General features: G+C 47.6%; 3 protein-coding genes across 7 annotated transcripts; 2 read left to right on the top strand and 1 right to left on the bottom strand.

Moving 5' to 3' along the window:
- Positions 1-11422: 11422 nt before the first annotated feature.
- On the top strand, positions 11423-12738 carry Mesp1 (mesoderm posterior bHLH transcription factor 1). Its single transcript, XM_021658942.2, has 2 exons — positions 11423-12148; positions 12407-12738. Exons 1-2 carry the CDS (start codon positions 11486-11488, stop codon positions 12470-12472), a joined length of 729 nt encoding a protein of 242 aa, XP_021514617.1. The 5' UTR covers positions 11423-11485; the 3' UTR covers positions 12473-12738.
- A 4842-nt stretch (positions 12739-17580) lies between these two features.
- On the bottom strand, positions 17581-62242 carry Wdr93 (WD repeat domain 93). Its single transcript, XM_060367406.1, has 18 exons — positions 62079-62242; positions 52530-52876; positions 51778-51970; positions 49755-49819; positions 45320-45398; positions 42829-42944; positions 40749-40784; positions 40150-40185; positions 38719-38803; positions 36178-36349; positions 34716-34786; positions 34123-34209; positions 33016-33135; positions 31911-32124; positions 29805-29868; positions 28545-28701; positions 28032-28242; positions 17581-17877 (listed from the first exon to the last, which is right to left on the bottom strand). Exons 2-18 carry the CDS (start codon positions 52839-52841, stop codon positions 17778-17780), a joined length of 2118 nt encoding a protein of 705 aa, XP_060223389.1. The 5' UTR covers positions 52842-52876; positions 62079-62242; the 3' UTR covers positions 17581-17777.
- A 31-nt stretch (positions 62243-62273) lies between these two features.
- Positions 62274-69227, top strand: Pex11a (peroxisomal biogenesis factor 11 alpha). 5 transcript variants are annotated; one of them, XM_021658939.2, is made up of 3 exons: positions 62274-62459; positions 64852-64967; positions 67138-69227. In XM_021658939.2, the coding sequence occupies exons 1-3, from the start codon at positions 62404-62406 to the stop codon at positions 67704-67706; spliced, it is 741 nt and encodes a 246-aa protein (XP_021514614.1). In that variant the 5' UTR covers positions 62274-62403; the 3' UTR covers positions 67707-69227. The 5 variants fall into 5 exon arrangements, with proteins under 5 accessions (XP_021514614.1, XP_021514615.1, XP_060223387.1 ...); XM_021658940.2 differs by lacking the exon at positions 64852-64967 and having other exon boundaries at positions 62290-62459; XM_060367404.1 differs by lacking the exon at positions 64852-64967 and having other exon boundaries at positions 62291-62459; positions 67027-69227.
- The last annotated feature ends 894 nt before the right edge of the window (positions 69228-70121 follow it).

Genomic DNA, 70121 nt, shown 5'->3' with positions numbered 1-70121 from the left:
AGCAGCAAGCAGCACTTTCGGGAAGGCTGTCAAGGGCATGGAGAGCAAACCTCAAGCTCTGCTTGAATTGGCAAGAAGCTAGGGCCTTCACCCAAGGAGGTGGAGCTCCTCCTGCCCAGGAAGGGACAAAGCCAGAAGCCACAGCTGATGAACCTGGAGACAGGCCCTCGGCAGGGAGGGAGGTCAGGTGAGGGGCTCTGGGCTGGGTCATGAGAGATCTAGCTGAAGGATTTGGGGGTATTCAGTGTGACAAGCAAAGGCATGGTGGCTCAGACCCGAAATCTTAGCACTTGCTACTCTCTCAGAGGTCTGACGTTCAGTTCCCAGCACCCACATGGTGGCTCTCAACCATCTGGAACTTCAGTCTGTAACTTCAGTTTTGGCAGTTGCAAGCCAACTTGTTGGGGGGCTGGGAGCTGAACCAAGGTCCTCTGGAAGAGTAGTACGTGGTCTTAATCACTGAACTGTTTGTTCCAGCCCATCTACTTGCCCAGAGCTGCCTTATGAAAGAATGAGCGGCCTGACCCTGGCGGGGATGGAGAGGGGTGTGTGCAAGAGCTGGGGAGATGATTGGTTTTGCCCCTGACAAGTCCCTAGAGTAGACTAGTGGGTCTGGAGCCTCTGAGCTTCCTCCAGACAAGAGGCCCAGAGCCAGAGAGAGAGAGAGAGAGAGGCCCTTTCATCTTGGCACTGTGAGGCAGGGGGCCCAGGTCAGAACTCCATAGGTGCTGGCACACCAGACCCAGCCAGACTCAGAACTGCTTCCTGCTGGGGGCGGGGTTCTGATACCCCAGCTATCAGAACCATCTGCTGCTTCCCTAAAGCCCTGGAGGCCACAAGCATTCCTCTCAGTGGAGGTGTGCCTCAGCCAGGTATAACTTAGCTGGAATCTGCCCCAGTTAGCCGTGAGCACGCTAGGCCTGAGTCCTGCCCTCTAGTCTTGCCTTTATGAGGTCCCCAGTCATCTGCTCTGTTGTGTTCCCATCAGACAGTGAGGAGACCAGGCACCAGCCCACCACCCCGTTGGCCTCTCAGCACTGCCTCACACAGCAGGTGTCCTGAATCACCTCGGTATGCTTCCATCTTTGGCCCTCTGGAGGTGTGCATTGGGGGGCGTGTGTGTGTGTGTGTGTGTGTGTGTGTGTGTGTGTGTGTGTGTGAGGTGGCTGTGGGATGAGGTGTTTAGTCCAACCTGCCCTTGATAGCTGTGCATATGTTCAGAGCAGATCCAAGAAGCTGAAGCCATATTAAGGCCTGGCCCCTGACCACAGGTCTGACTTCTCAGCCTTCTCCCATGAGTCCCCTGGCCCCGGGTGTCAGGCTGTGGGAAAAGGGAGGGCAGGAGGGCACAGCATGAGCAGGTGGGCAGCGGCTGCTGGGCTGTGTGGTATTCTCATTACTGGCCGGTGGGGAGGGCCAGCCGGAGCTCCCCCTTGGTCAGGCACTGGCGGCCTTCACACCTTCTGGCTGCCTGTTGACACGAAGGCTGCCTCCCTCGGGGCAGAAGGTGTTAACTTGGGAAACTGAGTGTGCTGGGGCCTCCAAAACAGCCAGCAGAGGCTCCCCGAAGCCCCAGAGGATACACAGGGCAGGAGCCAGAGTAAAGGCAGGGCTATGTCCCTGGGCCAGAGATGGAAGGTGCCCATGGGCTCTGAGTCAGCCTCTTCCGGGCCCGAGACTGTTGGATGCTGAGCTCAGCCAAAGATGCCTGACAGCAAGGCTTTGTCTGGCAGTGCATCACCAGTGTCACAGGGAGCCCAGAAACTGACAGCCACCAGGGCGAGGCACAGAGAGGCCCCAGGATCTGGGTTTCTCCCCGCCAGGCCTCCGACACACCTGTTTTGAGCACGTCTGAGTTCAAATCCCGTGGCTCAGCCCACAGTGTTGCTCTTGCTCATGAAGGCGCCATCTCTCACATCAGGCAGCTAGAGCCTGATTCTAACCCACGGGCGTCTGGCTTTGATTTACAGGCTATTTATTACACCAGGGTCGGGGCTAAGGGGCAAGTGGCCTGCTCTTGAATCAGGGTAGGAGGGAAAGGACTGATAGGTCAGCTCTGAGTCTGGGGGTGACCTAGTGTGCAAGGCGCCCCTGGAAATCAGATAGGGCTGTTAGGGCAGGGCTCCATGGTGAGGAAGGGCCTGAGATTGTGGCTTTTCTACATGTAGAAGGAGGGACTGCTGACAGAATAAAAAGAATGACACAGACCTGGAAGTCTGGGCATGGGTGGGTAGGGCCAGCAGTGCCCAGGGCAGGATGGGGAGAGGTAAGAGATAATGTGGTCAAGCTCGGTAGGGAGCTTGGTCCCAGGAAGGCAGAGGGGTCCAGAGGAGGGTTTTTCTCTGGGGAGGGGGGTTGGCGCAGTTGGAAGGGAAAGAGGACATTGTGCTTACACCACAGGGACTGGAGCCAGGACTGGTGTGTGAATGAGGAGGGTGTGAATGAGGGTGCTGCTGGCCAGGGAAGCTGGGAAGGGCTGAGGTCACAGGCATTGCAGGAACTTTCCTCTGACCAGAAGGCTAAGCCAGGCAGGGCAATAAGGCCTAGTGGAGGCAGCTCCTGAGCCAGGGCCAGCAGAGAACAGATTTGGGTCTCACCTGCGGCCTCTGTGAAATGGGAGACAGCCTGCACCAGGCACCTGCCAGTGCTGCAGGGGGCAAAGGGGAGGGACGGAGGGAAAGGGGAGGGCTCCACCGATCAGGGCAGCAGGGGCTGCAGCATTTGACCTTTTCTTCTCCTCTTCCTCTCTCCTCCCTTTCCCACCCCTCTCTTCTTTCTTTTGCTAAAGTGATTCATGGATAGACCTTGCAGAAAAGTAAGAAAACGCCGAGGGAAGGAAGCACTGTGGCCACATCTCTGCATCCTAAGGAATCCGAGGTTCCCCTCTGCTGGACAGCTGCCTCAGCACCTGAGCAGAGGCTGGGGCCTTCCTCGGGTGCTAGCTGGCTTAAGGCGGGGTCTCACGTAGCCCATAGTGGCCTTGCACAGCCCCTCTGGATTCTAAGTCTCGGCTGCTGGGACTACAGGTGTGTCCCGCCATGCCTGTCTGGTTTTTGTTTTGTTTTTAAAAATAAGGTCTCATGTGGCACAGGTTGGCCTCAAACTCATATACCTACCCAAGGATGACTCCAACTCCTGACTCTTCTGCTCATTGTCTTCCTCAGTCATTTGCCATCTTGCTTGCAGATGGAATTTCTCAACGAACCTAGCGCTTGCTGACGCAACTAGACTGGTCGTGGGGTCCTCAGTCTTCTGTCTCCACTTGCCTTGTGTTGGGATTACGGGCGAATGACGATGTGCTTGGGGTTTTCTGTGGGCGCCAGGGGCTCAAACACAGGTCCACCCGTGTGCACAGCAAGGACTTTACCCACCGAGCCATTTCGGAAGCCCCTGGCTTGTTTTTGCGGGGGGTGGGGGGTAGGAGGGGGAGGTAAAGTTCCAGTATATTTTTCATTGAAGGATTTTCTAAATTGTATTCATTCATTCAGTGTGTGTGTGCATGTGTGTGTGTGTGGTGGGCATGCCCCAGCTTGCGTGTGAAAGTTAAAGGGCAGCCTGCAGGAGCTGGCTCTCTCATTCTACCGTGTGGGCCCTCGGGAGCACACTCAGGTCGCTGGGCTGGGCAGCAAGCGCCCTCACCCACTCAGCTGTCTTTATAAAAACAAAGTAGAATAAACGCTGAGATACAAGTCACAATTTGACATTTTGTCTATTGCATTTTTAATTTTTTTTAAAAACGTGAACCTATAACCTGAAAATGTCCAAGCCTTGTGGTTGTGCACGGCTCCAAGTTTATCACTTAGGGGGAGTGCCGTGAATCTGAGCCTATCCTGGGCTACAGTGACATTCTGTTTGCAAACACACACATACACACACACACACACACACACACACACACACACCACTCACATACTTCCTCCCCGCCTCTGTTTTGGGGATGGAGCTTGGAGTCTACCCCATCCTAGATGTTCGGTTTTTCCCAGTGTTGCAGCCAGGGCCTCGGTCATGTGAGGGCGCCCTGTGCTGCTGAGGGGCATCCCCGTGGGAACCATGTCTGCGTGGAGGCGCTGCAGGTGTCACCACTTCTATTCCCAAACTGTTCCCATCACTCAAACAGGAGCCTGGTCCCCACTAAGCAGAAAACATCCCCTGTTAGCCCCTCACCCAACCATAGCCGTCCACCTGCTCCCCCCGAGGTGCTTTGCCTCCTCCAGACACCACCTTCACTCGGCATGGTAAGTTTGGACCACATTTTCATCCACTCATCGGTCGGGGCCACTTGAGCTGTTTCTGCTGTTTAGCCTCTTGAACAGAGATGCTCTGAACACCAGTTTATGCCATTGTATTCTGCATGGTGACCGAATTTCCTGGGTCACATTTGCAGATCATATGCCTCCAGCTGAAGGACATGTGACTGCACCCAAGTGAGCCTTGAGGAGGCTGTGTGTGCGTTTACACACACACACACAAGCACACACGCACACATGCACACACACACACTGTAATTCCTTGGAACACACATGGACTGTTTTCAGTGCATAGTCGTCTTGCAGGGTTTGAGTGTCTTGGCTTTGCAGGGACCCGCAGCGTTGTACTGAATGGATTCTTCTGCAGCTGAGCTTGTCTTTCAGCATGGCCACACCCTCACATTTACTTTGTTCTAGCCAGAACAGGTTCCCATTCAAAATGGCTGGGCAAGGTGCATGGGAGACTCTTGTGAAACCTCAGGCCAGCTCCGTCAAGCTCCAGAGATGGGTGGCTGAGGAGAGCAGCCTGACTCCTGGCCACCACATGCCCTTGCAGGGACTGAGATGGTATATATTCTCAGGGGTGGAGAAATATCCTGGGTCAGGCTCAGGGCTGGCTCTGGACTTGTGTTGGAGAGGAGCCACAGGAGTAGAGGGTCAACTCCAGCAGATCTTTGTTCTAAGAACAAAGTGCTGACCCCACGAGGCCCGTCTTTCTTAATCATATGGCCAGTCTGAGCTGCAACCCCTTCCCCTGTTTTTTTCTCTAACCCATTTGGCATATGGGGACTCTAGCTCTCTCTTGGGTTCAATGCCAGGTAGCTGTACCACTGAGACAGGGCCTCGAAGCTAGCTGAGGGCCTTGACCACCCCTGGAACTTGGTGTGGGTTCCCACTCCTGCTCCCTGCCTGTAGGCTGCTTGCCTGCTGCTTCACTGCTTGGGGATGGCATGGATGGACAGACAGGTGGACCAGAGCTCCCTAAACCTTCTTGTCTGGGTAATGTCCTGGTCCAGCTTCCTTCAAGCAGCAGGTACTGGGGATCCTAGGAACCTCACAGTCTCACTCCTTGCCTTGGTAGTTGAGCCGGGGCAGCAGATCCCCCCAGATTGGCTGGGACAGCAAATCTCAGGCAGCCCATGAGTAGAACTTCAGTTTGGGGGCCGACCTTCCCCTGTGTTTGTCTGGAAACAGGTTGCTTGGGCTAGTCTCAGACCGACTACCTATCTGAGCATGACCCTGAACTCCTGTTCTTCCTGCCCACACCTCCCAAGTGCTGGTGTGTACCACTAAACCCACCTCTTTTCTTGCTTTAGCTGCACCTGCTCTCTCTTCTAATTCCTCTGGGACCCTGTCTTGATTTGCTATCCGCATATAAATGTTTTTTTTTTTTTCCTGCTGGGCTGGTGAACAGACAGGTTCACACAGGCCCTCCCACAGGCACTGGCATACCGTCGCGTCCCCAATGTCTCATCCACCCCAACGTCTCATCCACCTTAAAGCCTAATGTCAGATACATTTCTATCCCTAGAGGGAAAAGTCTAGTGACTGGAGGAAGTTTGGCCTGGCTCAGGTTTAAAGCTTTCATGCTGTTTCATGCCTGTAATCCAGGCACGCAGGAGGCTGAAACAGGAGGGACTTCCCAGAATTGGAGGCCAGTCTGGGTTGTGTAGTTTGAGGCCATTCTGGGAGAAGGAGACCTTGTCAAAAAAGCAAAAAGTAATTAGCTTTCAAGCGACTGTGCATCGCCCTCTGCCGGCAGCATATGGAAATGCACGAACCTAGGAAATCCTGGAAGCCGGGGGAAGTACCTGATCCATCTTTTCCCGCGTTCTTACATGTTTACGTCTTCGCTTTGGGCTAGCTAGCAAAGCTCCTTAATCCTTTTATATCTCAACTTTTCCTCCTGTTTTCACCCTAAGACGCAGACCCACCCCCACCACTTACCTGAATGAGTCCATGAATCATAAATATGACACCCCTTAAAAGAGAGAGGCCATATCTATTCCCTCCATATTATCAGCCACCCTCAGACCCACGGGGCTTCTGGCATTTCCTCTTTAGCCTTTCCGGGGGTGGGGAGGGGCCATCTGCCAAATCTCTCTCCTCTTTTCCCACCCCCTCCCTCCTCATCACCCCTTTGCTGCCTGTGGCTGCCACTGGCTGAGCATCCAACTGGCCCACGATAATCAGATTATCCTGGGTCCAGAATAATCTATTCCATATGGCGTGTCAGCTCAGTGGCTCCAAGAACTAAAGGTGTGAGGAGGGGCGGGGGGGGGGGGCCTGGTTGGGAGAGCTCCCCTGGGAGCCGAGGGGACCCCAGAGAGCCTCATTGGGCAGTGTTGTCGGGAGGTCGATGGGGAAGGAGGCATGGGAGGGGAGAAATTAGGGTCTCTGTTGCTGGTCCTGCCTCATCTCTCTGTGACCCAAGGGATAACGGACCCGGAAGAGGGGAGGGGCTGGCCACTCTTCAACGCCTTTTCTGTCTCTCTATTGTGGGGTGATACTTTCATAATTTTGAAGATATTTTAAAAATATTTATTATTATTGTATGCTTAGGGTGCTCGAGCACACACACACACTTGCAGGTTCATGAGAGGCAGTCAAGGACAACTTGTGGCTTGAACTCCAGCTGCCCGGCTTGGAAGCAGGCAGCATTGCCCTGAGCTATCTCGTGAGTCCCAGGTTTTATAGATCTGAATTCTTGGGCTCCATCTCACAGAACTTCTGACCCAGATGGTTCTGGCTGGAGCCTGGAAACCTCTTTCTTTCCATGTTTTCTCAGGGTTCTGGTATGTGAAGGAAGGCCTGCTGGGGCTCGAGGCTCCTAGGACGACACACACACACACACACCTCTCAGGGGTGAAAGGAGCTGCTCATGTCCTTTACAGGAGATAGAGAGGAAGAGGCAGAGCCCAGACTGTGCCCCAAGACAGACTAACAGAAGCATTCCCCGACCCTCCTAGCTCTGACCTGGGACAACCTCTCGAGGCTCCATGTTTTCACCTGCCAAGCCCAGCCCAGTGACACGCCGAAAGAACATGAGTGTGATCCATGCTCCAAGGTCTGATCCTCCTACCCCACAGCACAGGGCTGAACTCTTCTCCCCCCATGGCGGAGGGGGCCCCTCCCCGACTGACACAGGCAGTGTGGAGCAAGACAAGAACATTAATCGACACTGGCCACACTCCACCCGGGAGGCCTCGGCTCTCCCAGGAGTCACTGGTGCTAAGACAGCCCGTGAGCCTGGCTGCCTGAGACACTCTGATTAGCGGTATCCGCGGATGCTAAGCAGGCTGGCGGTGGAAACAGAGCAGCTTCCTTCTCCTGGGGCCTCTGGCTCCGGCAGGGTCGGCAGGGTCGGGGATTAGAGACTGCGAGGTACTTGTGCATAGCACCTTTGATTAGCAAGGCTATGTCAGAGGGGCTAGCCGGGAAATGAGGGCACTGAGGCTGCAGAGTGGGTGGGAGTGTGGGGCCCAGGCTCTCCAGCAGGAAGGCTGAGAGGGGGGCCTCCATGGCCTGCCTGGCCCCTACCTGGCTGAGGCTTGAACTCTCAACCTCTGTTTGGGTGGGGTGGTGGCGAGGCCTCATTTCCCAGCCTTACACATTGGCAACCGGAGGGGGGGTGGGGAGGCTCGGGCCAGGGGAGCAGAAGCCACTGGCTCTGGCACTTGTCAAAACATAGGCTCCAAAAGTGTGAAGGCCTTGGCCCGGCGGGGAGGCTGTATGGGCCATGCAGCCTGGAGAACTCATTAACTCAAAGCAGCTCCCAAATGAGCCCACTGAAGACCCTGGCCAGATAAGGAGATCAAAGGGGCAGAGGGAAGCAGAGGCTGGACTGCCCTTGCGGCAGCTGGGCCCCTGAGATGGTTTCCCAGAGACCCCAGGGGCAACAGCAGGGGAAGGGACTCCACGTGGCACTTCAGTATATTAGTCTTGGGACTCAAGACTTCAGGGAGGGGGTTGGAGGCAGGGCTTGCCATCTGCCCTGACTTTCACGCAGTCCTTATGACTCCCTCCCCACCTCACGAACCCCGTCCTCTTACACACTCCTCTTTGACTCCGCCATCTTATCCTGCTCCACTCAGCGGCCCCTCCTCTCCTGTTCCCGGTCCCTATGTGTCTCTGATACTCAATGTTAGCAAACAGGTTTCAGCGCTGAGGCTCCTTAAGTGGTGTCTTCAGTGAAGCGCGGCGTCCCCCGCCCCTCCCCTGTCCAAACATGTCTGGCTAACTTTGTAGTTAATAAAGCGCAATTTCACTTCAAAGCGCTATCGACAAGAAGCAGGCAATAAGCAATGCCACTTGGGTTTGGAGCAGGCAGGCAGGAGCAGGCTTCGCTCTGCCTTCCGGGCCCGGCCACCTTTTAATTTTAAGCCGTGCTCATCTACTGTGTCTTCAAATTAAGACGCAAGGTCTTTCGGTGAATTTTCTCCGTGTATTGGCCACAATGTGAAGTCATGGGTGGTAGGTGCTTGGGACACTCGGGTGTCCTCAGAGCTGAGACCTCACCCCTCCTGTCTGTGGGAGGCCCTACTGTGTACACGCCCACACACGGCCCCAGCACACAACAGGTCTCTGAGTGCCATCCAAGAGGCACAGTCCCCAAGTTCATACTCGGACTGTGGGCACGGATCTTCCGATAGAGAGGCAAGGATGGAGAAGCGTTTGAGGAGGCAGAGGAGACAACGGGCAAAGGGATGGATGCCCAGTGAATCAGGTACCAATGCATGGGGCCTTCACCACCACAAACCAAAATTCATGTAGAAGACACACATACGGGGTACAGAAACTCAGGCCCCTGGCCTTGGGAGAGCTGAGGTGCCATTCCTCTGGGAGAAGAAGAAAGATGAACAGATGTGATGCCAGTACCACACTGAACAGGGTGGTAAGATCAGACAGGTACTTGGTGGCCTAACTGGAGAAGAGACAGTAGGCATGAAGTGTGCGCTAGGTCAAGGGCATAAACTCACGCCAGAGGGGCTCGGCAGGCAGGCCCCTTGCCGGCTGCTTGCTAAGAGGGTACTCTACCAGCCTCATTTTGACTTTGAGACAGAGAGCAACTAAGTTACCCATGCTGGCCTTGATCTCACTGTGTAACCTGGGCAGAACTCTGGGGTTCTCCTGCCTCAGCCTCTCAAGCTGACCCCAGATCTGTCCCAGCAGGCCCAGGGTTTGTTTGAGCTGTGCCTGAAACCCACGACGCAGTCGGGGATAATTTTCAGTTTTCTGTGTTTTGCCTGCCTGTATGTTCATGTTCTATATGCACGCGTAGTGCCCAGAGGCCAGAAGAGTGCAACCCTGGAAATGCAGATACAGAGAGCTACAGGCCACCATGTGTGTGCTGGGAAAAACAGCCAGTACTTTGTTTGTTTTTGTTGTTGTTTCAATATAGGGTTTCTCTGTGTAGCCCTGGCTGCCATGGAACTCACTCTATGGACCAGGCTGGCCTCTAACTCGGAGATCCGCCTGCCTCTGCCTCCCGAGTACTGGGATTACAGGTGTGTGCCATGAAACCTGGCTGAGCAGGTTCTTGACTACTGAGCCATGTCTCTAGGCCAACGATGACTTTGAACTTGAACTTCTGGTCCTCTTGTCTTCACCCTGCCCCCCTTTTCCCCACCCCATTGCTGGGGTTACAAGCCAGTGCTACAATTGGTTATGCAGTGTTGGGAATAAAACCCAGGCATCCTGCAGGCTAGGCAAGCACTCCACTAACTAGACCATACCACTATTCCTCTAGTAGGTCTTTTGAGACAGTCATGTTAGCCCAGGATAGTCAACATTCATTTTGTAGCCAAGGCTGGCCCAAACCCCTGATCCTCTTGCCTTCATTTTCCAAGCGCTGAAATTACAGGCATGTGTCATATGCCCAACTCCTCGAGACTGTGTTAATAAGCACATCACATGTAAGTAGGTACAGGTTTGTTTTTTCTCTTCAACTTGTATTTATTTCTCTCTCTGTCCCAACCTAGACCCTCCACCCAGGACAACACTGAACAGGTGTGGCAAGAGTGGACATCCTCAGCCAGGCATGGTGGCTCATAACTGCAATCCTAGCACGAAGTAAGCTGAAGCAGGAGGGTTAGGAGGTAAAGGCCAGGTGGGCTATATTAAGTTCAAGGCTAGCCTGGGCTACATGAGACCCTGTTTCAAAGTATGTGTGTGTGGGGGACACTGCAGAGATAGCTCAGCAGCTAAGAAGAGCACAAAGGTTCAGTTCCCAGAAGCCGCCTCACGCAACTCACAACTGCCTGTAACTTGATCCTGAGGAATGGGACACCTCTGGCCTGTCGGGGCACCAGCACAGGCGGGGGCACACATGTATACATACACATAATAAATAAAATAAATCTTGGGGAAATAAAAGGCACCCACAAGGACCTAGCAGGCAGCACCCTGTGGGACAGTGAGATTGTGAGACTGCCATGGGACAGACGAAGCTTTCTGCTTTTTGTCTGTTTTTTGAGATGGGATCTCATGTGGCCCATGTTAGCCTGAGCCATACACAGGTAGGACTGGCCCTGAACTCCTGATCCTCCTGCCTCCACTTCCCAAGGGTGCCACCGCATCCAGCTCAGGGCTGTTGAGTTTTGTCACCCGATTTCCACTCGCCTGCAGCAGAACACCAGTCATAGGAGAGCTGGGAAAAGGAACCAAGGCCTCCATCTTGCCGAGATGTGTGCCCCCCAGACAACCCAGCAACCTCACCATTTGAGATAGTTTCTTTGTAGTGCCTCCCACAGCCTGGTCATCAGGGAAGGGCCACGGGCTTCTGAGGAGGAATGAACTACAGTTCTTTCCATGGCTAGAGGTTCCTACCCTGGTCAACAGTTGCCCAACGCAATCCGGGAGTCTCCTGTTATCCAATTTGTAAATTAAAGTGATGGGGATAAAATGGGGTCCCTAATAAATGAAGGTGTACCCTAAACTTAGGAGCCGGACTTCAATTCTCTGAGCATGGTTCGTTCAACTTGTAGGGCTGCTTTAATGCCCGGGGCACTGCAGGCCATAACTGCGTCTTCCTGAGGCCCCAAATACGGCCCAGCTGGGGCAGGATGGACCTAAGAGCCTGCACCTAAGAGCCGCGCTTTCGGTTCAAAGGCTTCAGGTCCTGGCCCCCTCCTGGCTCGAGCCGCCTTTGATGTGCTGATGAGTTCTGGAAGGAGCCACTTCACACCTCTGGCTGAGGATAAAGCTGCCTGGATCCCAATGGACGGGCCTCTGCAGACATGGCCCAGCCCCTGTGCTCACCGCTCGCCGGGTCCTGGATGCCGAGTCCCCCTAGCCGGCAGCCGCCGGTGCCCTCCGACGGGGACAGCGCCTGCTCCCCAACCTGGTCCTCGGACTCGTGGGACGGTGCCCAGGCCGGCAGCCCCGCGCCACCCTGCACCCGGCCGGCCCGGCGCGCTGGGAACCCCGGTAGGCGCGGGAGCCACGGCAGCCGCCTGGGTAGCGGACAGCGGCAGAGCGCCAGCGAGCGCGAGAAGCTCCGCATGCGCACGCTCGCCCGCGCGCTGCACGAGCTGCGCCGCTTCCTGCCGCCGTCCGTGGCGCCAACCGGCCAGAGCCTGACCAAGATCGAGACGCTGCGTCTGGCCATCCGCTACATCGGCCACCTGTCGGCCGTGCTGGGCCTCAGCGAGGACGGTCTGCGGCGACAGCGGCACGCTGCGTCGCCTCGAGGCTGCCCGCCACGTCCGGACGGCAGCCCGGAGCAGGCGCAGGCGCTCGGTCCGTGCTTGAACCCTGCTGCCTGCAACGGGGTGGCGTGGGGGTCCCCGCCCGCCTGCCCTCGACCCCGAGTCGTCGCGGAGCCGTGGGACCCGGCGTTCCTGTACGCCGAGACAGCATCCCTGGAAAGGCAGGAGATGGAGCCCAGCCCCCCGTCTCCGGTGAGCAGAGCCCCTTCCCCACGCCGGCCGGGTGGCGCCCCCTACTGTCCAGCCCCGCGGCGCGGACCTGCCCTGCCGGATTTCCCTTGCGAACATCCCCGCGTGCCCTGGATGCCCAAACAGGGGTTGGGAGGTTGCGGGACAGGCAGGGATTAAGGACGCGTTACTCGCTCCAGCGAGGCTGAGCGTGGAGCAGAGGAGCGCGGACCTGGCCCCGGGGGCAGGTGTTGATTGTGGCGCTGTTCACCCTTCCTGCAGCTCTTCAGCAGCGACGTGCTGGCTCTGCTAGAAACCTGGACGCCTCAGGAGTGGCCACCAGCCTGAAGAGACGAAGCGTCAGTGCAGTGGATGACTGGCGCCCTGTCTGATCACAGAGACTTTTCCTTTTGCCTTTGCACCTTCGAAGCGAGCATTTCCTGGAAGAGGCACCAGTGATACCAACGTTGGCATTCCCTGGGGTGGGAGCTGACCGTACCTTTCCAACCTTCCTTGGGAGGAGGGACCGACCCGTAGGGTAAACGCTCCAAAGCTGAAGCGGGTACAAGGCTCTGCCTGGTGTGTATTTATTTATTTGTGAATAAACAGTTTTTCACCGAATCATCTGGAGGGTTTTTCTTTCTTCCTTTTGGGGGGTGGGGGATGGGCTAGGAGCTCACACTGTATGGTCCGAGCTGGCCCAAACTCATGGTGGGAGTATAAGCAGGAGCCCCCACACCGTGATGGCAGTTCTGGTATGTGTCAGGAAAGTTGACATGGGAAACACAGCCGCAGAGCCCTTCCTTCTACCTTCATCCGGGCCAATATCTATTCTGCATGGGTCAGTCTGAAGGAGGTGGGGTGGGGTGGGGTGGGGTGGAGTTGGGGCTTCCTGCAAGAAGGTGGCAGGAAGCACTTGTTTTGTTTTTTTCTAGTTTAGGGAGGAACTGGATAAAACCAGACTACTTCGGTAGAAAATACAACTCCATCAGTGTGTATTGTACCATGGTTACCTTTGCATATATTTCACAGACGCTCTAAAGGTCAACACTCAGACCCATGTAGTAGGGCTTGGGCATTGGAGTGCTCAGCTGTGGGAGGATCATGGCATGGCTGTTCTTCCAGGCAGCTGGGCTTCACCAGGGGCATCATCCCCAGACCAGGTTCTCCCATGCTGCAGCTTCACATCCACAGTGTCTTGGCTTCCCTCCCCTATGGCCTGGAGATTTAACATCGGTGGGGGAGTTGCTGTGACCATGGCTCCTTGGAGGCCTGGCTGGGATGGGAGGGAGGACCTGTTGATTCTGACCTGGGCTGCTGAAATTCAGATCAGGAAGAGAGAAGTACACCTGGAGCCCAGAAAGGGACTGGCATCAACTGACCAGGAGGCCGCAGAGTCCAGTTGGGGCACTGCGCTCAGGAGGCTCTTGGAAGTGCCCGTTCTCAGGAGCGACACCTCCCTCAGCTGTCGGGAAGTCCAGTCTGGCTATTTGTTTCTTTTAATAAACATTGCTATACATCACAAAGCTCACTTTGTTTCTGAGGTAGAGTCTCATCCAGCCAGAGGTGGCTTTCAACTCCTGGTCCTCCTACCCTCACCTCAGGGGAGTGCTGTGAGGACAGACGTGTGCCACCACAAGAGGCTCTCATCCTTGTTTCAAAAGCACATCTCGATGACTTTGGCAGAGTCATAGAATTATGCAATTAGCCCCATTAATTTTGGCGTGTTTTTTATTGCCTTCAAAAAGAAACTACTGGCCAGATGTGGTGGCACACCCTTGATTCCAGCATTTGGAAAGCAGAGGCAGGCGGCCTCTTGAGTTTAAGGCCAGCCTGGTCTACATAGGGAGTCGGAGATCAAGTCTACATAGAGACCCTGTCTCAAAAATCAACAAAGAACCAAAAAGAAGTGCATGTTTTCAAGGTCACCAGATTAGCTTAGTTTTAGAACTTCATTCCTTCTTATTACTCAATGCTGCATTGTTCACACGCTCCTTCACAACTATCCACTCTTCCGTGGATTTGTTTGAAATCACTTGGGGGATCTTTTCTAGCAGTCTGGCTCATGCCAGGAGGGGAGGGCATGCAGTGTGGGGTCAGGGTCCTGTCCTGCAGCTCAGGAGTCCAGGTCTGAGCAGGCTGCAGAAAGGGTGACCCGCTGGGAGGGTCACTAAGGTGGGGGACCTCCCACCTTCACTGCTCATTCCCTTTCTTGGCTCTTCTGACTCCATGTGACACTCCCCTCCCAGTATCTTAACTGACTCTGGATAGGAAGTCTTCCTGGCCCAGGAGCCAACCCAGTGTAGAAAATCTATTTGCAAAGTAAAGGCCCAATGTTTTAGGATGGGGAATTAAAGTTATTAGCAAGTCTTTTCAGATAAGTGGAACTCATTGGCCAGCCCCCTTCCCTGTGGAGGGCCTCTCTTCTGAGGGGTCCCGGGAGCAGCCCTCTGTTTATTAGCACCTGGGTGTGAATTTTCATTAACAGGTCCCTGCTAATAGTGGCTGAGACACAAGATTGTTCATAGAAAAGGGTCACCTCCCACTGCTCCCAGGCCCCATCCCCCCTTCCTGGCCCAATCAGCACCTGGAGGAAACTCCAAGTGCCAGTCTCTAGTGAGTCCTGCACCCAGGAAGGCACCCCCAAGCCTGATGGTGGGGGAGCTTGTCACTCCCTTTCTCAGCCAGTCTAAGAGGTATCTCAGTCACAGGACCAGCTTGGTGATGGGCCGTTATAAGGAAGGGTGAGGTTCTAACAGATGCCAAGTGTCTGCACACAGATTGACTCCGGAGCCCGTGTGTCAGGCGGCATCCAAACTCCCAGGTCTTTGGCAGGGTTCTGGAGAGGTTGGGGCTTCCGACAGGAAGCTGGGCAATGGCACAATCACATGGGCACCTGGGCATCGAGCCAGGGCCAGCCAGCCCACTCTGCACCCTGCTGCCTTTCTTCCAGGGAGGGAGCTGCTTTCTCCAGCTGAGCTGGGTGGTGAAGGACCACCAGTGATGCAGAGCAGCGGCTGCTGGCCAGGCTAAGTGTCCATGAACCCCAACTATGTGAGGAAGGTGGTGCCTGTTGCTGCCTGGCAAGTGCAGATCAGGAAGCAGGAGCATGCACACGTACGTACACGCACACAAGAGATGTCTCCTAAAGTGGGGCTACTGGGGTCTAGGATAACCACACGGCTGGCCACCACACCCACGGGCGTGGCACCTGCATTTGCACCAAGGAAGCACAGAACACAAGCTCTAGGACATCCTGGCCAGCAGTGTGGGCAGAGTGGGGCTGGTCCAAGCCAAGATGGCTGTACTATGTGGATCCTGATGAGCCGGTGTTTTAAGGAGCAGCAGCCAACCTGATGGTTCAATAGCCAAGAAAGGGACTGGAGACTTGGCTCAGTGGTGGAGAGCACGTGCTGATCTTCCAGAGAACCTAGGTTCGATTTCCAGCGTCCACATGGTGGCTTGCAACTGTCTATAAACTTCAGTTACAGTTTGTAACCAGAGCCTGACATCCTCTTCTGGCCTCCACTGGTACTAGGCATGCTCATGGTGTCCCGACAAGCATTCTGGTAAAACACCCATATACCTAAAACTAATACCTAAGCCATTGTTATCCGAAGAAGGCAGGGCAGAGGAAGAGGAGGTCCTCATTAGCAGATGACAGTCCTTGGGCAGACTGGAGAGTTTGACTTAGCTTCAGGTAGATGAGAACTGGGGTTGATGGGGTCCTGAGAGAATGAGAAAAGTGGCCAAGCTCAGACCAGCTGCACATGGGTTTTCTGGCCACACCTGGTGAATAAAGCCCATCCGAGGAAGAGTACAGTCGGTTTCTGAAACTGGGAGAGGGGAGTGGGGGTGGGGTGGGAAAGATTGCTTCATCTAGCCACAAAGTCCTCTTTGTCCAAGGCCAGGCCAGGCCGCTGTATTCATGCCTTCCCTGGTACCAGCCACAGTGAGAGTGAATGCCATGTTGAGTTTTGTACTTGGGCACTGTGTACATCATCCTGCTCTCCTCCTGATGTTTCTCGGGGTCTCTCATTTAGGAGAAGAACCTCTCTCAGAACCAGCTCTTTCCTCGGTGGGTGGTACGCTGACCCCTAGATGGTGTCTTGAGAACCTTGTAGCCTGGGGTGGGCTTTGCCAGGTCTGGCCCCTTTGCTTGGGTCCTGAATATGGATGTCACACCTAAAATACCCTGGAATTTCAGGCTCTCTCTTCCCTTTGACCCACACACAGGAAGTAAAGAGGGCCTGTGTCTTTGGCAGACATGGCAGCTGGCAGACTCCCTCCATTTACCTTTCCTTCCATAGCTCTCCCCTCGGCAGTGCTCACACCAGCTGGGAGCTTAGCTGAAGGGGGGCGGAGCTGAGGGAGATTTGGGTGACCCCCATGCTACCTCCACACTGCTCCTGGGGCAGGAGTGTCTCTACTCGTGGGCGGCAGCTGCTCCAGCCAGCTATGCCTCTCTGACTGTGGCAATGCAGCTAGGTTTCTGGCCCGTAGGAAAAATTGATCAGAACGTTCGAGGTTGTTCCAAGCTATATACGCTGGGTCTGCATGCTCCTGTGTAAGCCAGGCACAGTCATAAGGGCTGACGTGTGGAGCACACGGCTCATGTGAGGCCTGTCTCTGAGCATATGGATGTTATCCTAGGTCAAGGCGGAAGTCCCAAGCCATCCAGCTCATCTCAAGGAAGCACTGTCAGGGAGGAGAAGGGAGAGGGAGGGAGGGAAGAGGAGTGGCAAGGGGAGAGAGAGAGTGGGAGGGAAAGGGAAGGAGAGTGGAGAGGGAGGAAGGGAGAAGCTGGGTGCTGAGTTCTTATTCCCACTGAGGAACAGGACAGAACACAATGTTATCCTGGGACATTGGGCCGCTCTGTATCAGCTCCAGCCAGGGCAAGGCATGTGGCCCAGAAGAAGAGGTGGATGGGGCACCACGAGGTGGCAGGGCCGACCTTCAAGGTCAATCGGAACCCAGAAGGGAACCCGTGGACGGCCTAGGGCCAGGTTGGGAGGTAACCTCCTACAGTTCTCAACATGGCCACATGGTGTCACCAGAGAGAAAGTCCCCTGAGAGTCTAGGAGTGGGCCTTTTCCAGGGAGAAGCAATTTCTGGAAGAAAGCCACGCTTTTCTTTTCTCCAAGTTCCCCAGGATACCAAGTCCCTTCTAGTGAACCATCTCCCTCCAGGCCCTGAGCCCTCTGGAATCTGTGTGGCCTGAAGGCTCTACCACTCGCCTCTACTCTTCCGACCCTTCTTCCTTTTCTTTCTCCTGGGACACCGAACCCAGAGCCTCTTAGTGTTGCTCCATGCACACTTTCCTACCAAGTTAAACTCCAGCCCTTCAGAGACAGTCTCTGAGGAACTGTTTAGAGTGGGAGACATGTGGAAAGAAAAGGAGCTGGGCCCTGCTGGAGTCAGGACTGGGTGGAAATGATGAGCCACATGCATGGAGCTGCCAGTTTGTTTATTTGAGTGACACATCTAACCCCCATGGGGCACTTAGGATTTGAAGGTCGGCAGAACACCTTGACCCTGCTGGCTCCACGGAGGTCTCAGGTTTTGAGCTATGGCTCTTTGTCATTGCCTTTTGCCTTCCGGTGTCCCTGGGAGTGGCTGACAACGTGGAGACTCCTCTGGAGTCCCAGGCTGGTCACTTCTTTAGGTTTTCTTTCTGGAGGAAAATGGAGTGCCTGCGCAGCCGTGTCCAGTGATCATGCCCTTTCACCTGGGTATTCAACAGCTTTTGGAAGCTGAGGGCCACACAACCGGAAATGAGAGGTGTCACCACAGCCACCGGACCCCCTGGTCCCCCTGGCTGTCCTTGAGCATTAAGGTGGGAAACTCGGCTTCACCTCTACCCACCAGCCTCAGCCTGACATACGAGAGGCATCCAGAGGGCCTTTACTAAGAATGGCAGGCCTCCTACTCTGTGGTACAGGGCACAGTGAAGACGGGATGGGAACTGAGGACCTAAAAGCCCATGTACAGACAAGCTAACCAAGGGAATCATTCAGCCTCCTAAAGGAAGGCACTCATACATACTACAACAGGGGCAAACAGTAGGGACCCTCTGCTGAGTGACAGAAGCCAGATCTAAAGCACAGAGTCTGTGATTCACATCTGCAGAGGTCAGAGGTCAGCCTTTTAAAAATGAAAATTTAGGTCCTGGAGTGATGGCTCAGTGGTTATGAGTACTTACTGCTCTTATAGAAGACCCAGGCTATAGAGGACAGCTAATAGAGACCTGATGCCCTCTCCTCGCCCCCTTAGACACTTGTAGGAATGTGCTGTGCATTCAGAAAAGATGACACAGGCGTAATTGTAACTTTAAAAAATTCTTGTAAAAAATAACTGTAAGGAAATATCAAGGACTGGTAAGATGGCTCAGCAGCAGAGCATCTGCCCAGAACTCAAAAGGCCCTTAGCTCCATACCCATCAAAAAAACAAAACAAAAGAAACAAGCAAAATTTAAAAGCCAAATATATACATTTGGCTGACCAGAACTCACTATATGAACCAGGCCGTCTTTGAACTCAAGGAGATCTGCCTGCCTCTGCCTCCATTGTGCTGGTATTAAAGGCTTGTGCCATCATGCCTAAATGGTGCCACCATGGCTCTAAAAAGTCCTTGAAAGGACTTATAAAATTAATGCATACTCAGCATTCTTCACTGGTATGAAGAGGTGCCATATCGGCACTCCTGACTGGCTTTTTCTCTGGATCTGGAAACAAGTAAAGACTATTTTTTATTTTGTTGGGTTTTGTTTGTTTGTCTGTTTTTGTTTTTCAAGACAGAGTCTCTGTATAGTCCTGGATGTTCTGGAACTCTCACTCCTTAGACAAAGCTGGTCTCAAAGTCAGAGATCTGCCTACCTCTGCCTCCCAAGTGCTGGGATAAAAGGCATGTGCCACCCATGATTTCTGTAAAGAGCTCATTCATGTTTTCAATGGCCTCCGCCGTTTCCCATAGTCACCACTAGGGGGCGCCAGAGTCAGACGCCCGGCTTGCAGGTCTACAGGCACATTGCGGAGTGAGCCCTGATGTGGAAACTCTTTTCTAAGGGCATCCACCAAGCCCAAAGGAGACGTGAGGCAAGCCTAGCTCTATGATGCTTATGTTATGGGCACTTAGGGTCTAGGTTAGGTGTTTCTAGGTTCTTGCTTTCTCCAAAGAAAATAGGAAAAATTAAATGTGATATGTAATGACTAAGATTTTTTTTTTTCCTAGACAGGGTCTTACTATATAGTCCTGGCTTGACTGACACTTGCTATGTAGACCAGGCTGGTTTCAAACTCACAGAGATCCACCTGCCTCTGTCCTCTGAGTGCTGAGACTAAAAAGGCAAATGCCATCTTTCCTGTCTGACAAAGAACTCTTAAAACTGACAGACAATTGGAAAGATACAGCCAGGCATGGTGGCACACTCTGTTAAGACTACCAAAGGCAGAGGCAGATGGAGCTCTTTGAGTTCCGGGCCAGCCTGGTCTACAAAGCAAGTTCCAGGACAGCCAGGGCTACAAAGAGAAAGCCTGTCTTGAGGAGGGGAGGGACTTTGCGTGGAGAAGAGAGCTGCCGTCAGTGTTGTGGGCCAGAGCCTATGGTCAGGCCTACCTGCGGTGAGTACTCTGAGGAGCCGAGGGGAGCTGGAGGGGACACAGCGTGCTCGGAGGTAGGCCAGCTCCCTGCTTTCCCCGGGATCAGACTTGCAGGAACACTTTCCTGGCCCTGAGCATGGTATTTGAATCACATGCTGTGGACAAACCTGTTTTGCTTGCTCTGAGGCACAACATCTGGGGCTTCAGAGAGTTGTCCCCAACACTGTGTGGAGGCATTCCTCTGACATGCTGGGGCTTTGGGCCATGTGTGCCCACACCTCCATGCTGTCCCTAGCTGACAGCTTATGTCTACACACATGCACATGTACACACACACACACACACACACACACACACACACACACACACACGTACATGAACATGTTCCGAGAGTTTTTGTTTCCCTTCTCTCTCTGTTATCTTTTCTGATTACTCCTTGTTTCTGAAGTTAATTATCGTTCAATCCAATCGAGATGAAGCAGGGGCTCAACAGTTGAGATGGCTCAACAGTTAAGAGCATTTACTGCTCTCCCCGAAAGTCCAAATAACGGTTCCCAGCACCCATGTGGTAGTTCATAACTGCCTATAACTCCAGTTCAGGGGATCTGACACCCTCTTCTAGCCTCTAGGGCACCAGGCACACACAGAGACATACACACACACACACACACACACACACACAGGCAGAACACTCATGCATATAAATAAATCTTTAACAATCACACATAGGTGAAACACTTAGGGTCCATGTAGTGATAGATTCAAAGCCGCAGACTTACAGTAGTTTGTCCAGACTGTTTCCAGTGGGACTTCTGCAAACAGCCAGTGTGGACAGAGCCTGCCTTTAGGGCCTGGCAAGGAAGCCAGATTACACTGACCATGCTCTCCTCCCAGCAGGCCACTGTTTCTGGCAGGCAGGCTCCTAGGCTGTCATTTCTACAATCCTGGACTTCCTGTTTGTTTTAGTGCCCTCATCACAAGTTTGAACAAACTTTCGGTTAGCTTTGGGGATGCCAGAAACCTGACAGGAACCAAAACTTCCTCATCTTCCCTGTCGAATACCAGCCTGGCAAGACTGAGGCTGCCGGCGCTAGGCTTCCGGGTGGCCCAGAGTCTCCACCCTAATAACCCTTCAGCTGTGAACTCACAGACAGGCTAACCCACTGATGAAGTTAGCTCCCTTAGTCCCCTCTCAATAGCACCACCAGCGGGGGCCCAAGCTTTCAACACATGAGCCTTTGGGGTGCTGCCTACCTAAGCCACTTGCCATGTCATGCCTCCAAAGCAATAAGAGACACTTGAACACTTGAAGTTCTCTATCACCACGAGGAAAGGACCCCTGCACAGGGGTGATGGAGAGGAAAGGGTATCACTCCCTGGAGAGCATTTTGGGGGGGGGGGGTTTCTCTTGCCAGGTGGCACCAGTCTTGGATAAAAGGTCTGCCTCCCCCTTGTTCTTCATTGCCAAATAGTCAAAGGAATCACGCTGTAGGTGGCCATGACCACTCTGGGGTGACCCAGCTGCCTCTACTCTGAGTGGCAACATCTCCTTTGTCTCTGCCTTGGCTTGTCCCTTGCTGCCTTTTCTGGGTCCCCAAAGTCAGCCCCGCCCCTCCACTCTATTTCTGACTCAGAGACACATGAGCTTGATATACATGAGCCTGAGGGCTGCTCCTCAGCTTTAGACCACAGGTGCCCACACATGCCCAAGGCTGAGGGCTGCTCCTCAGCTTTAAGCCCTGGTGCACCTTATTTCCTAAGCTTCCTTCTTTTGACATCTTCCTTTCCATCTGGTGGCGGCCTCCACAGGCTTGTCCTGGTTTTCAGAGAATGCCAGCATGTTCTCACATGGGCAAGCGAACAAGCGACCGTCCTCTTAGTTCCAGGCCAGAGCCCAACGGGCTGCAGGGAGCACAGTCTGCACACCATGCGGCATCTGGAAGGTGCCTGGTGGAGTAAGCGGGCCTTCCCGCAGGCCAGAATCCCCGAGGTGGGCTGCAGGGTTTGGTGACAGGCACCTGGGACCCATTCACCCTCTTGTTTATTGTTTCCCAAACAGACAACGAGAGCAGGATCAGAAACCCACAGTGTGTCGTCTGTACAGCTTTAATCTGGAATCAAGGAGTGAAGCTCTGCTCTATACCCAGGGCTGTACTTCTTCCTCTTGTGAAGCTTAGCCTGGAGCGTCAGGGAGTACATACAGGCTTGTCCTGTCCCGTGTTCCCCGCTGTAACGCACTGCCTCACCCAAAGCGGTAGGGTCCAATGACAATGGCCTGAAATCTACCAAGCTGTAAGCCAAATAACCCTTTTTCTTCTTGCAAGCTAATCGCCTCACGTATTTTGTTACAGTGCTAGGAAGCGGACTAGCACAATAACGGTATCTCTCAAAACTAAAAACCAGGGGCTAGGGAGACAATTCCATCCATCAAGTGCTTGCTATGCAACTGTGGAGACCAAAGTTTGATCCCAGAACTTACATAAAAAGCTGGCGGTGGTGGTACAACTGTGTAATCTCAGTGCTGGGAAGGAAAGAACCTACATGCACCCCTCCCCCCACCACAAACTAGTACAATAAAAACAAACGAAACTGAAAAACCAAAACCACCAAACAAAAATGCCCGGAGTGAGTGACACCTAAAGAGTAAGGACGAATACTGAGGTGCCGCCTCCTAGACACTACACACACGTGCGTGCACATCCTTATATGAACATGCACATACATGCACGTATTTACGCAAAGTTATATTCTGAAGCAACATAAAGTCAGAGTTAGCATGAAATGTGATCGTAACTCCGTGAAAATGCCAAGCTCAATGACCAGGAAGGAAATGTTAATAGTGGTACTGATGATTTGGGGTGCTAGGATTATGGGTTATTTAAATTTCTTTTTTGTATATTCATGGTTTCCAAATTTCTACAAATCTGTGTACAGTTACACACACTAATAAATACTATTTCTCTCTGTTTTTGGAAAAGGGTTTCTCTAAGTAGCCAAGGCTAGTCTCAAATCCCTCTTTCTACCTCAGTTCCCCAAGTGCTAAGGTTAAGGCATGTCACATCATGTCTGGCCTTTAAGTATTTTTTAAAATAACAGTGGGGATTTACTCTATTAAGCTCAGCAGTTATCTGTGGCAAGGTCATTTTGTTACGGGTGAAAAATGTCAGTCTGTGGCCAGAGGGAAGTCAGTTACTCAGACTGCTGCTGTGGCCCTGGGTCTGTTCCCACAGGTGAGTGTCTATGACCTTTAGGGAAAGTGGGAAATGTCACCCTTTCTGACCAATAGAGGGCGGAGGTGGCTGAGACTAGACAGAAATGGAAGGAAGCAAGCTCAATAAGCTGGAAGGTCACAGAGCCCCCGCCCACCCAGGGAACATCAGGAAGCTCCAGGCCATGGCCCTTGGAGGCAGTTCCCCACAGCCTCGGCCTATTCTCATACTTGAGACATGCCTTCCCTACTGTTGCAGTCTGTTTGCCAAAACAAAGGAGGCTTTTTGTAGAGAAGTTTCAGATAGAAGAAAACACGAAGCAGACCACCACACGTGCTCATTACACCACTGTAACCAACGTTCCCACAAATACACATTTCCCATCTTGCTCCCGACTCAAAACCAGCATGGTACTGTCAACCATATTTTATCATCTCTCCCTGTCTTTTCCTTTTGAAAACTTTCAAACTTGTTAAGAGGGCGCAAATGGCGCAATGAACCTTCAACCACCATCCTTAGCTTTATCTCCCTTGGGCTCTCTGTAAACATTTGCCTAGATTTCACCACCTCTTACCATTTTTACTCTGTTTCTATAAATACTTTCCTGACCATTTAGAAGTACGATGTAGAAATCATGATACTTTCCCCTAAATTTATCCGAAGAGCAGGTCCCCAGGGTCGGAAAGAGAGAGCTCTTGAGCACTGCTGCTAAACCTTTAACCCAGGCGCTGTCAGCGGAACTGTCCCTTTCCTCGTCCAAGATCCATGAGACCATGGTTCTTTCTCCATCAAGGGGCACACTTCCTTGCATGAGCTACTGAGAGCCACTTAAGCCACTCAGCACAACTGTAGAAAGGGCGAATCAGGTGAGAGCTGGAGTGCTGCTGGTGGTGGTGGCTGCCCAGGCACCCTAAGACTTTGTCTTTCTAGAAGAGTGTGAGGGACGCAGAGGCAGGCCCTGCGAGAGAGAGAAAGCAGAGGCAAGCTACGCTGCCACCTAGCGGTCATATTTAGGATTACCCCCCAGGGCATTCTGATTTTTTTCTTCTTTTAAATTTATTTATTTTATTTTATGTGTATGGATGTTTTGCCTGCATGTATGTGTGTTCACTGAATTCATGCAGCGCCCTCAGAGGCCGGAATATGATATCATATCTCCTGGAGCTGAGGTTATAGGCAGTTGTAAGCCACCATATAAATGCTGAGAATCAAACCCCAGTATTTGGCAAGAGCAGCAAGTGCTCTTAACCTCTGATTCATCTCCCTGGCCCTACGGCATTCAAACAGAAGGAAAGGAAACATTATACCTGCTATTTATAGAGTGAACCACTTGTGGTGGTTTGAGTAAAAATGGCTCCCTTGAGGCCAGTCTGGTCTACAGAGAATGGCTCCCACAGGCTCATGTATTTGAATGTTTAGAAACTAGGAAGTGACACAACTTGAAAAAATGAGAAAAATTATGAGGTATGGTCTTGTTGGAGGAAGTGCGCCACTGAGGGTGAGCTTTGAGGTTTCAAAAACCTGCATCAGACCCAGACTTTCTCTCTTTCTCATTTTTTTTTCTCTCTCTCCATGTCTCTGTCTCTATTTGTCTGTTTCTGTGCCTCTCTGTCGCTCTCCACATAGGGATCAGGATGTAGCCCTCAGCTACTTTTCCAACCTGCCTGCCGCCATGTTCTCTGCCATGATGATAATGGATTAAGCCTCTGAAACTATGTGAAAACCTCCAATTAAATGCTTTCCTAGGTTGTTACCTTGGTCGTGCTCTCTTACAGCAGTAGAACCGTGATTAAGACACAAACTGGGAGCTGGGTGTGGTGGCCCACACCTTTAATCCCAGGTAAGTGAGTTTAAGGTCAGCCTGGTCTACAAAGTGAGTCCAGGACAGCCAGGGCTCTGTTACACAGAGAAACCCTGTGTTGAAAAAATTCAACAAAAACAAACAAACAAAATAAAACCAATCAAAGACACAAACTGCACCTGGCATTTTGTATGTATTATCTTACCTAAAACCTATAAGCCCTAGAAGTTAGGCCTAATCAAAATGCCAGAACATGGCCTGGCAGGAGGTAGATGCTCTGCACCTGTGAGCAAGGACACAGGCTCTGAGAGGGTAACCCAGCAGGTCTCACATCTAGTGAACAGGAGAGTCAAGATTCCAACCTAGGCCTGTCTGGTCCTAATCCTCTATAACCTGGCCATTGCACTTCCTGAGAGAGAGGTCTAAATGAAGAAAGGGGAGACAGTCTGATGGACTGGATGGATATTACACTGACCGAAGAAACCACTGAAGCTCAGAGGCCATTTTTTTTATGAGGCTAACGTTGTCTTGGAAGGGAATGGACCTGCCAGTCACATAGCTCTGGAATGTCAGGCCAGGGATGAGACTATAGGGACCCACAGATGACCTTATCCTATGTAAAAGAAGTGGCCAGCCCACTTAGGAACCACCAAGGATTTGTGCCATTCTGAAATGTCCTGTGAACTGGATTAGAAGAGTACTGTCCTCCAGAGTCTGAGAGCTGTTCATTGGGCTTTTTTTTTTCCCCAGAAAGGAAGGGTTGGAGAAGTGGAAAAGAAGAAATTCAAGAAATTCACCCATAATGACCATCTATGATGGAGAAAAGAAAGTTAGAGATCACTGTTGAACAAACATTTCCTATAAATTGCCAGAGAGTAATTCAGACCTCGAGAGTCATGGGGTTTCTATTGCAACTCCTTACTTCTGGCATGGTAGCACACAAGCGGCCACAGAATAACTGTGAAGTTGTGTTCCAGGAAGACTGACTTTAAAATGAGTAGGCCCTGGAGAGAGAGTGAGCACTCCTGCCAGAAGGCCAGTGTTAGATGTGGGATACGTCCTTCTGAGTGGTTTGTCGAGGTGGAGTACCAGATCCTGACCTCCCACCCCACTACACTACAGGGTACTGCCATTGCTCTTTAGTTGCCCGAGGGGACTTGATGGTAAGACGCTGTTGCTAAAGACACCATGCACTTTGGTCATAGGATGAAAGTGCTCTATAGGCAGCTGAGGAAGAAAAATAATGAACAGTCTGGCTCAGACGGGAACTAACTTGCCAAGATATGCCCATCGGTGCAGTAGTGGCATGAACGCTACGGGGATGAGCAACTACTATTTAAAATTGGACTTTAAAGTTGGCTTGCTCCACAGAAGGGAACTCAGCTCTGGTACTGTAAACCTGACCAGAGACCCATCACGGGGGGAGGCCATAAGCCCAAAGGGAAAACCTACTACTATAATATTTTGCTAAATGGACATAGTATTAAACTACCTTCTACATACTTATCTTTATGCCCACATATCAGTTCAACTCTCGTCCTTCGTAAACAAGATTCTTTTGCGGTGGGTGGTGGTTACTATAGAGACCCACTGCTGCTCAGAGTGCAGAGTAAGTGAATATAGAGTGCTTAGCCCTAAATCAACGTACATATCATTTCCTTCCGCCAACGCAGAGGGGACATCAACGAAGTAGTACTAAGTCTGCAAGAGTCAGAGGTCAACCTAAAGCAATGCCTTCTGGACCTGACAGCACCATTTCCCCCATGAACTCACCCAGCTGTGGTTTACATCCACAAGAACTACACCGAGCAAGTCAATCAGCATTACAGTGTGGATGAGAAAGGGTTTGGGGAGCCACCCTTATCTGAAAAGCTACTGGCAGTTGCCGGCTACTGTGGGAGGGAAAGTCATTTTTCTTCAGGGGTTTAGCCCCTGTTGGGTTGTCCATGCTCTAATAATGGCTCCACACCAATGTGCATATGAGCAGCACTAACTGGACTTAATGGGTTTTAAAAAATCAACAACAAAGTACATAAAATTAGAGGGGAATGTGTTGGGGGGCGCAGTCCTGAGAGGATGTGGAGAAAGGCAGTAAAGGGTGGATATGATTAAAATATACTGTGTATATCTATGATGCTCTCAAAGAATAAGAAACCAATTATTATAAATACGAAAGGAGGTGGGGACGTGGCTCAGTGCTAGAGCACTTGGCCAGCATGCACAACCCTGGCCCCAACATAAACAGTTTAATTTTCAAAATGAGAAACTGTGTGGGTATGGTCCACGGGCCATAGCTGGCTGAACCTGTTATAACAATATCTGATAATCCACAGTGGGGGAAAATAAGGGATAGTCACAGGAGGGAAATTGAGTAGAGCATTACTTCCTTCCCTCCTCCTCCTCCTCCTCTTCTTTCTTTTGTTTCTTTTCTTTTTGATGTGGTATATAAGTATGGGTATGTTTTCATACTGGTGCATGGGCATGAATGCATGCTCTTCAAGAGCCATCCACCTTGTTTATTTTAAAGATGCAATTTTTTATTATCTTATTTCATGTGTTTAGTGTGACAGGTCAAACGTTTCTCTGTCTTGTCTCAGTGGGAGCCATCTTTGGCCTAACGTGAAACAGAACCCTCCTTTTCTGCCCCCTTGCTGTGAAAAGCCCCATGAGAAAGTACCCATGGGTACTGTTCTAGAAACTTGGAGTTGAAATGCCCCAGCTAACTGCATGTGTTTTGGCTTCTGTTAAACTGCTTGCTTGTTTTACTTCCCTGGTTGCAACTGCCAATGTAGTTTTTCTGCGTTCTTTGCCTTTAAGAGTTCCCTGTGAAGTGCATTGGAGGCTGGTTTGTGAGAAGCATTTTCCTCTTAATACTTAATACAGTCTCTCAATCTGGACTTTGGTCCTGCTGATTGGTCTTTGAGTCTCTACCCCCAGCTTATAGGTGTTTTGCCTGCACGTATGTCTGTGCACCATGTGCATGCCTGAGGCCAGGGCAGGACAGATGAAGGTATCACATCTCCTGGAGGATGGCTGTGAGCTACTATGTAAGTGATGGGAATTGAACCTGGGTCCTCTGGAAAAACAGCCACTACTCTTAACTGCTGAGCCATCTCTCCAGCTCTGCATTGTTTTTTAGGGTCTCTCATTGGCCTGTAGCTCACAGAGTAGGATAGGTTGGCTCACATGGTAAAACCCTTCAGCTAGCAACAATTAAGTATGGAAAGGCTCTTAACTGCAAACCACAGCCAGTGATGGCTCATCCAGACCCAACCCCATGTGATGGGAGGGCTCTTACCTCTTCTGGAGGAACTGCTCACATCTTTTCTCCAGTGACAACATCTGGGAGAAGGCCTGGTTACATTCCAAGTCCTTTTGAGAAATGGTGCAATTTTGGGGGAGATCTTTCAGGAGGGGGTATTCCTCAAATTTAAAATAGAAGACAGAGTGTGGGCTATCGCTGTAATCATCAGTAGAGGTGGTGGCATCAGTATCATCTGGATGGGCTCCTGTGAGGAAAGGAGACCAACATGTTCAGTTTGACTGCTTTCTCCATGGGGCTAGGGTCCTGAGGGTATGGGACTGCTCAGCTTATCTGGCTTAAGATGGGACGCAATTACTTAATTCCAGAGAACAAAAAAGACACTGCCAGCATTCTATCAAAGAACAAGCTGCGGCCTCCTCTGGCCTGGGACAGAGAATGAGAAGGCAAACGAGTAGTGTTGCCATGCTTTTGTGAGAGGTCAGGGAAAGCTGGGAAGAATGCGGTAGACCCTAGCGCTGGGTGGCGGCCCTCATATGCCCTTCATACCATAAAGGAGGAAATATGGATGGTGTGGAGACACAATAAACAGTGGCGCCCAGGGCATCTCCGGTGGGTAGGATACAGGGGCCGCAAAGGCGCAGATGATTTTAGCCGTGGCCACATCCATGAGCCTTACAGAATGGTTCTTGGAAAAGATTAGCACCTGGGAAGGAAAGAGATCTCTTAGACTCGGCTCTCACAGAAAAGCAGAGGGTAGAGGCCACCTTGTGACCCTGCTCCAGAACCCCCTCTTCTGACCTCCTGCCATCTGTCCCACTTCAGACACTTGTCGCCACAGGGAAAAGTCTGGTTCTCTGTCCAGGGTGCTGCTCTCATCCCCTCACTGTTGGCCCTGAGCTTGCAGGGCCCTTCCTACACGCCTCTCAGGTTCCTATCTCATTGTGCACTCATTCTCCTGGAGTTGTCTCTCGTGTCTACTCATTTCCTGGGGACTATAGGGACTGGTGGGCACAGAATGGACATTGGTAGACTCGTGTTCTAAAAGTCTCCCAGAGCCGCATGGGGCCTCTTCCTTTGCCAAGTCATATCAGGAATCACAGACTTTCTCTCTAGCCTGACTCCATCACAGGCCCTGAAAGGATTGGGGAATCAGCAGAATGTGGCAGGATCAGCCACGATGCCTTTCTTTCCTTCAGCTGCATCCAGAGGCAGCCCAGCACATGGGTTCTAGCCCCACTTGGAAGATGATCTTCCCTGTTCCCATCTTCTCCATGCTGTAGGTCTCATCGATAGGAGGTATGTCTGTACCCTTAAGCCAGGATATAAAGGCTGGTCCCTCTGCCCCACACCTGCCCTCTCCCCTCTTCATGCCTACAGACCCGACCTCTGGGAAGTTCCTTTTGATGCTGACTCAACTTCTCTGGCTCTGCTGTCCCCTCCAGTCACGTTATCCTCCCCCCTATAACTTCTGCATTAGGTGATCCCTTCTCTGTTCAATGCATCCATTACAAATTATGTCCCAGCCTTTCTTGTGTTCCAGGGCAGCTGTTTGGTGATTTGTCTCCTGATAAAATGTGAGCACCTTAAGGGTGAGGACTCTCCCTTTGATGTTACTATTTATTTGGTGCTTGGATTGAATCCAGGGCTAGCTTAGTCTCTACTGTTGAGCACTACCCCCAGACTTGGAGTTTCTCCATACGGAACAAAGTGAATCCAATGCCTAGTACACAGTAGGCTGAAAACAAATCTTTCTGGAGGGGATGAGGAACACACTCATAGAAGAGGAACAAGGACCTGGGAACCTACCATGCCAGGCAAGGCTGGGACTGGGGCCACTTTACAGACATCTTCTTCCGCGTGGCTCATAGACCTATGGGGAACAAAAAGAGGCATTCTCTTTTTATAAAGGTTTCAAAGTTTTATTATCTTCTCTTAGGTATTTATCTGAGAGAAACTCTTAATATGTATCAGTAGACATGTGAAGAGATCATTCATAGTAACACCCCCCCCAAACAAACAACAACAACAAACAAACAAACTGTGTAGATACTCACCAGCAGGAAGGGGGCTGCTTAAGGAGCAGAATGTAATGGACATGAAAACTGAACCGGAGGTGCATGTACCAGCATGCATAGCTCTCACAGTCAATGTTGCAAAATGAGTTGGAATAGAATAAACACAAAGCCAATTGGAAGTTCATAGAATATGGTTCCACTCATAAATTTCCTAAATACACACAACTTAATAAATGCATTGTTTAGAGGCAAAAATCAAGATTGATGGCTATTTTGTTTTGTTTTGCTTGTTTGTTTTTCAAGATAGGGTTCCTCTGTATAGGCCTGCCTGTCCTAAAACTCACTCTGTAGACCAGGCTGGCATTGAACTCACTAGATCCACTAGCCTCTGCCTCCTGAGTGCTGAGATTAAAGATGTGAGACAGCATTGCCCAGCTATAGGTGGTTAATTTTTAAATCAAAAGAATGATAAGAATAGAAAAATAAAGCCAGGTGTGGTGACATATACCCTTTAACCCCAGCATTCAGGACACAGAGGCAGGCAGATCTCTGTGATCTCTGTATCTCTGTAGCAAGCCTGGTCTACGAAGTGAGTCCAGGATATCCAGGGCTATTACACAGAGAAACCCTGTCTCAAAAAATCATAAAAAAAGGGAAAACATTGTGGAAATTGAAAACAAACAGACAAACAAACATTTAGCAGCAACTCTCATAAAAACTAAGGTTGTAGATATGGGCCAGTGATTAACATCACTTGCTGCTCTTCCAGAGGACTTGGGCTGGGTTCTCAGCACCCACATGCTAGCTAACAACACCATTATCACTCTAGTTCCAAAGCATCTGATGCCCTTTTCTGTCTTCTTCAGGCGCTGCATGCATACGGTACACAAACATACAACGGGCCCAACACCCATACACATAAGATGAAAATGAATCTTTTTAAAAACTAAAAAAAAAAAAAAAGCAAAAATTTTTCCACTGTTTGGATGTGGGCATGGCCAGGACATGTGCTTCTCCAGGAAGACCTTAGCAGACACACATAAAACCAGAAGTGTGAGAAACATTTGTGCTTTGCTGCTGGGAACCTTTAGGCCAGCATGTGAGAAAGCCTCAGGCAGCAGGCAGGAGAGCCAGGAGGAAGGAAACTGAAGCTTCCCGGAAAACAGCCTGCTGCTTCCAGGAGTGGGAAAGAAGCTACCCCAGGCCCTAGCCCTGGCTCAGCCACCACAGGCTTGCAAGCGCTTGTGCAAGCTAGGTAAGAGCAGTGGAGACCCAATGTGGCTGACTCAGGCATGGGAGTTATGTTGAAGAACTGTTTTCTGCAGCCAGTAATACTGTGGGATGCTTGATGTGTGGCATTTGATAGTTAGCAGCCTTCAAGGAGGAAGGAAGATATATGATCAGTTCCTTAGGGAATTGGGGACAATTGGTTTCTGCTGGGCAAGGGAAGTTTATCCATTGTCCTTACACATACATTCTGTATGGATTCATTTGCACACATATAATATTTAAAAAACATAGCTGGGCATGGTGGCACATGCCGTTAATCCCAGGACACAGGGAGGCAGAGGCAGGTGGATCTCTGAGTTCAAGGCCAGCCTGGTCTAGAGTGAGTTCCAGGACAGTCAGGGCTACCCAGATAAACCCTGTCTTAGCAAAATAAAACAAAAACAAAAGACAGACAGAAACATCTCTAGGGGAACTGGAGGAAGTGGTTTAGGGAGAACTGAGCCTCTCCGTGGTCGTATGAGGCAGCAACAGTGTACCCCACCCACAAGCACGATACTCTGCTCAGGCTGGAGGGGCGGCATGGCAGTGGGCTGCAGTCAGAGCTTTTCCTCTGGAACAGTGTCATCTGGACGGCAGATTAGCCTTATCCTGTCCCTGGGCCACTGACCTCTCAAGGAGCACCTTGCTGGTGGGTCCTTTGGTCCCGCTGGCTGTCACCAGGTGGAGGGAAGCATCAGTGCACAGCACCACACACATAACTTCAGATTTCACTGAGCTTTCAGGATACATGTTCCTCCCTTCATGCACCAGGAAGAACTTTAGGAAGTGAATGCTTTGGCAGAAACACCCCTCAGGCAGAGCAATGACCCCAAAGAGGAATCCTGGGGAGAAAAAGATGAGGCAGCAGCCATTGGTTCTGTGATCAGCAAGTATGGAAGGGGCATGTGTGGGGCAAAGACCAAGTCAAGCCATGTGTAGCCTCTGCGAGGGAAAGCTCCTGGTCATTGAGAGCCTTGAGCCTAGAAAGGAACTGGGGGTTGGGGGGCCAGGACTAAGGAAGAATGGGGGGAAGAGACAGCCATGGGATGGAGGTACCTACAGCCCAGCCCAGCTACCCATGGGATGCACAGTGCACAGATGTGGCCTTAGAAACAGTGTGTGTGTGTGTGTTGCCAATCAGGGATCTACTGATACCCTCCCGATGAAATGGGAATGAGCTGTTGGCTAAGGGCTGAGAGTCACTGTTGATCCCTGCATCCCTGTTGAAGTCTGGCTAGTGGGTCCTCTCAGCTGTCACTCTCTCTGCTTCTGCAAAGGGCAGGACCCTGGACCTCACCCACAGTGCTGCCCACCCAGAACAGCTGCTGCTCTTGCTTTGACTACTTCTTAGGTCTCTCAGTTCTAACACTAGCAGAGGTCCTGCTGACTGGTATGGGGGCAAGGCAGTACTAGAAGACCCGTTTTCTTTGAGAGCCGGGTAGGAGGCTGCAGGATCTCTCCTGCTGTTCAGGAAGATGTGTCTTCCCTGCAGTGCAACAAGAAAGGTGAAGGCTGTTTCCCTGGGACCCGGTACACTGCTGGGTGCCAAGCAAGCTCTCAGTGAGTACACGGGCAATAGGAGCTAAGGTGTGTACCAGGAATGGAGGTGGGGAAGCAGGTAAAGCAGCCCCAGGAGGACTGGGGACATGAAGGATTGAAGGAATTCCCAGGCCCCGGAGTCTCACTGAGGAGACCTGTCAGTGCTCAGTTGAGGGGCGCCGTGGGGAACTCACCTTGGGCCATATCCCACAGAATGAGCACACCGTCCTCGCAGGCCAGGGCCAGGAAGGAGGAGAAGCTGCTGATCTGAGACACGACGATGGGCGCAGCACAGGGCCACACGTTCTCACAGTCTAGAGGGAGGAGATCACTGGCCAGGCTCCCCTCCCCGCAGAGCCTGCCCTGGCGAGTGCCTCCACCTGGGGGATCTGACACCCGGACGGGTCTGCCTAGCCTGGGGTATAGGCACAGGGAGCCCCTTCTCTAGACTCTCTACCTCTCTCTTCAGTTCTGTGCGCCTTTCCCAAAGCAAAATAAGCCACAGCTAAAGTTTAGAAGCTCTTTGCAGCCACTTGCAGGACATTGATAGGCTTGTTAACAGGTAGCATTTCACTTAATTCTCAGAGGAGTTCTATGCAGCAGATCCTGTTAGAACCCCATTTCACAGATGAGATTGCGGCACATAAAGCAAGTGGCTTGACCAAGGCCACAGCCAGTCAGTAGACAAGTGCAGATTAGAAGCCCCGGCTGCCTGGGAGGGCTAGAGGAAAGCAATTCCTTCTTTGTGTATACTTAAGCTGACCTCTAAAGCACGTGTGAGTGAAAGTAAACCACAGGTGCCACTCCAGGCCTTATCCTGGGGGGGGGTGCATGTAGGGCTGTGTCCATGGTTGTCTCTGACAACAATCACCGCCTGCATTGCAACTTCAAAGGGCTTCTCCGTGTTGAACTTCCTGGATTTTGCTATTTCTAGCCAATACACTCGGCAGACAGTGATCTATGGTGACTTGGTTGTGTTTCAAAGAAAATGAGAATTGGGAGGTGAAGCAACTGGCTTGAATGTGCACTTTCCCACACTGGGCCAGGACCAGCTCTGACCTTCAGAAGCCATGCCCGTGCTCCTTTCACAGAAGATTCTGTGGCTCCTGTGCACCTCACTCTGGGCACTGTCACAAGAAACATGACAACTCGGGGACAGACCTTGAACCCCCACTGAGCACCTTCCTTCTGCCTGCACAGCTCTGGTTCCTTCATGCTACCCTCTCACAGCTCAACTGGAGAAGCATGTGTTCTTAGAGCCCTGAGCTTAGACACCGTCTCAGCTGTGGTGGTTAAAGTACCAGTTTTCTCCTTCAGTGTTTTGTTCAGTGGATAGAGGAAGAAGTTGTGATTTCCAGTCCAGTGTATGCCAAGGATCCAAGCTCCTCCTGGAGGTGGGGAGAGAAGAAAGAGCATTTCAAGGTATCAGGCAGCCTTTGGTGTGTGTGTGGCAAGTGTGTTGACTGTGATGTCTGGAGTGATTTGTTCTAGTAGGTGCCACTCAGTAGAAAGGTGAGCTTCCAGGGAAGAGCAGTTTGGTACCTCCATGGAGGATGCTCCTAGGGTGCAGCTGCCCCTTGGCTGTGTTTACACCTTCTGGAAAGGTCATCATCCATTTGGATGCCAGAGTTTGGTCTGACTGTTACTGTAAGGTGAGTTCATAACCAGAAGCAGCATGGCAGACATATGCTCACATGCCTCTTTAGGGCAGTCCCTCCCTGAAATTGTGTGGCTTCCATCTCAGGGAAACTAGGCTCAGGGACACAGATCAAACAGACACTGCCGAGCCACAGCTGGCAGCCTGATTTCCACCCTCACTCAGTTCCACCATGCAAGAGGTGCTATGCAGCACGTCTCCCTTTGCCCAGACAACCCCTCTCCCACTCTCATTTACCTGAAGAGCTCCTGGCATCCATTGGCATTGTGGCTAAGGTGTTAGTACAGATGAAATGGAAGGTTGGCATACTGGAAAAGACAGACAGGAAACAGAGTCACGAAGACCCCTTGGCAAGAAGAGGTCTGGCACAATATGAAATTGAGACCAGAAGTGGCTAGTGGACCTACTGGGGCCCATGACAGCCATATTCCAGCTTCTGGGGCTGGGTGGCCACACAGACCTTGGACACAGATGAAGACAGTGCTAGTGAAGATGTGAGTCACTCACAGGCCAATAGGGTACAGAGTGGAGCCCCAGCCTAAGAAAGTTTGCCTTCCAGCTTTAGGAGGCTAATTCTGTCCTCAGAGGAGATCCCCTAAAGGCCAGACATGGGTGACATTCCATAAATGCTTTCCTACCAGAAGGTCACAAAACTCAAAGTATACTTACTGATAAACTAAACTGCCCCTTATTTGGAGTGTTTGCAGATTCTCATGGTATTGCCACAGTGATAATTAATTAATGTGGTCTCTAGTTATTTTGCTAGGCAGTAGGGACAAAGTGGGTACCACCAAGCCAGGCTAAGGTCTCAGGTCACAATAAAGGGCTGTCATTAAGGCTTAGTCTTCAGACTCAGGTCCCGAAGTGAGGACATTCAAGGTTCACTTGACAGCAAAATGAGAGGTCTGACCTCTCATGTGAAGACAAGAATGCGCCAGGGAGCTACACAGCTGCAAGGCAAGCTAGTTCTTAAAACCATGGCTGCTTCAGACACTGAGCTCAACTCTTACCATCAGAACAAGGGCTAACAAGGCCTACCTGCTGACAGAGGTGTGAGTACACGTTACTTCTAACTTACTGCGATGACTGCAGACCTATATGACATCTCTCTGTGTGCTATTTCCTTTTTGAAAAATCAGAAAAAAGTAGAGAAGAGGACATACGAAGAATCTAGAGTAAACTCCATTTCTCATCTCCTCTTTCTTCTCCCTCGTCTGCAGTGCTGGACTTTGAACCCAGGGCTTTGGGCTTATTAGACTGTTCAGTTGAGTTGTACGGCTCGTCCTTCTCTAAAACTCTAGCTCCCTGCCTTTATTCTAGCTATATTTAATCACTTGCCAGAGAACATTTTACAGGAGTCTGCTGGGGCTAGAGAAGTTGCTCAGTGGTTAGGAGAACTGGCTGCTCTTCCAGAGCAGTTCAATTCCCAGCACCCACAGGATGGCTTACAACTGGTTAGAACTGTAGTACCAAAGGCTCCCAGGCCCTCTTCTGACCTCTGTGGGCACTGCGTGCACACGGTCAGAAACATCATATATATAAAATAAAAACCGAGTAAAATTAAAGACAGACTACTGAAATTCTCCCGAGATAGAAAGACTTTTCAGAGGGAATTAATCCAGGAAGCTTGCTTGGGTCCAGAGAGTGTAGAGCCAGCAGCAGCTCTGCTCCTCTGGGTGGCCTCCTCCCTCAGGCTCACCTGAGCGGCTCCTCGTCCCCCTCCCGTTCCAGGTACTTCTTGTAGGAGGCATAGAAGATCTCCACGTGTTGCTCCCACTGCGCATCCTTGATGAAGTGATTCTGCCCGGAGCCTAGCCCATAGTAGTCCTCTATCTTTGAAAAGATTTCCAGAGGGCTTTTAAATGTGGTGCCTGGGTTAAAGAGATCCCAGGATTCAATGAAACCTCCTTTCCCTTTGCTGGATCCCCCTGCTTCCATCAGAAGCCTTACCTCACGGTACAGGCTCAGCCCAGGCAGAGGCACCGTTCTCACTCTCTACACCTCCAGCCCAGCACCCCACATTTTCTACAACAGGGCCAAGTAAATGCCCATGGTATGCAAAGGCCTTAGGATAATGTTGCTGTCTCCCCAACAAAGCAAGGCTCCACCCAGCACGAGCATCATCGCTTCCAGCTGCCTGCGGAGGCTCCCTCTTCCTAAGCAGCCCGTCCCTCCACTCATTCCTCTCTTACGGGACTTGTGCAGTGTCTGTTGGTCACCTTCCCTTTCTTTCTTCCCAGTGATCTTGCATTCCCCAAATCCATAGCCAGGGATCAAAGCCAGGATCTCGTGCACGGTAGGCAGTCACTCCACCACTAAGCTCCATCTCCAGTCTGCTACCGCCATTCTCTGTGTGTGTGTGTGCACTTGTTACCACAGGTATGTGTGAAGGCCAGAGGTAGACGTCAGATGTCTTTCCTTGATCCCTCTGCACCTTTATTTTTTGAGGCAGGGTCTCTCACTGAATCTGAAGTTAATTGATGAAGCTAAGCTGAATGGACAACTAGCTTCAGAGACCCACCTGTATTCCCCTATTCCCTCCAAGTTCTGGGGTTATAGGCACACACCACCATACCTACCACACTTTTTGTTCTGTTTTGTATTGAGACAGGGTTTCTCTCTATAGCCCACCCCCTCCGCCCCCAACCTGGAACTGTCTCTGTGAAACAGGCTAGCCTTGAACTCACAGAGATCCACCTGCCTCTGCTTCCCCAATGCTGAGATTAAAGGCATGCTCCACCACCACCTGGCTCTTCCACACTTTTTATGTGGTTTCTGGGGATCTGAACTCAGGGCCTCATGCTTATGCAGAAGGTGCTTTATCTACTGAGCTATACCCCAGACCACCACCGCCATTCTTATACATGTCTCTTGGTATACATTTATTTACAACTCCATCCATCCATCCATCCATCCACCAACCTACCTACAATCTATCTTTCTATCCCAGTTTTTTCTAGTTTCTTAGGCTAAGCACTGAAAATTCCATATTCCAGGAAATCCCTCAATTCTCTAGCTAGGCACACAGGTCACTCCACTAGAGTTGGTCTCCTAGTACACGTGCTAAGCAGCTTACAGCCGTCTGTAACTCCAGTTCCAGAAGATTCAACACCTTCTGGATTTCATGGGTACATGCACTCACACATGCACATGCCCACATATAGACACATTTTATACAGTTAATTGAAAATAAATATTTCTTTTAAAAGGGTCTTTTCCTACCTAAAAATTAAATTTCCTAAAAGGTTTGTTTTGTCTTCCATATTGACTTCTGTAATTCACCTGGAATTTAGTTTTGATTATGGTGTTGAGTCAAGGGTCAGGTGTTTGTCTCAACATGGAAAACCAATTTACTGAAATGACAGTTTTTATACTGTCACCTCCAATATGCTTCATCCACTGGCTTATATTCAGATATTTTCATCCTGTTTCATTCACGTATTTTTCTGATTGATACTTATTTACATCTATCTGTATTTCTATATTTCTATACTTCTGTTATTCACTTCATCTTTTGCTTTTTGAGACTTGGTCTCATGTAGTTCAGGGTGTCCTCAAACTCATGATGTGAGAGGATGACCTTGAACTCATGATCCTCCTGCCTCTGCCTCCCCAAGTGCTAGAATTACAGATTCATTTTTTTTTCTTTGTTCCTTCCTTCCTTCCCACACAGAGACACTAGCAGGGTTTCTCTGTGTAGTCCTGGCTTTCCTAGAACTCACTTTGTAGACTAGAATAACTTTTAACTCATAGAGATCACTTGCCTCTGCCTCCCTAGTGCTGGAGTGAAAGGCGTGCGCCACCACGCCCAGCAGATTCATATTTTCTAATAACTGTAGCTTTGCAACAAACTTATTTAAGTACAATTCGTGTACTTAAATACTCTACTCCCTGGGTAGACCTTCAACGTCTAGAGTACAGATGATTTGTCTTTCTGCTCTCCATGCTTGGTTGCAGGCACTAAGCAAAAGATAATGATTTACACACAAGTATGGGAATGAATTAATTAAACAATTAGAAATAATGTCTCTCTTCGATCTAGTTCTAACTAAATTTTTGTGGTTTTGTTTTCTTTTGTTTAGTTCTAGAGCCTCTAAGTTTAAAAAAGTCCCCTTCAAAATTATGCATTTAATTAGCTATTACTGCTAATAAATAGAAAAGCAGGAATTTGGAGTAAAGCTACCAAGGGAAATGGTGGGAAAACCAAGAGTAAAGGGAACCGGTGCTACCTCTTACTTACCTGCTATGGCCTTAGGTGGTTTAATCTTCATTATAAGAACTGGTTGAGTAAACTTAATGTCACTTTTAAAACTAATGTTGAGTTCCTAAAATAAGGAAAACACACAGCCAATAAGCTAACAAAAGAGATTATATGAAATCATTAAAAAAAATTCTTAAGGATGGAAAGAAAAGGAAGAAGAAATGAATGCAACAAGTAAAGCTGGAATAAAAAGATGGTAGATTTAAACTCAAACTTGCCAACACCAACATTAAATGTAGATGGTCTAAATACTATACTTAACATCAGTTCTGATTGCGGGGTGGAATTCATTTGTTTTTATATCCCTATGCTATCACCAATATTTACTAAGCATGCAGAATGTACCAAGCACAAAAATAAAAAAGACACAATTCAACTCTCTGCTGTCAAAAACAAAACAAAACAACTCCGGTTAAGCCAGAATTTGGAAGGAAGGATTGTGAGTCTGAGACTACCCCGGGCTACAGGACAAGACTAAATAAAATGAGCTTTAGCTACAGAGAGATGCTGTGTCAGACACACACACACACACACACACACACACACACCCTACTTCAATTCTCAGTTCAAATATTAATAAAAATGAAAGTATTAAAACTGATATGTATCAACTCAAAATAATCAGAAGAAAGCTGGGATGGGTAATACTAATAATGTCTGACTTATACTAGTAATACTAGTAATACAATACTAATAATGTCTGACTGATTCTAGTCAGAACAAAGACTTAGAATGTAACCAGAGACCAAAGAGTACATGAGCAATGTTAAAATGTCAGTTTATAAGAAAACATAGCCTCCCAAAGTGTTATGCAGCTAATAACAGGGTTTCAAAATACAAAAACAAAGCCGGGCATGGTGGCACATGCATGTAATCCCAGGACTCAGGGAGGAAAAGGCAGGTAAATCTCTGTGAGTTTGAGGCCAGCCTAGGCTACAAAGTGAGTCCAGGATAGCCAAGGCTACACAGAAAAACCCTGTCTAGAAAAACAAACTAACTAACTAACTAACTAACTAACTAACTAACTAAGAGAGATCAAATACACAAACAAAAAACTCACAGAAGTAAGAGAACAAAAATTTAGTCTTAAAGATTCCTCTTCCAAAGGATGTTAGGATCAAGCACAGAGAAATGCCAGTAAAACACAATATAGGTATAGTAAGAAAAGCAAAAAGGATGCAGAAGATTTGAATAATTTGGCCAAAACAAATAGAACTTATCATGTTTTCAAACATTTAGAAATGCCGACCACATTTTGGGCATAAAACAAGACTCAGTAAGCTTTAGAGGTGTTACACTGAGAAAAAAAATCAATAAAATGTTAGCAAACTGAAGCCAGCAAGCTAAATATATAAAAGGTCAATTTTAAAAAGAGAGGGTTGTGAGCTAGCTCAGTGATAAGGTACTTACCTGGACTGTGTAAGGGCTTAGACTGGGTCTCAGGCCCTGAAATTAAATAAATAAACGTTATGATGAAGAAAGGGAAATAGGCAAAAATATCATAGAGAAAACATTCACACCTAACTTTTTTTTTTTTTTTTTGGATACAGGGTTTCTCTGTGTAGTTCTTGGCTGTCCTGGAACTTGCTCTGTAAACCGGCTGGCCTCAAACTTATAGAGATCCCCCTGCCTCTGCCTTCCAAGAGACTAAAGGTGTGTGCCACCACTGCCCAGCTCATTCACACATACCTTAATAAAGTAGAAGGCTAAATAAAGCCAGAGGGGACCCTGGGACCCTGCCATGGCCTTTGAAGGGGCTTTGTAAGTGACAGGGCTAGAATTTAAGTTCCCTTAGCTTTACAATAAACCTGCTTCAGAAAACATGATCTGAGGCTGTCTCCAGCAGTTGTAATATACAAGATTAAGATACAGAGAGGCTAGGGGGACGGGGCCATTGGCAGCAGAACACTTTACCAGCGCACTTGATAGTGAATGCACTTTTCCCTTCAAGTACCGACCTTCCAAATGTAACTTAAGTCTCTCTGGAGATTGTCTTAAAAGTTTCTTACCGTTTCCATACCTTCTAAAGGAGCAACGTCAGGAGTCTGAGGGGGTGAAAAAGGAAAATGAATTCACAAAAGGTGTGATACATATTGCTGACGCCCTGATATCTTCAGAAATGTTTTTTTTTTCCTCCCCCTGGCCCACTTCCCCTTTTAGGAAGTATATTCATGGAGGAACGGCATCTGGGCAGTCCTACAGCCTGTGGGGTTTCAAGACTTGATCCCCATTCCTCAGGACCTTAAACTGTGCTTGGAGAATGATGATGCGCTTAATAATCGTTAATAATAATCATTAATAATCGTTAATAATCGGGTGTAGAGCCGAGTGTAACAGTTAGGGCACCAAACTGGCACCAAACGTTGATTACGAAAATCAACGTTGATTTTTTAATTATATTTTCATTAATTTTTAATATATTAAATTATAGTTATAATTAAATATTAAATTTTAATTTAATTATAAATTTTATATTAATTTATATAAATTTTATATTAATTTATTGGTAAGAGGGAGCCTTGTGTGTGCCATGGTTTGCTTGCTGAGGTCAGAGGACAACTTGTGGGAGTCAGTTCTCTCTTGCCATGTGAGTCTCAGGGGTTAAACTCAGGTTGTTCAGCATGGACCTTGTCTAGCACGTACCTTTACCCACAAAGCGATCTCCAGGTCCCTCCTTTTCTTTTTAAAATTGTATAGAGCACCCTGTGATGTTCCTGCACACCGACATATCGTGTATGTTGCTTTTCTTTCTTCTGATGGGGTCTCACTGTGTGGCTCTGGCTGGAACTCACTCTGTAGACCAGGCTGTCTTTGAACTTACAGAGATGCACCTGCCTCTTTCTCCCAAGTGCTGGGATTAAAGGGGTGAGCCACCACACCAGCTAGCCTGTGTTGTGTTCCTAAAGTGAATATTTCTGATTTGGAAAATATAGTGATGATGCTAACAATTTACATTTAAGTAACTCTAAATATAATTTACAGTAAGACATCAACTACTGTTACATGCTAAGTGATCCTCAGTGTATGAAAAATAGTGAATAGCCATCAGGCATTCACACATATCAGGGTAACTAAACACTCGGGCTGTGTGTAAAGAGGGACAGAAGGGATGTGTGATTGGAGAATTCCATCAGTGTGCAAGAGGAGGCTTGGCACTGTGAAGTCACCTACTGAGGAGATCCTATGGTGAGCTCAGCAGTGAGGGGCATCTCAGCCTTTGCCCCTGTATTAATAAGACCACGGTTTTTTGATTTTTGTTTTTTGTTTGGTTCGGTTTGATTTTTTGTTATTTTTTAGACCTAACCTGGTATGTTTGGGTGTGTGATGCCTAGCTCAGGCTAGGCTAGTGTTCTGCCACTGAGTTCTTTCCCTATTCCAGCACACTTAAGACAATATGGTTTTTCTTGTTGTTTTAGTTTTTGGATTTTTGAGACAAGGTTTCTCTGTGTAGCCCTGGCTGTCCTAGAACTTACTTTGTGTGCAATATGGCCTTGAACTCACTGAGATTTGCCTGCCTCTGCCTCCTGAGTGCTGTGATGACAGGCGTACACCACCACTGCCTGGATTAACACAGTATGTTTTAAATGGAGTGCTCAATATTAGTTGATTTTAAAGTGAAAACTAATACATGTATGTTATATACATACGTAAAATAAGCTTTAATATTTTCTGAGGAATTAGATCTCAAGCCAACTAAAATAGTTAAGTTGCTCCCTACTAAGAAAAACAAAGGATACGTCACACTCCGGGAAACTTAGTAGAACATGGGACATTCAAGAATTATTTCAGACCATGATTGGGAAAAGTTATCTGTGAGGCGGGAATCAGAGTAAAAGGCACTAACCTCCCACAAGAAATGTCTAGGTGCAGTCTCAGGGATGGTAAATCTAAGTCAAGAGAAGCTCTGAACTTCTGGCTACTCAAGACATCTCTACTTACTAATAATTTACCTACTGGAGACAGTCCACCGTTTCTGTTGCCATCTGTCAAACCTCCAGTGGCCTTGCTAGTTCCATGGAGAATTTAGGCTAGATTTGGGCAAAGGGTAGAGAGGAAAAGTTTTGATTTTAAAAAAAAGATGTTTCCTACCGTTGGCACCTGTTTGGTTTTTTTCTTCTGACTTGGACCTAATTGGGGGAACTCCGCTTCCTTTAGCCAAGTCTCCTTGGGCAACTTATACACTTCCAGCCAAATCTCCCCAGCTCCTGCATTGGGAAACCATACAAGCAAGCATTGAGTAACTGCTAACAGGCGGCAAGTTTCAGCTTAACAATGTCTGTCTTCTCAGAAGTGCTGGCCCGGAGACCCAGAACCTCTGCAGTAGGTACCTGTGAAGGGAGGTTTACATAAACTGAAGCAATGGTTATTGCAAGCCCTCACTTCCCAAGCAATGTTTGCCTGGAGAGTTGACCCCTCAGACGACTGCTACCTAATGGCATCAGGGGATTCTAACACAACACTGTTACAACAATTTTTGATCAAACTGTTATCTGCTACGCCCCTTGTTTTCTATGTTGCAAATAGTTGGGTTTTACTGACATTCTGCCCTAGAGCTGACATTGCCACCACCTACGGGAAGAAGGTGGCACATGTAAGCATAGCTAGAGAGGCTTAGGGCAAAGGAAAAGTTGGGATGGGGACAGACCCCAAAGAATTCTTCTGGCCAGCATTTGAGATGATGATCTGTGCGAGGCTGTGGAATGCTCTCATCACAAGAACAGGCTGGGCTCCTGTTCTGAATACTGACCCATTTGGGAAAGGCTGTTCTCCTGTGGAATGGGATCCTGCCTCAGTGGTTCATTTAAAATATAATCATCTGGACAATGTAATTTCACACTTCTGGTTCGCAGAACCATAAGGAAATAAATGCCTATCATCGTAAGAACCATAAGGAAATAAATGCCTATCATCGTAAGCTACCTGTTTTGTGGTGCTTTGTTATATGAGCCCAAGAATGTGACTACATGAATGTTTTGCCTGCATTTATATTTGTACATCATGTATGTGCTTGGTGCCTCCAGGGGCCAGAAGAAGGTGTTAGATCCTTTGGAACTAGAGTTATATAAGGTTGTGAGCTGCCATCTTGATGCTGGGAATCAATCCTGTGTTCTCTGAAAGAGTAATCAGTGCTTTTAACTGCTGAGCCATCTCTTCAGCCCCCAACATGTCCTTTGACACAAAAAGCACTATAAAATCTCTATGCTCCTCCAACATTTGAGGGAAAAAAAAAAAGTGCAGATCCAGGCTCATATAAAACATGTCCAAATGTTTACAGGCTGGAAAACAAACTACCAAGCATTTGAATAAAGTGTGTTTTGTTGACACAGGCGTAGCTGTAGCTGTTAGGAGGGGACAACAGGCCCAAGATCGGAGGGTAAACTTTAAGGAGAGCTGAGATGTCTGCATCTTCTCAAAGTAGCCTCCCCCAAACGTCTAATAATCACAAAAACGCTTTGGCACAGTCTTTGATTCTCCTGCCTCCAGGAGACACGTAAATCACCTTTCTTATTGTCTAGACTTAGTGACTTGTACCTTACAGGGGACAGAAAGGAAAAACTAAAAACTAAGCTAGGCATGGTAGTATAGACCTGACGTGACAGCTCTGGAGGTTGAGGCAGGAGGATTACTTGAGCGCAGGATTTTAGCGCCAGCCTGAAGGAGCCTGTGATCTAGGCTAATAAAAGCAAAAGTGGGTCAACCTGAGTCCACACAGTTCTTGAGACAGTGCCTGTCCTATGCTAGCTTCCCCCTAAATCCTTAGCCTTGGATGAACCATGAGGGAAAAGGCAGACAAACTGAAGTGAAGGGCATGGCTACCTGGTTGGTTCTCCTGAGAAGAAAAAAAAAAAAAAAGTCAAGATAATGGAAACCAAGTAATGACCAAGGAGCTGTCACAGGAGTATGCTAGGGTGACATATGACTCAATGTGATATTCTATCCTTGCCTAAGGCAAGCAGGAAAAAAAAATAGCAAGGGAAAAAAAAAAAGGATGAAGTGATGGGAAATCTGGCCAGCAGGGGTTAGTTGGTGACGCAGTATTACTGTTTCTGTCTTTGTTTCCACACCCACACCATCAGGTTAAAGGTGGGGATCAGTGGAGAATGCAGAGGAACTATCTACTGGCTTTGCTACTCTTCTGTTTTTTAAAAAATGTATTTTCCACATATGGCTATTTTGCCCCCATGTATATCTGCATATTACCAGCATGCAGTGCCCAGGAGAGGTGGTCTGATGCCCTGGAGCTGCAGTTACAGAGGATTGTGAGCTGACTGTGGGTGCTGGGATCAAACCCCAGCCCTCTGAAAGAACAGCTAGGGCTCTAACCTATGAGTCACCTCTCCAGCTCTTGCTATTCTTTATACTGAAAGTTATTTTGTTTGTTTTTTATTTTTGAGACAAGGTCTCATTCTGTAGCCTTATACTCATGATCCTTCTGCCTGAGCCTCCCTGGTGCTAGGTTTATAGGTGTGAAACACCACACATGTCTAAATCTGAAGTTATTTCTAAATGAAAGGTCTACAGTGAAAGTCTGGAAGAGTCACAAATCCAAACCTCCCTCACAGCTTTTGGGCGCCCTTGCCTTGGAGGAGGAAAGCTGCATAGTCACCGCCCTGAGAGAACTCCATCTTCAAACAGGTGCTTTGCTTGGTGACATCATCCTGAAAAGAAGAGATGCCAGCAGAGTGAATGTGGTCCACTAAATAGGGAGGAGCACATGGCAGGGGTCCTGTAGATCACAGCAGGACAGGGGTCTTCCAGAAGCTTGCAATGGCAAGATGCCTCACAGCAGTTCATACTTCCTGTTTGCGTATAGGAATTGGACAAGACGGCATGTGAAGAAATGGAACTTGCTTTAGCCTTAACTCTTTGTGGGTCACTGAATGCCATCAGGGCAAACCCTAAGGTTGATGCTGTACTGTTTTTCAGCTGAGTTAAAATAAGTTCTATATGACAGTAAAAACTGGTGCTTGTCTAGACTATAGCAGACAAGCTATAGTCCAGCTTGGAGGTGACCTAGGAATAAAAGATCCTCCAATTTGGGGCCAGCTGAGAAAGGCTGGGGGATAGGTATGCTACCCCTTGAAGGAGCTTGAGAACAACCAACAAAATCAGGTGGCTAGAGCAGTTATGTCCGTGAGCTCCCTAATTTGTTTAAAGAGTAAACAATTTTTATTTATATAACTTAATATCTATCAATTTACTAAAGAGATTTTCAAACATACAAAAAGAAAGGGAGGGATGGGGGGATGTGGGTGGGGGCTACAGCTGGGATACAAAGTGAATAAATTGTAATAAATTTAAAAATTAAAAAAAAAGAGAGTGACCTAATGAGTCCCCCATGTGGCCATCAAAATGCTCCACTGTGCCAGTACAAGGCTCCATTGCGCTGTAGCATATAGCTTCACCATGACATCAAAATGCTCAATTGTGGCATCATAGTGCAGCACTATTACCTCAAAGTGCTGAATTGTGTCAACACAATAATTCCTAGTGACATCACAATGCCACACTGTGACACCACAATTCTCTATTCTAAAAATCCTTAATGCTCCTTATAATGTCACAATGCTCCACGTCTGTCATAATACTGTACTGTGCCACCACAGTGCTGCACTGTGACAAGATAATGCTCTATTGTGTCATCAAATGTTTCACTGAGCCACCTCAGTGCTACACTGTGTCTTCAGAATGCTGCACTGTGCCATCACGATTTTGCATTTAGACATCATAATTCTGCATTCTGCCATTGCAATGTTCAATTTTGTCACACAATGATATAACATCATACACTCCACTGTGACACCATATTGCCCCAAAATGACATCATGTTGCTTAATTGTGCTGTCACATTGGACAATTTGCATTGCGCTATTAAAATGTTTCTTTATGCCATCACAATGATGCTTCCTGACATCACTAAACTGCACTAACCTGTAGTATTGCATTGTGAGTCAACAAACCTCCACTGCACCACCAGAAAGCTGTATTGTAACATTACAGCTCCTTTGTGACAAGAAGCCTTATTATGTCATCATGATGTTGCATTGTGACATCACAATTTTAGTTGTATTTATTACCTTCCAAATCCTGTTGACATCATGTTTTTGTGGGCTGCATTACTAATAATATGAATCAATATCAATTACTAATACTCATTCAACAAAACCCAACACATTGCTAATATTTATTTAAACCCAAATTATTAATTCCTAAGCAACAGCTAATAACTAGCCTGTTTTTCAGTTCCTTCAATCACCTTGTAGAGGATATTAACATCTTTCACAATTGGTATGTTCACATCACAATCAAAACAAAGCCCACCAGGCATGGTGGTACAAACCTTTAATCCCAGCACTCTGGAGGCACAGGCAGATGGATTTCTAAAAGTTCAAGGCTGGCTTGGTCTACACCATGAGTTCTAAGGTTGGCATGTCAACAAAGAGAGACCCTGTGTCTTAATTAGGGTGTCATTGCTATGAAGAGACATCATGATGAAGGCAACTCTTATAAACGAAAACACTTAACTGGGCCTGGCTTACAGTTTCAGAGGTTTAGTCCATTATCATCATGGTAGTGACCATGGTGACATGCAGGCAGACACGGTGCTGCAGGAGCTGAGAGTTCAATATCTTGATACACAGGCAACAGAAGGAGATTCTGTGTAGCCTGAGCGTAGGAGACCTCATAACCCATCCCTACAGTGACACGCTTCCTCCAACAAGGCCACACCTCCTAGTAGTGCCACTCTCTATGGGCCAAGTATTCACACACATGAGTCTATGGGGGGCATTCCTATTCAAACCACCATACCCTACTTCAAAAAACAAAAACAAGACAGATGGGATGTGCATTGAACGTATGACAGGAGTCTACTGAGCGCATCTGAAAGACTCTAACTAGCAGTGTTTTCAAAGCAAAGACTCATGACCAAACCTTTGGCAGAGTACAGGGAATCATAAGAAAGAAGGGGAGTTAGTCTGATGGGGAAAGGATAGGAGCTCCACAAGGACCAAATATATCTGGGCACAGGGTCTTTTCTGAGACTGACATTCAACCAAGGACCATGTATGGATATAACCTAGAACCTCCACTCAGATGTAGCCTGTGGTAGCTCAGTAACCAATTGGTTTCCCAAAGTGAGGGGAACAGGGACTATTTCTAACAGGAACTCGATGACTGGCTCTTTGGTCTCCCCACCCCCGAAGGGAGGAGCAGTCCTGTTAGGCCACAGAGGAGGGCTTTGCAGCCAGTCCTGAAGATACCTGATAAAACAGGATCAGATGAATGGGGAGGAGGTCCCCCCCATCAGTGGACTTGGAAAGGGGCACGGTGGAGATGAGGGAGGGAGGGAGGGAGGGAGGGACTGGGAGGGAATGAGGGATCGGGACACGGCTGGGATACAGAGTTAATAAAATGTAACTGATAAAAAAAAATAAAATAAAATAAAAAAATTAAAAAAAAAAAAACAAAAAACAAAAAAACAAAACAAAAACAAAAACAAACAAAGTCCCCAAAGTCCAAGATGGGTTGGTTGGCAAAGTGCTTGCCATGCAGGCATGAGGACCTGAGTTCGGATCCCTAGGATTTATATAAAAAGTTGGATATAATTATGTCAGAGCATAAATTTAATGATGGGATGATAAGTTGAGTGTAGCAGCACGTGCCTGTCATCCTGGTGCTGGGGAGGTGGAGAAAGGAAGACCCGAGCTTGTTTCCCCAGCCAGTCTAGTCAAATTAGTAGCAACAGATTTAGTGAGATCCTCTGCCAAAAACTAAGATGGAAAGTGACTGAGGAAACACCAAAAGTCTTCTTTTGGCATCCACATAGATGAACACCCATCTGCACATACATGCACACATACATGTACACATACATGCTGCGCCTTGGGCATCTTGATGGCTGGGTTCTAAGGCTCTCTGGGAACTGCTGGCATCCTATCACATCCCTTAGTGAGAGGTGGTACTCCCTCATCAGACATGCCCTCAGGCAAAACTCTCATCTCATCTTGTTGACCACCGTGAATCTCCAAGAGCTTCACCCTGCCTCACAAACATCAACTGGCTGCTCAGTTGCCATAGCAGCTGGCATTTGTAGACTGTTAGAGCTTTAGTGGAGTCTTCCTTGGCATGGGGTTCATTTCCTTATTCCTCCAGAGATCCTGCTTCCTCCTATGTTTTCCTCATCTGTGAGAGCTCTGGGTCAGTCACTGCCATTTCTCCACTATACTCTATGGCAGCCCCCTCCCACCTGGGCCAGAAAGTCTCACAGAAGGAAGGTGTTTTTAAAAATCCGGGAGAGTTATTATTAAAAGTAATTTAAAAATTACTAGAGGCTGTGGCATCAGCAGGTTCGAGAAGATTAATGTTCCAGCCACAAGATGGAGGTGGTTTGCAACAACTGTCTGGAAAAAAAAAAGTCCACATCAAGCACACTGCCGACACCACTGGAGGAAAATGATGACAGCCCACACCAGCATCCCTCGGAGCTAGACTGTTTTTTAAAAGTGGTACACAATTTTTAAGGAACACGAGTCTCTGGAGGTTATGAAATGCCCAGTTGGATAAATCTAGAGCTTTATTACCAATAGAGGGGAATTCCTTCCCCTTTTCCCACTCTGCCTCCTTTCCCACCCTCACTTGACAACTGGTATGAATGCCATTTTAAAGAAGTCACATGAATAAAACTTTCAGTGCTAGAAGAAGTAACTTTAGAACTGTGTGTGTGTGTGTATGTGTGTGTGTGTGTCAGCCTGAGTGTGGAGGTCAGAGGACAATTTTTAGAATTCTGTTCTCTCCTTCCACCATGTAGGTCCTAGGAAAGGGACTCAGGCCACTGGTCATCAGGCTTTGCTGCAAGGCAACTTTCCCTACTGAGCCATCTCAGCCCTGTTTGGTTTTAGTATGGGTTTGATTTGCTATAGCTTCTTACATCCTAGACACAAGTCTTTTATGAGGAGTGCTTTGCATTACCCATTCGATGTCCCCCAGCTAAGGGTGAGAGAACAGGAACTCACCATTTCATTGATGGCTTTGATGAGAAAAAGGCTGTCTTTATACAAGTAAAAAAATCTGACAATACCTGAAACAGAAAGACAAGAGACTGTGAGACCAGGGAGCCAGGAAGGATTGGGGCGTAGTATCTGACTCTAAACTTACCAGCCTGTCCTTGCTTTACAGCCCCCGCGTGGCCTATGCTGCTCCTGGTCTCCCAGTCTCTCACCTTACTGTGAAATATTCAGTTTGTTCCTCTTCCCAGTCCTCTCCTACTTAGCTAGTGTTACCCACATTTTCTGGAAGTTTCTTGTAAGCACGCCAGCCATAGCAGTCCATTCTGCATCCCTAGCCCCCTACTCTGGCCATCATCCCCCATTTCTTTGCACTGGTACAAATGTTGGCTGTAAATGTGTTGGGTTCATAAACTCCTTTGAGAGAAAGGATCTTCCCTCACCTTTCCATGTGCCTTAACCCACTAGGGTGCCCCGTGCAGTTAATTCTGTTGAATTCAGGACGTGATTGTCACCTACCATGACTTCTTACATTCCTTTACATGCCTCCCAGTTACTTATAACCTACCTTTGCACCCATGATATAGACAGATCACATAAAGGCATTCTGCTCACTCTGGGTGAAATTCCAATCCATCTCAATAAAGATTCATGGGAAAGCTATTCCATGACACTGACTGTGCAAGGGACATCAAGGCAATCTACCTTCAAATTCATCAAAAGAAAGTAACACAGATATGAAACCATTTATATAATGGACCATAATGAATGTGGCTTTTTCTTTTGCCTAAAGTCCTCCTGTGTCCTCCACAGATATTCTCCAGGTATACCAAACCTGTGGGTGTTAAAATGTGCTTCAAATCACAAGCCCTGACACCTCATTCCCTTACTATTCTTCTCAAGGATGCACCCAGGCATATGATGTAGAAAGGAATCATCATCACCCACATTGCCCAGCATGTTCTCCTCACCATAAATACGTTCTATCATTAAGTCTTTTTGGTAGAAAGGATAATTGAGACAGGCTCTCCTGTAATTCAGGATGGCCCCCAAATCCGGATGTAGCTGAAGATGACCTTGAACTCCTGGGCCTCTTGCTTTTGCCTTGCAAATGCTGGGTTACATATATGAGCTGCTATTCAACATTATGTCTGTTGTCTTCCCCTCCCCGTTTAGAGAAATTAAAAATGTTATATTTATTTTTAGAGGGGGGCGCTCATGCCACTCATGCAGGCGGCAGTTAAGAGGACAAGTCGCAGGAGTCAGTTCCCTTCTTCCGCCAAGTGAGTCCTGGGGATTGAATACAGCATGATTGAACTAAAGCCCCTCTTCACAGCAGGCAATCCTGCCAGCCCTCTTTCTTTATTGTTTGTTTGTTTGTTTGAGACAGGCTTTCTCTGTGTAGCCTTGGCTGTCCTGGACTTGCTTTGTAGACCTGGCTGCCCTCAAACTCAGATCCACCTGCCTCTGCCTCCCTGAGTGCTGGGATTATAGGTGTGTGCCACCATGCCTAGCCAGAATTTCTCTCTTAAATGAAAAAAGCTGTACCCCCTTGCCTCTCTCTCCCCCTCACTCCCCTTCGGTTTTGACTTTTTCAACATTCCTGAGGGTATATCAGTACACCTGTGTGGGTGGAGCAGTGGCAGCTGGGGAGCAGGGCTCTGAGGGCTGGAAGGATGTGAACTTTGGGGCTACACTGCCTGGTTTGAAATGTCCTTGTGCCACTTATTTCTATTTACCTCAAGGAAATGATTTAACCTTTATGCTTCAAGATGTCTCTTCCAAACAGGACAATGATCGACTGCCAACTGTACTTCCCTTGGACAGGTGAAAAACCAAATGGACTACTATATGAAAAATGCTACACTAGGCTTGGCACACCTTACTTTCACGCAGGTAGATAGTAGTTATGACTACATGAGCAGAGAGAGCTTGCCGTGCCTTACTGTCCTTATACTTGGAAAAGAGATTAAACTGAATACCAGTCTCTAAATACCTATAAATTAATCTAAAAATGAAGAACAACAAATACCCATTTCATCCACAGGAACAATAAGCACTTCATTCCCCAAATCTGTGGCCCAGATGGAGACAACGTCCACCTTAAACTTCTCCCAAACATATATTCTTTTGAAATTTTCCAGATTATAGATTGAGAATCCTTTGGCTCCTCCAATAAACAGATAGTCTTGTGAAACAGCCATACCGCCAGGCATTTGGTTGATCTGGGAAAACATGCACACAGAGAGACAAAGCTAATTATTTTCAGCTGTCAATGCCATCAGGCCATCTGAGCTAACTTTTCAAAAAGGGGCAGGGCTCTTCCTAGACAACTCGCTGCCCAACATGTGCCTGTAGAAAATGCTCGCCCTCAGCATTGCACTTCGGGAGAGGCAGCCAGAGAGAGCAGAGGTTGGACTCCATCTCTTTTCTGAACATGAGCATGACCACAGGTCTCCTGCTTTATTCATTCAGCCTAGCGTTCTGTGGGGAGAACAACAGCTAGATCACTGACGGTTCTCAGTTGCCAAGTGTTGAGGGGGACTCATACATTAACGAAGCCTTTTAGTGTCAATAACACAACATAAAAAGCATTTGTATAATCTTCAGTTGACCATAACACGTCACTTCCCACTGCCAGATCTTTTTGGACCAATAGCAGCATGCTTACTGTCTCTCAGAAATGCATCTGTATTACTGATGGACAGCTCAGTAGGAATTCCTTCCCTCCCTGAATCAGGCATTTTTATAACACAAGTGAAAATCAGGCGCTCCTGTTTGTACCTGGATTTCTGTAACTGGAGGGTAGATGGTAGGCAGGACCCGGTTTTTCTCAATTTCCCTTAAAGCTTCTCTCTCTTCAATAACTTCCCATGACTGGTCAAACAGTTGGTTCAGCACCTTGTTGATCATTCGGTAAGGCTGAGGCAGGGAATCCAGTTCTCGATCAATGTCCAGGAAGACAAAATCCTTTTCATCATCCTTAGGCCAGTCTGTCTCTGTTGGAGATGGAATCTCCAATGGTCCCTTGATAAACACAGACATCCTTGACATCCTTTGCTTCTGAGCCTGACTTCCTTTGAAGGGTGACATCATAGCAGGTGGTACTGAGAACTTCTGGGAACTAAAAGCTAGGAAGCAAAGTGAGCAGAGAGACTTGTAGAAAAACATAAACAAGAAGTTAACCTTGTCTAGCACAGCATCCTATGGGAACTGTCTCAGCCTGGACTTTCTTATGTATTTTAGGGGTGCTACCATATTCTGGGATCTTCATATTCATAAGGGTACCAGAGGGGACAGATATCTCCCAGGCTAACCCAAGATGATGTGAACTGTGATGAAAGAATGTGGCACTTTGTTGTCTTTCTTCAACTCCTGATAGGACAAGTAACCATCTTTTGTTCCAAAAGGAATCCATTCACGGCTAATACCTTTCCCTGGTTGTCTGCCTTTGAAAATGGCTCTGTTCAAGCCACTGAGTCTCCTGGTTTCTCTTCCCTCAGGCCCAAACAGATGCAGCTCAGCATTGCCAATCTTTGGGGGGCAGCCTGTTGCTTCAGCAGTTTCATTGGTGTGATAGGCCCCATGCCTTGACTCTTTGAAAGTCTACAGAAATGTCTGTGAGGTGGACAGAATACTGACTAAAAACCCTACAAAATTAGAATAATTAGATATTTCCAAAGTATTTAAAACTTAGCAGCTCTTCTCTATATATCTTTATATGTAAAGCACAAGCCTATAGGAAGGGATAGAATAATTTGAATTTCAAAAGCTTTAAAGCTGTGTACAATTCTGTGTAAAGGGATTTCAAATGTCATTGTTTTTATTACATTTTTCTGTTTATTTGTGGGTGTGTGGGTGTGTGTGCCATAGTGCATGTGTGTGTCATAGTGCATGTGTGGGTTCAGGGAACACCTTCAAGAGTTAGTTCTCTCGTTCCACCATGTGAGTCCCAGAAATTTAACTCAGGTCAGAAGGCTTGGTGGCAAGTGCCTTTACCCAGTGAGCCATCACACCAGCCACTGGCATAGGTTTGGGGGGGGGTTGTTTTGTTTGTCTTTGTTTTTCTCTGTGTAGCCTTGGTTGTCCTGGACTCACTTTATAGCCCAGGCTGGCCTTGAACTCAGAGAGATCTACCTGTCTCTGCCACCGAGTGCTGGGATTGAAGGAGTGTGCCACTACAGCCAGCTCACTGTCATCGTTTCAAAAAGCATTTAATGAGGAAATTGGGAGGCAGTTTATGCTAAACTCAGGGTAGTATGGTCTTATATTGATAAAGTGGCTATGGTCTATGCAAATCCTATAGAGCTCCAGCTGCTATCACGGTCTTTCCCTACATGCTTGAGTACATATGTGATGCTTCCAGTACAGGAGGGACAAGGCTAGCTGATGCTCAGGCAAGGACCACTTGAGGGCATTAGTGAGGACACTAAGCTAATTCATTCACAGCCAGGAAAAAATGTGGTTTCTTTAACCAGACTAGATAATCTCAGTAGTTAGGGACAGTGGGTAGAACATCAGAAGGATCGAGAGTTGGTAGTGGAAAAATAAGCCCAAGAACAAATATTGCGCCAGTATCACTCATATGGAATGATGTATTAGAATATGAAAAACAAAACTGCCTTTATGCAACTTAACTCCATCTCAGAACAAAGCTTAAGAACATTTACAAGAATACAAAACAAAACAAAATTAAAAATCCAGTGTCACTTTGCAAACACCATTGTCCCCTGTAGCTGTTTACTGTTGGCTATTGTCAAACCCCATTGCATTCTTCAACATCCAGGCTGATGGCCAGCCCTTGGCTTGTGTTTCCTTTGTTTGCAGACAATACCAAAACACCAGGAAATCTTCATGCTCTGAGAACCAAAGAGAAAGACTGATTTATATGTGCTCCTCTTTTCATAGGGTTATTCCACAATTGATATCCCATGATTGATAATCCATTAGGGTGACTTCACACACCATAATGGCACTGGAACAAAGTCTCTGGGGGGAAATATCTGAGGATGAGACCTTCATCTTAAAGCATACAGTCCTAGCATCTTGCCCATGGTGAATGCTGGACCAAACACAAATAGTTCCATTTTCCTTCTGCACTGTAAACTGAGTGTTTGGATGGCAAGCCATGGTTTTTGGAAAGGTGAAGAATGAAAACCATAGAGTACTTGGGGTCCAAGAAAGATAATATCAGCAGGATCACCACTGGCAATTGTGGGCAGTTCTGGTAGTTTGTTGTCACTGTTGTTTTTTGAGACAGTGTATCACTATGTAGCCCTGGATGTCCTGGAACTTTCTAGGTAGATCAGGTTGGCCTTAAACTCACAGAGATTCACCTGCCTCCTGAGTTCTGGGATTTAAGGAACTCTTGATACTTTGACCTGTGCATCTTAACCAGCCTCCAATACCCCCATTTACTCACAATATCCCATGAGCTTTCGGACCTTGCTACAGGTCTTTGAGTTCCATGTTATCTTTATTTCCCTCCATGTCCTAGGTGAATTGCAGTCGAATTTATGATCATGAATTAAAATTAAATAAGAACACAAAATCCAGCATTTTTAATATAGGCTAATAAGAAGATTGAAAAACCCAGCATCTAATGATGTGAAATTATCAATGTTTGAAATACAATAAAAAAAAATCTCTAGTGTATGGAGAGTCAGGAATATAAGCCAAAATAAAGAGAAATATTAAAGAATTAAACCCAATTCAGAATTGTTGCAGATATCAGAGTTATCAAGCAAAGAGTTGTAATTGCTAGGCATGAAAGTGCATGCCTTTAAAGATTTATTTATTCCTATTTGTGTGTGTATGTGTGTGTGTGTGTTGCCTGAACATATATATGTGTGCCACATGCATGCCAGCTGCTTGTGGAGGGCAGAAGATGGCATCCCTTCCCCTGGAACTGGAGTTTTAGATGGTTGTGAGATGTCATTTGGGTGCTGGAAACCAAACCCGACTCCTCTAGAAGAACAAGTGCTCTTAACTGGTGAGCTATCTCTCCAGCCCCCAGTACATGCCTTTAATCCCAGAACTAGGGAGGCAAAGGCAAGAGATCTCTTAAGTAAGTGGCTAGCCTGGTTTACATAATAAGATCTGTCCTCTACCAAAAGGAAAAAAAAAAAAAAGACAAAATTCTTCTCTATTGTAGATTAAGTAGATAGGAAAAAAATAGAAAACACTGTTGTGGTTTGTTATAACAGGCCTGACCATCCTGGTTTGGGGGAGAAATATGGAAGACATTGAGAATTTGGACTAGAAAAGTAGTCAAATGCCATAAGTGAGGTCTAATGTATCATCCTTGGGAGACAGTAGTGCCGAGAGTGATATGAACTATGGAGGCCCAGCTCAAGAGGTATCAGAGGGGAACAATATTAGCAACTGGGCTAGAGAACATCCTTATAATAGAAGAATGTACCTGTTGTCTTGCCCTTGTCTCAAGAACCTGCCTGAAGCTATACTGAAGAGTAGAATTTTTGAAAATTTCATTGGCAGAGGAGATTTCAAGACAGCCTAGTATTGACTCTATCTTATGAGTAATTGGTAATTACTCATATGCAGGTATACAATGAAAAAGTGCAAGTAGAGAAAAAAATACAAAATGTACAATCTGAGGAGAAAAGGAGCATCAGGAAATTTAATGTTGGAGCCTTAGTTTGTATTTGAAGAGACAAAGAGAAATAGAATAAAGGGAGTAGTGCCTTAGGGTGAGACCAGGTAATCCTGCGAGTTGTGAAAAGGCCTAAGGAATTGTCTGTTCCAATAAAGCACCAACAAAGGAAAATGTATGTAAATGTAATTCAAGGAAGGGGCCAGGTTCATCCCAAGAAGGAAGCAGATCTTAGAAGCCTCGGCCACCTGGTTCAGGCTTTAGATTTAAGAAGCTACGGAAGTAAAGGGGATGTGGCATCTTCCTCTGCTGTTAAGGAAAACTATTATGGCCAGACATGTGGAAGGGGAGTCCCTAAAGAAGGCCTAGGGAGGCCACTGCATGACACTGTACAAGTGAAGCCTTGGGATCGGAGACCCCAAGATGCTGGAGGCGCCGGCGCTGTGGGATGTCTGCCAGGGAGAGCTACATAAAGGGAGTGGAGTCAGTCCAAGAGAGAGAAGTGTGTCCCAGTAAACAATACTAAAAGGAGTTGGCAATCTGATGGGCCCTTTGACATCAGACACAGTGTTACAAGATTTGGAGTTTTCCCTGCTGGCTTCTGTTCTTGTTTTGGTCCAATATTTCCTCCCTGTGTCTCTTTCCTCCCTTTTGTAATATAATGTATATTTTGTGCCATTGTATGTTGGAAATATTTAGTTGATTTTTGCTGTTACAGGGAGTTACAATTAAGATATTGCCTTTAGTCTCAAACACTTTGGACTTTTAAACTGTTGAGACGTGAAAGACTATGAAGATTTTGAAGTTGGACTAAATGTATTTTGCATTATGATATGGCTACAAACCTATGGTGGCCAGGGAGTTGAATGCAGTGGTTTGAATGAGAATGGCTCACAAAGGCTCATATTTTTGAATGCTAAGTTCCCAACTGGTGAAACTGCTTGCGAAGGATTAGGAGGTGTGGCCTTGTCGGAGGAAGTGTATTATGTGGGGTAGGCTTTAAGGTTTCAAAAACACATGCCATTTTCCAGTGTCTATCTTTGCCCTGTGGTGTGGTCTCACCACATAAGCTCTCAGCTTTTGCATGTTTTTTATGTTGCTGTTAAGAACAGAAAATAGTACACCACCTAGAAAAACAATCTGACAGTGCATTTTACAGTTACAAATACACATACTATATCAACAAGCCCTAGAAATTAAAAAAAAACCTATATTCACACAAAACTTGTGTGTAACTATTTATAGCTCCACTTACAATATCCAAGTATGGGAAATAGATTGAATGTTCTTCAGTGGATAAATGGATACATATAATGAAGCATCACTTGGTAACACAGTGGAATGGTGCTATTGTCACATATGACATGAACTAATATCAATATTAGAAAGAAACCAGTATCCAAACTTAAATACAGAGTGAGTCCACTTGTGAAGTATTTGCAAGTAATGAGATTAGCTCAGCTGCTTCCAGGGCTATCGGTGGGGGTGGAAGGACGGCCTGAGGGGGGATGTGAGGCAGCTTTGGACTCTGGATTCCACAATACAAATGCATTAGTCTACAGGTGCTTTGCTTACTGGTGCAGCAGCGGCGTGACTGTTAGGGGATAACCATTTCTGGTTTCTGATGGGATCTGAGGCCCACTCGAGGGAACGGAGTACTGTTGAACTGGCTAAAGACCTGTGCCTAGGCGCCAGCAGACAACCACTACTTTTGTTTTGTTTAAGAGGATATGTTGTCAAACTGTCTCCTAAATATTTATATTTACACTCATAGACTAGAACTGTCCTCAGCCTTGCTCAAAGAAACTTCTCTTTGCAGTGCTTGTGGTTAATGCAAAGATTCGTTGACCGGTAAGGTGCTAAGAGCAAGTGATTGCTAAATGCTTGGCCTTAAATGGGACGCCATATACTCTCTCCAATGCTCAGGGAAATTTTTCTAAAGATGGAGTGGAAAGAATACAAAGGCCAGATGATGTGGGTGGGAGTGCATGCCGTGAAAGGATGCCTTGGGAGCATGACGTGGCTGTGGCGTTGTGAACTCCAGCAGTTACAGTTGCCTGCATAGAGCCTGCACAAGACTGGGCCCTTAAACATTAAGTCATAGGTGGAGAAGGGTCTTATGAGGCTCCATCCTGTCTCCCCCAGGAGGGTGATGAAGTCACTGATGAGAGAGAGGAAGTAATTTTCTTCAGTGATGTAGCCACAGACTGGCAAGTTACCTGTGGTCCAGAGAATAGCTTCACACTATGCCCATAGGAATGACCCTAGTTATATGTCACAGAACAGAATCAAAAACAAAATAAAAAGGCCTGAAAGGGGAGGGATGTTGGTGGGCAGAGGAGAGGCGATGTCGAAGGTGGGAAGAGGATAAGAGAAGGTGGAAGAATGAGTGTGACCAAGGTGTATTATATACATGTATGGAATTGTCAAATGAGGGTGCCGCAGCCCCCTGGTGGGGCCCAGTGGAGGGTGAGGGAGGCTCCCACACCTCTCTATAATACAAGTTCAAAGCCAGCATGGTCCACAGAGTGAGTTCCAGGAGAACCAGGGCTACGCAGAGAAACCATGTCTTGGAAAACTGAACTGAAGCAAAGAAACTAACAAAAATTTTAAACAAGTATGTAGGATAATGGTCCAGTCATTCCAGTTCTAGGAGTGGAAATAAAAACACCTGCAAGCCTGATGCACAATGACTGCATTATTTCTAGGAGCACCAAAGGGGAAACAATCAGATGTTTTACTACTCGACAAGCAGATAAACTCTCACACTCCCTGTGGGAAAATAGAAGAATGCAGGGAAGACAGAACATCTCCTGTATGATTCGAGAATCACATTCCTATGTATTTGAACGAGAAAAAGAAAAACGTAAATTTCAAATGAAATACTTAAAGATAGCCATTTTATTTGTAATTGTCCCAAACTAGAGACCACACAAGCACAGTTCAGTGGCTGAATGGATAACTATAAAAACTACCAAGCGCTGATATGTACAACATGAAACGCAAGTGCATTATGGTAAGTGAAAGAAATGAGAAAAAAAATACACAATATGATTGCATTTCTGTTGTTGGAAATGCAGGAATACCTTGAAAACAAGTGATCTAAATCTCACACCTGCGTTCATCTCTGTCGTCAGACAGATCAACATGTACTCATCAGTTCACTGGAGTTCCTAGGGGGTAATTTGTACTTAGCTGGTTCTCAAAATATTCTTAGTATGCTATATAACCATGCCCGCAGGTGCAGCCCTGGCTAAACTCAGAATGTCACAAAGCAACCTTTCACCACCCAGAAAAAAAAAAAGATATGAAAGTAGGGTGGGGAGTTGGTAGGGGGAGAGGGGACGATTGAGTGAGAGGAGGATATGCCTGGGCCATGCTTGTAGAGAGTATTTCTTATTCTCTCAATGGCACTTTTTAAAATTAAATTTATTTTTATTTTTCTGTGCATTGGTGTTTTGCCTGCGTGTGAGAGTGTCAGATTCCTGGAACAAGAGTTACAGACAGTTATGAGCTACCATGTGGGTGCTGAGAATTGAACCCTGGTCCTCAAGGAGGAGCAGCCAGGGCTCTTAACCACTGAGCTGTCTCTCCAGCCCCTCAATGGTACTTTCTTCAGTAAAGGATGAGCGATTCATGAAACCAAGAGGATATCCTTACCTAAAACCTTATTTCTCTCTTCTACTCAAGTCAATGGAAATCGCTGTCCAAAGGATACCAGGATCTGCACAAGCCTTTCCCAGTTTCTCTAGAGGGAGAACCAGATGCTAACACGAGCACACACAGACCTGAAAACTGCCTGCAGTGTAGCTGTCTGCAAAGGTATGGGACAGAATTTGAATGTGGCTTGGGGTAACCGCACATTCCGTGTAAGGTCCCTTTCAGCTGTGTAGGTGGGAGCAAGAAATCAGAGGAGCTGTGCTTATTTCAAGGAGCCTTAGAAGTCTACAAGTCAGCCTGGCTTTCCATGTTATTGTAAGAATATATGTCAGCCCAGGAAATAGAACATACTTAACAGTATGTTACTTGTACAACTTTCAAATATCTAAACATAGAGTATGTAGGTCTGGTGTGGTATTCTACCTCAAGCCTGCAAGCGTTAGGGGCAGGTCTGACGCAGGGGATAGAGAAAAGTGGGAGACCTTACTTCGTGGCTATAGAGAGCCATCTTATAAAATCACTTCCAAGCAGCTGCTTGCAAGCGCTTCTGCCAGGGGTGCTGGACCTTCTCACGTGCTCTCTGAAGCTCCAGTCCCAACCTCTTTCACTGTGTTGCTCCTTGGCAGCCTCCATTGCAAAAAGCATAGCTTTCTTTCTTCCTCTTCTTCATCTCTCTATTCCTGAAGCTGCCGGGATTTACACTTCATCTGCCCTGTTGCTTTTCTTTCAAATGCTTAGGAAATTTGCCCTCCAGCTTCCTTTTGAGCCTGTTTCTAAATTCTTTTACTAACTCGCAATAGAGAGCCTTGATGTCCCTAGTAACGAGCAGAGCACTAGGTCTTGTGCCAGACAAGGGAGGACCTTGTACTATGTACATTGTACAGTGGAGTTGGCCCAGGTCCCTGCAGAGGTCAGTGAGGTGTAGCTCAGCTGGCTAGAGCAGAGAGGCTTTCAGAGAAGACTGGGAACTCACATGCTATCGGGTCGGGAACACGCAAAAGACACTTATTCTAAGTACTACCATTTCGCTTTCAGACTCCATTTAATCATAGGGAGAAACTAAGTTCAAGATCCCAGGCCCTAGGGGAGCTGGGGACTTCCCAATAGTTGAATAGTTTCCTTCTGCTGTAAGGACACAGTTGTCTGAGTCCAGACATCTTAGGGGCAACTTGTAGAAAGCAGTTGTCTGAGTCCAGGTCTCTCAAGGACAACTTCTGCATCTTACTAGCAGGGTCAAACAAGTTCGTGTTCCCAGGCCCAGGGACCTACTCCTATCCTTATTAATGGAAACTCCCTTGCTAAACCCCTTATGTCAACATATGATTAGACAATGCTAGAGCCCACCCTGCTCCCCCCGCCCCATGGTTTTATCCTTTAAGAATGCTGTGCAACGTCCCTTCAGGGTCGTAGTTCAGCTCTCAAGTCCGTCCTGTGGCCCTGATCAATCAGTAGTGGCTGGACTACCATACATTTTTGTCATCTTCATTTGAGTTATGCTGGCTTTAGGTTGGATTTAAGCGGACCCCAGAACAACCCCATCCTTAGCAAAGCACTTCTGGGGGACCCCCCTCAGCCACGTGACTGAGGCTGTGTTTGAGCAGGATATTCCCATGCTAGCCATCAGTCATTGCTGGAAAATAACATCACAAGGGATGGGAGAGTAGAGAAGCAACAGAAAGACAGGGAATAGGGGATGAGGGAGGACACGTAGGCAGCAGCGCTGAAAACGGTAATTACAAAAGAAGTGGGGCTCCACCTTCATGTTCCACAGAACCAATGGTCAACAGTGCAAGTTCACTGTGATCTCCTCTGTTCATGTTGAGCGTTTTAGGATTTCCTCAGGAAGAAATCGTTCGGTTTTCAATAATCCTAATAGAAAATTCTCTCACTTTACCCAATTCTCCTGCTAGAAACACATCAGGCCTGGCCCTGGGAAAGGATGAGAGGCCTGAGGTCTTAGGGGTCCTCCGCCTGAGAAGAGCATTTAGCATTCCTGATGGGGTTCACGGGTACCTGGGCACACCGGGACGCCTGAGGCAGGGGAATGACCCACTCGGTACCTGGGCACACCTGGACGTTTGAGGCAGGGGAATGACCCTCTCGGCGCCTCCACTTGGAAACCGAGACGGGAGGAGGCCAAGACAGCGCACCCCGTGAGACTTAGCTTTGTTCCCACCGCCTGGCGGCTTGGCGTCGCCTTAGTAACTACTACTTCCGGTCCCAACCGGAACTCTAAAAAGCCGCCCTTCCGAAGGTGTGCCCAGCCCTGTGTGGGCGGGGAGACCCGGTCCCACCCACCCCGCGACTGACCCGACCCGGAGTGTCCCCTGGGACCCGCAGCTCCCACGAGGGAGCGGGTGCGACGCGTGGCTGTGGGTGGGAGCCATGGACGCCTTTATCCGCGTCGCTAACCAGAGCCAGGGCCGGGACCGACTCTTCAGGTGAGTCAGGTGCCGTCGGCCTCCGCCCCTGTCCCGTCAGAACCCTGTGTTTCCTCTTGGAGAAGGTGGTAATGGTAGATCGGGGCACGAGGACGCGGCCGGCTGCCACTTGGGGAGTCGAGACCCGAGACCCTCCTCCCCCTAAACTCAGTGCCGCTGTGCGTGCCAGCCACCTCCGTGCCTCAGGAGGTGATCGCAGCCCACGAGTCCGTGTCTTCTAACTTTCCCCGAGAGGGGGAAACTGAGTCCCCACCGCTCAGCCTCATTCCTAGGCATTTCCTTTTGAGAGAAACTTTGGGTTTCTTTTGTACCTAAGGGAGTTGAACACCTGTGGCTTGGAGCGCCGGTGAGACACGCGGAAAGGCAGTTTTAGCTTCTTTATCTTCTTGGAAATACGGAGTTGTTAAAAAAGCTCTGTAAACCGTCAGATGTACAATGGAGGAAGTGTTTGAACGATGCCTCCAAGGTACATGGTGTACTTTTAAAATCACCAGTGAATGTTTAAAACTAATCCTTCTAAAAGAGAGAAATTTGTCTTGAGTGTTACTCTGTGATCATTTAAAGAAAAGGAAAGGGGGGAAACCTTAGACGTTTTATTTAACAACTCTTCTCTTCCGGATGTTTAAGTGCTCAGCCAATAATATAAACATAGAAAAATCGAAATGATGAGACTGTAGGAGATATACTGTACAAACCCTTCATTGCAGGCCTGTGGAGGAGATACTTTACGATCCCAGTTTCGCATATAGGGAAACTGAAGCAGGAGGTTAAGAAGAACTAATGTGGCAGAGCCAAAAGATGAAGTCCACTCAGTTGAGTCCAAGGCCTACCTCTTAGCCAGGCTGCCTTTTGTCTAACTTGATAGATTTTTCAAAATGGTTCAGAAGATACATGCTTCAATAAAAGTCAAAACATAATTTTAGTGTGCACAGAATGTAGTCTACACCGTCTTTTAATAAAACAGTAATTTAGGATATACGTATTCAGCAACATTTTATTTCCCAACCCTTTTTAAGGATCTGTATAACCATGAATAAACAAACTAGCATTCCTAAAATAATGCCTTGTTAATTACCTTACTTAACAAAATAATGCCTTACTTAATTACCCCCAAAGTAGCTCATCATTGTGGGAAATGCACCATTTTGGGGGAGGATTTGTTGGTTTCCTTTGAGAAAAATCTTACTCTGTAGTCCAGACTGCCACCCACGATCCTCTTCTGTCAGCCTTCCAGGAGCTGGAGTTGGAGGCATGAGCCACCAGCTCTGTGCCACAGTTTTCCTGAGAAGAATATTTATATCATACAGGGATGCCAATGCAATTCTAAGACAGTATGGACCAGCACCTACTGGTTTTTGTTTGTTTGTTGTTATTTTTTGTTTGTTTTGTTTCCGAGAGACAGGGCTTCTCTGTACAGCCTTGGCTGTCCTGGACAGGCTGTCCTCGAATTCACAGAAATCTGCTTCCCTCTGCCCCCTGAGTGCTGGGATTACAGGCGTGCACCACTGCACCTGGCATGTTGTTTTGTCTTGTTTTGTTTGAGACAGTGTCTCACTATTCAGCCCTGGCTGCCCTGGAATTCTCTGTGTAGACCAGGCTGGCCATGACCTCAACAGAGATCTGCCTTCCTCTGCATCCTGAGTGCTGAAAATGAACGTGTACACCACCACACCCAGGCCAACACCTAACTGTATTAAGTAGGCTGCAGATGCATTTGGATGTCTTTGATTCTAATGCGTTATATTTATCACCATGCCATTGTTATCATTGCAGGTGTGATAATAATCACTTTACTAAATGTACTGAACAGTTTTGTATAAAATACTAATTGGTTTTGAAGGACAAACAGTAGAGCTGTTAATTTGTATACTGGTGTGTATTTGGTTCTTTAGTTTTAAAAAGTAAAGGTTGAGACTGGACTTTTCACTTGTTTTTGGAGTTTGTTTCCTGTCACATAAGTAGTAAGTTTAAACTGTGTGGTAGAAAAGTTCATTTTGGAAATCTGGAAATCATTCTTCACAGGGACAAAGAGCAAATGTGCACCTTTGTGGAGGTGAGAGACACTTCTATGCAGTTTCTCACCTTGAGTACATCCGTTTTTCTATGGCAGCGAAGAGCTTTAGGGGAGCTGTATCCTGCATAGTTGTGGAGTGCTCTTTCCTAACCTTTGTGTTGCATTTCCATTGCATGTTCACCCTTTGGCCTCCAGCGCAAGGACTATTACAGAATGTTGCTTTTGTAAGAGCTTCAGCACAAGAAACTTTCCCAGAAAGTCTGCCTCAGCACGATGCTTCTCTTTGTTTTAGATCATATGTTTCTCCTTCCCTTCATGAATCAAATTTTATTTGGTTTGTAAACCATTTTCCTCATTTTTTTTTTTTTTTCATTTCAGAGCCACTCAACATGCATGTATGTTCCTTAGATATTTGTTAGAGTCTAAAGCTGGCAAAGAGGCAGTGGTAATGAAGCTCAAGAGTCTGGAGTCCAGTGTGAGCACTGGCCGTAAATGTAAGTACCTGTCTCTCAAGGGACAGTGGCTTCCAGTTTAAAAGCTTCAGATCCTGGATTTTACTGCATGCTTTCCAGCTCTTCATTTCCAGCCACCTAAGTCTTCCATGAAGCTGACAGTAACCCTGCCCAGTGACCCTGAAGAGGTTGAATGCTTGCTGTAAGCCATTCACAGATGTCTTTCTGTTCAAATTTGGTGCCATACCATAATATCCTCCTGCACAGTCATATCCACTGGGGCATACAGTGTGCTAGTTCACGTGAGTTCACATAATGTATTGGCAGTGCTCAAAATGAGCTTTGGTCTAGCATCAGTCCTTAAGTTCTATAAACCAGGATAGCCGTGTCCTAGGACATATGCCTTTTCCTCCTCTTCTGTTGAGGATTAGTGAAGGATCTGAGACTGTTTGCCAGGTAGTCTGGTGTGGAAGGCCAAGAGTGAAGGCAGAGGTTTTCACTGATAGATGCACTTTCGTATGAAGCTTCCTGGGAAATCCCGTGCTTCTCATAGTGATTGCATACCTGACTCCATCGCTTGATGAAAAGCAGATGTTTTAAGAGCAGATATATTAGGACGAGATGTAGAGCGTCCATATTGGTAACTTATGGGGAGAGATAAAATCACATGCTATAAATTATATTTAGTGCCAACTATGATGGCTGCGGTAGAGGGAAAAATATTTTGAAGGAGGTAGGATTTAAGTAAGAAACAAAGTGTTTGGCTGGAGAAACAAAGTGTTCTGAAAGGGAGCTTTCCCCTAGCAGAGGCTCAGCGCTCTGAGAAGCAAACCTTGTACTGAAGGATCCGTGTCAAATTAAAAACTAGTTTGGCAGAGAGAGAAGACTTAATTAGTCAGTAAGAGGGTTGGGAAGGGTTGGGTAAGATTTCTGGATGGCTTTGAAGGCCAAGATTAGAAATTCTGTCATAAATTTTCTAGAATGTCATTGCTGAGATGTCCTTCAGAATTTCACTAGTCTTGAAAGTCCAGAAGGTACTTATCCAGTGCCATTTAGCCAACTGGTCAAGAGCTGGAATGAGATTTCAAAACTCAAGTTTTGAAATAGACATTTTACATATTGCACTGTATTAGTTCATGGTAAATTCATGTCAAGTACTTTTCTGAGATTATGTTTTAGAGTAGCTGCTTCTGGGCAGTTACTATCTCAAATAACCCATCTCTGGATGCCCAGTAAATACCTATGCATGGATGACCACTAGTTGACTAATTACATGCTTGCATAAGGGCACACATTACAGTGGTTGGCTAATTCATCCAAGAGTTCCACATGACTGCTGATCACCATAGCCACTCGATCCCACCATTGCTCTATGCTCTTCTTCTATAGTTAGCCAGAGGAAGACGGGTTAGAATGGTAGTCAGATATGCTGCTTTCCCAAAGGCAGCATTTGATGGTGCCTTACTCTCTGTTTTACTGATGTGAAGAGACACCATGGTCAAGCCCACTCTTACAGAGGAAAGCATTTAACTGAGGGCTTGCTTACAGTCTCAGGGACTTAGTCCATTATAATCATGATGGCTGAGAGCCTGGAGGCAGGGAGAGTGGTGGTAGGCAGGTTTGATCTCTAGGTGTTGGGGGGGGGCTTGGAGTGGGGGGAGAAGGAGGAGGAGGAAGGAAGGAAGAATGAGGGGTGGGAGAGGGGAGATGACTGGGGGGGCCCGAAACCTCAGTGTCCGCAGCACAGTGACACACTTCTTCCAACAAGGCCTTAGCTCCTAATTCTTCTAATCCTATCAAAGCATTTTACTCCCTGATGGCTAATGGCCTATGGGGGGGGGGTGGGGGGGTGGAGGGTCGTTTTTAATTAAACCACCACAGATGGGAAATCAAATATATAAGAATGTTGGGGCTGGAGGTCATGTTAAGTATTCTTTTCCTTCTGAGATATAAAAGTTAATACCCATGATTAACCCTGCCAGGAATATACTGGAAATGAGTGCTAAGGCACTCCTTGGAATAAGGGTGATAAACTGTAAGGTCATTGTCTTTTGGGCTTTGCAGGATTAATGTAAAGGCTTTTTTTTTTTTTTTTCCTCAGCTAAGACTGAATCTCAACTGGCATCAGCTGCTGTGCCCTGAATCCTCGTCTCTGGGCTTCTGCTCCCAGGAAGTACTAATAAAGTATTGGTTCTCTGGGGTCTCTTTACAGGGTTCAGACTAGGCAATGTAGTCCATGCCATCCAGGCGACGGAACAGAGCATCCAAGCCACTGACCTCGTGCCCCGCCTATGCCTGACATTAGCCAACCTGAACCGTGTGATTTATTACATCTGTGACACTGTCCTCTGGGTGAAGAGCGTGGGTCTTACCTCTGGAGTCAACAGAGAGAAATGGCAAATGAGGGCAGTCCGCCACTACTACTATTTTCTCCTTCTGAGTCTGGTCCGGGATCTATATGAAATCTTGTTGCAGATGGGACAAGTTGCACGTGACAGAGCAAAGAGGGAGAAATCATCCCGGAACCCTCCTGAGTACAGTGTAGTCAATGAAGAAACCGAATGGCTGCAGTCCTTTCTGCTACTCTTATTCCAGTCTCTAAAGCGACATCCCCCCTTGCTCCTAGACACTGTGAAAAACATCTGTGACATCCTGATCCCCTTGAACCAGCTTGGGATCTACAAGTCCAATCTCGGCGTCGTAGGGCTTGGAGGTCTTGTGTCCTCTCTGGCTGGCCTCATCACTGTAGTATATCCTCAGTTGAAACTGAAGACCCGCTAGGGTGTTCGGAGGCTTGGAAGCTAACCGATCAGTGAAACAAAGTTTGTTTTTGTCGTGATGTCTACTGTGCTTAATTTTTTAATCATTTGAGCACCTTATCAACCTGCAGTGTGAGCAGAAGAGGGGCCAACAATGGAGCATAAAGACTGATGCATTTTTTAAATGCTGCAGTAACTTCTGAATTTCTGAATATCTTCACTTCAGCTAACATTACTGAGCATATTTTACAGTACATAGTAAAACATAGTGTTTGCTGAATGAATAGAGATGGAAAGGAAAGAAATCATAAAAGATCCAAAGAAACCAGAATTGTGGCTTGGGTTGTATGGGTCCTTGATACATACAAGGACCGAGCTGGAGTACAGTACTCCTAACTCTGGCTTTGGCCTCCCTTTCTTCCCATCACTGATTATCCCCCATTCCCACAGATTTCAGTACTGGGATGGAGGGGAACTGGGCTTAGAGCCTCTTACCCTGCTGGCCCTGGCCATTGCTGCATTGCGTCCTGATATCCAGAAGTAGACTCAGAAAAGCGTCAGTACCTTCGTGGTCTATGTTTTGCGTCTGTGGGTAGAAGCCTGTCAGTAATGCTATAAGTAAGCAAGCGAGCAGCTGAAGACACTGGAGCTGAAAGTAGGTAGTAGGTCACTGGTGCCCGTTACGTAATCCATGACAGATATGGAAGCTGATGCTAAAAAACAAAACTGATAACAGATTCATTCTGATTCTTTCCAAGATAGCTCCTGTGCCATCTCGTGACCTGCAGCAGCATTTCCAGACTCCTGAGTCCCTAGCCTTTCCCCCCTAAACATGCCCGTACCTGGACCCCACTTTAATTGATGGTTTCTGTTCTAGTCTATGAAAATCAAAACAATCTATCTAGACTTACCCAGATTGGTTTTATTTAAAGCTACACAATTTTAAAGCCACAGTAACTTTTCAGCAAAATAAGAGAATTTAAAAAGTTCCTGTCTATGAATGTAGAAATGTCAATTTTCTGTGAAAAATCAGAGGTATCAGGACAGCTGGGAGGGATAGGAAAGAATAGTGTGGCCACTGAAGAGGACGCGTGGAATGCTGAGTCAGTGGCCTTTGCCCATGCTCACTCCTCCCATTTCAGTCTTCCTATCTTGAGCTTGGTTAGCTTAGGTGTGTAGAGTGGGGAAACACTGGCCAGCAGGTAGGCCAGTGTCCAACTTATAAAGCCATATATGTATGTGTGTGTGTGTATATATATATATATATATATATATATGTAAATGTATATATATGTGTGTGTGTATAATTTAAGTGGAGATGAAAAATATGCACTAAATAACTGCTTCCCATAAATGTGATGAAGATTCTTGAAAAGTGGACTCAGATTCTTGCCATTCTATTTTTAAAGTGATAATGTGCTTTGAGAAAACTTTGGGGGGCTTTTGAGAACAATTAAGTGGCTAAAATAAGACAGATACATCTAAATGACTGTTTGTACTGTAACACATTAATTATGTCTAATAAATTTCTAGATAAAATCGACTCGTGCATCCTTGAATGTGTCTGGAGTGGAGTCTGTGGGAGCTCAGGGCTGGCAAGGTGCAGGCTGGGAGGAAGGCGCCAGGACTATGTCAAGGCTCGGGACTGAGAGGTTCCTTACAGATCTGTCCAGACCATTCCTGCCAAGGTGCTCTCCAGCAGCCTGGCAATGGGTGGCTAGCTTCTTCCTGGGGAAGCCTACTTTGAGTACATGGCAGTGTTTGAAGGTTTCTGCCTTGGTACTTTGGGCCTTAATACATTAGAGAGGGTGGAGGAAGGTGGAGAACCTTCATCTTCTAGAGTTTGTGTAATTCTCAGTGGAGCCTGCTACTTCAGCCTCACATCTTTCTCCTCAACTAACCCTCTCTACCGGGATCCACATTCCTGAGGGATTTCAAAAACTGAAAAGCCCTGAGGAGCTGCACACTCACGGTTGATTGAATATTGCTGCCGAACACTGACTCAGGAAGTATCTGGGTGCCCTGCTTGCCTTGGGGATCCACCTGAGCACAGAATGGCCGAGACCCCTGCTCCCCTGTAGTGGAAGGAGGGGAGCAGCAAGAGATAGCTCATGGTCCCCCATCCCCCTGTAGTGTCAAGAGAACTGCCTCTCCCCAAGAGAACTGCCTCTCCCCCTTTCCCCCCAGGATTTGCCTGGCTCTTTCCCTTTTCACCTCTCACCCACATTCTGGAATCTCTATGGAAGCAGCCAAAGGACCAGCTTCGTCAGCAGAGCTTTTAGGCACAGAGCCCTATATCCCCTTTGGCCCAAAGCCACTGCCCAGGATGGCAGACTGCCCTTTAGCCTGGGCTGTGTCCAGCTTCGAGCCTCCCAGATCATTTGTCCTGAACCTTGAAGTGAGAGCAGAGGCCACTTAACACGCTCCCCTCCTCCAC

The sequence above is a fragment of the Meriones unguiculatus genome, chromosome 14 (genome assembly GCF_030254825.1).
Source record: "Meriones unguiculatus strain TT.TT164.6M chromosome 14, Bangor_MerUng_6.1, whole genome shotgun sequence".
Classification (NCBI taxonomy): domain Eukaryota; kingdom Metazoa; phylum Chordata; class Mammalia; order Rodentia; family Muridae; genus Meriones; species Meriones unguiculatus.
The sequence above is the reverse complement of the archived record's forward strand: the minus strand, read 5'-3'. Positions and strand labels throughout refer to the sequence as shown.

Excerpts from the sequence above, each read along its gene's own strand:
- Pex11a (XM_021658939.2), top strand. The coding sequence starts at position 62,404 with ATGGACGCCTTTATCCGCGTCGCTAACCAGAGCCAGGGCCGGGACCGA. Across the intron at positions 62,460-64,851 it reads GGCCGGGACCGACTCTTCAG|AGCCACTCAACATGCATGTA; the intron begins GTGAGTCAGGTG and ends TTTTCATTTCAG. Across the intron at positions 64,968-67,137 it reads TGTGAGCACTGGCCGTAAAT|GGTTCAGACTAGGCAATGTA; the intron begins GTAAGTACCTGT and ends GTCTCTTTACAG.
- Wdr93 (XM_060367406.1), bottom strand. The coding sequence starts at position 52,841 with ATGATGTCACCCTTCAAAGGAAGTCAGGCTCAGAAGCAAAGGATGTCA. Across the intron at positions 45,399-49,754 it reads TCAAAGCCATCAATGAAATG|GATGATGTCACCAAGCAAAG; the intron begins GTGAGTTCCTGT and ends TCTTCTTTTCAG. Across the intron at positions 28,243-28,544 it reads TCCATATTTCCTCCTTTATG|GAGCCCATCCAGATGATACT; the intron begins GTATGAAGGGCA and ends CTTTCCTCACAG.
- Mesp1 (XM_021658942.2), top strand. The coding sequence starts at position 11,486 with ATGGCCCAGCCCCTGTGCTCACCGCTCGCCGGGTCCTGGATGCCGAGT. Across the intron at positions 12,149-12,406 it reads AGCCCAGCCCCCCGTCTCCG|CTCTTCAGCAGCGACGTGCT; the intron begins GTGAGCAGAGCC and ends CCCTTCCTGCAG.